Here is a 71,019-nt window from a genome sequence, read left to right on the forward strand (position 1 = left end):
CACGTGCATACTATTACACACATTGTAATATAACTACTGTCTATTCCATGCCATAATCCTTCTGAATATGAACCTTTACCTCTTTTCTCTACTGTAGTCAGTGCACATATGCACTTGTTGCATTGCACATCCTTTCACTTGCAGTTTGTTTGTGTATAGTCTATTTTATGTTTTTATACAGAGCATCTTTTTTTAATACTTTTTACTGGACTTAATTTTATGTTGACACCTGCACCAAGAGAAATTCCTTGTACACCTGGTACTTGGCAAATAAAGATTCTGATTGGCGAACATTGTAGATTTGGGTACTTGGACTGGAGAAAAAAACCGCCTCTCACTGGGGTGCAAGTTCAGTCAGCCAGTGCAGCACACCTGGAGCAGGTAGAGGCTAAGTATTTTGCATAGGGATATTTTAACCTGTGTGACCACATAGGATATTGAACTTATGCCCACTGATATAGGGACATCCCCATAAACCACCAAGACCTCCTAATTAGTAGTAGTAGTAGTAGTACACAAGCTGAAGAATTCATGGAAAGTTATCACACTCAAGAAACCAGCACTATGGATTTCCATGGTGTGAGTAAAAGTATAGAAGGTGAACTTAGAAAATTAAGTTCTTACAAGATAGGTATTGAGACTGGAAAAGCATGGAAATTTTTTCAATTCTCATGTATGCATGACTGTATCTTTGCTGTTTTTGTCATGGTTATTTCAAATATTGTAATGATGTTAGCAACAACTCTTCTGTAGCTACAGATATTAATGTATTAGTTGCAAGTCCTTTTGCCCTGCGAAAGACTTGATGTTTAATATGAAACAATATTCATATTCAGTGGAAAATTGAGATTGGGAAGGTTCACTGAATGGAAAATGCTGCCTTAATGGGTTTTTACATGCACAAAGTAAACAACTCTTCTGTGTTCCTTTCAGAGCCCAAGTTGGATGAAGTTTCCCCCAAGTGAACAGCAGTACCTTTCACCTTTTGCTATTGTCACCTTTTCCCACTCTTCTGTGAACCCAGTGGAAGTCTAATTAACAATTAACCCAATAACTGTCAAAGTTGCAGGAAAAGCCCGTTCCATTCCTTTTGAATGTGAGAATAGAGCTGTGTCGGATCTAGATGTTTTATGGTGACTATAGCCAATGCGATCGATGTGCTTTGTTGGAGGGTAAGCTGACTTTAGAGCTGTGAAATATGCTTTGACGTAGACTAACTCAGGAATGAGCTGGATGTGGAGAAAAATAAACTCCGGTTTAGATTTGTTGTATTTTTGCCTCTTGCCTTATTTAACTTTGAAAGTCTGTTAGTCAGTTATTATGAAATAATTCTCTTCTAAAATTATTCCCACAATAATTTAGCAGTCAGGACCATTTAACTTATATTGAGAGAGAGAGAGAGTGCACAACCATATGAAGCCTACAAAGTACTCTACTAGCATAGCACACACAACCGGAGGCTTAAAGAAGTCATTCTAGAGAAAGGAATTAGCCTTGTTGATTGAGCAGAGAAAGGAATTAGCCTTGTTGATTGAGCAGAATTAAATGTTATTTATGTGTTCGTGAAACATTGCATACTGGTACTCCTGGCCATTTCAGTAGGGTTTGTGTAGAAAAAAAAGAGAAAAAAAATCATTGGACTGAATGAGCTGGAAAGAATTCATCCCAGTGATGACCACTGATGGGCTCCAGTTGAAAAAAGGGGGGTAAGGGATTGCTGTTATTTGTATAAGCCCACTCCTACACAACACCTGCCTTGCAAGCCATGTTTATCAGTCCTCCATCAGGTAAAAGTCAGGCCAGTCAACAGGGTAAGGGAACAGCAGTTTCAATTTCCCTCACTTTCAAGTGTGTCCCCAATATTTTGTCATGAGACAGAGTTATGGCCTGAACAGAAAGCCACCACGTATGACCGATTACAGTGAGAAGAGGTGAACTGGACGGGTTGTCTGGTAAGCTCATGAGTATGAGAATGGCCTGGGAATAAGCGTCGGAAGTCGATTCGTCATTTTCATCAGATTTTGCTGCCGACATACCAGCTGCAGGGGCGACACAAAAAACATTCAGTAACAAATATGAAGTTATCAATGTCATAATTATCCAAATCTGAAATATACCAGAAATGTACAATATGATTTGATTTTTTTTTATTGCCTTTTTATGTGGCGTAAATAAGGGATTGGGTATCTTGCTGAGGTAGATGGATACACAAGGATTCGTATCTGTTCTGTGGGAGAACCAGCTCATAAACCCATTGGGCCATCCTGGACTTCCATGTGAGAGTGTGGAAGTCAAACATAGCCTTAATTTTGTGACTGTCTGACAGCTGGTGATAAGTTTTCTAAATTAGCTACATGGTCCCTGTTAGAAAGATGGTGACAGTGAGATGAAATGACTGGTGAAGAAGTGGGAGGAAAAAATTTGGAGGAATGAGAAGGGAAGGATAAATGAAAGATATAATCAGGGTTAAACATGGTCGAAAGTATGTGGATAACAATGGATTTGGCCATTTCATCCACACCCGTTGCTGACAAGTATATAAAGTCAAGCACACAGTCATGCAGTTTGCATAGACGAAAAAGAAAAAAAGGCAATAGAATGGGTCATACTAAAGAGCTCAGTGGCTTTCAATGTGGCACCATGATAGTATGCCACCTTTCCAACAAGTTGGTTCATCACATTTCTGCCCTGGTCATCTATAAACGCTATTAATGTGAAGTGGAAATGTCTTGGAGCAACTACAGCCCTGCTGCTATAAACTAGACCACACAGCCTCACAGAACAGCACCGATGCATTACATTTATATAGTGCCTTATCTAGACACTTCACAGTGAAGATCTCAATCACCACCAATGTGTAGCACCCACCTGGGTGATGCACAGCAGCCATTTTGCAGCAGAAAGCTAACCACACATCAGTTTTGAGGTGGAGTGGGAGGAATCATTGAGTGTATTACATGGGGGGGATGATTAGGTGGCCAGATGGAGACAGCCAGGTTGGGCATTTTGCCAGGACACCCGGCGATCCCCTACTCTACGATAAGTGTCATTGGATCTGTTAATGACCACAGGGAGTCAGGACCTCGGTTTAATGTCTCATCCGAAGGACGTAATCTCTTACAGCACAGTGTCCCCGTCACTGCACTAGGGCATTTGGACTTTTGTTGTTTATTAGAACTAGAGGGAAGACTTCCCCCTACTGGCCCACCAACACCACTTCCAGTGTCAACGCAAGTTTTCCCGGGTGGTCTGGCATCCAAGTACAAGTCAAGCCGACATCTGCTTAGCTTCTGCCACTCGGCAGAACCAGGGTACATGTTGGTATGGCTGCCGGCATAAGAACGTACACCAATCAGTCAAACCACCTGCCTAATATTGTGTAGGTCCCCCTCGTGCCACCAAAACAGCTTTGACCTCTTGAGGCATGGACTCCACAAGACCTCCAAAGGTATCCTGTGGTATCTGGCACCAAGATGTTAGCAGCAGATCCTTTAAGTCCTGTAAACTGCGAGGTGGGGCCTCCATGGATCGGACTTGTTTTTCCAGCACATCTCACAGATGCTTAATCAGATTGATATCTGGGGAATTTGGAGGCCAGGGCAACACCATGAACTCTTTGTCATGTTCCTCAAACCATTACTGAACAATGTGTGCAGTGTGGCAGGGTGCATTATCCAGCTGAAAGAGGCCACTGCCATCAGGGAATACCATTGCCATGAAGGGATGTACCTAGTCTGCAGCAATATTTAGGTAGGTGGTATATGTCAAAGTATCAAAGCAGTGTCACACCAAAGTTATCCTGAGTGACCACCTTTATGAAACATCTCTATCCTGATGGGAGTGGTCTCTTCCAGGATGACAATATCCCCAATGCAGAGGGCATGGTGGGTCATTGAATTGTTTGATGAGTATGAAAATTATGTAGCATGCTATGGCCTTCACAGTCACCAGCTCTCAACCGACTTGAACAGCTATGGGAGATTGTGGACTGACGAGTTGGGCAGTGCTCTCCACCACCACCATCAAAACACCAAATGAGAGAATATCTTTTGGAAGAATGGTGTTCCATCCTTCCAGTAGAGTTCAGACACTTTATGTTGGTTTTTCCTGTAATTTGTCACCCGTCTGTCTGTAGGACGTCTGTACTTCACGCCTTTCCTTGGTTGACTACCTGCAGTATTCCAGACACATATAACGAGCGCCATCTAGCGAATAGAGACTATTACTTTGAGGAGAGTCACCAAACTTGTGCCGACCATTGACTGTCTTTCACGCTTTGGGAGAGTGGCCACTGGCCTGTAGATGGGTGTAGACTGCGCCAGAAATTGGTCCACATCAAGGATCGGGTCCCCGGCACAAACAGAGCAATAGGCTATAGGGGTGAGAGTACATCTGACACCATTTTACAATGCTGTGATAATTGCAACCATTCCCAAATCCTCTGTGCATAGTACACACTGCCATTCTAACTCTAGTTGATGCTCACGGCAATTTGTATGAGACCGATCGTTTTCAGTCATTATGCCACTATGTTGTTTATAAGGGTGGGGATACCTGCAGTCAGTTGAGACTGAAGAGGTCACTTAGATGAGTGATGAAACGTTTCTCTCTCAATTAACGTTGTGTCCAGATGAACTAATTCATTCGACTTTCTTTGATTTTCTTACCTGGCTTATTGAGCATGCATAAAGCCATGTCATGTGAAAAGAGAGCAGCGGGGGCGGGGGGAATAATCGCACTCGCGTTAAGGCCACCAAAACGGACGAAAAGATGTGGCATGAAGATATGTTAATCCCTTAAAAGGAAATACAAAGGAGGGAATTGGCTAGCTAAATATTTAGGCTATATTCAGCCAAAATTTCTCGAGTAATGTAATAATGTATTAATATGGTAATTAATTATTGGCGGTAGGGCTTTGAGGGGGTACCACTTACGGGCTATATATTCTTGTTTCGACACGGGAACAATAATAAGAACACAAGATGGCAGCCTTCCTGCTTCGATTAGGACGAATGGGCTCTGTAAAGGTAATTATGCTTGCATTTCTCCCTCCAAAACGATTTTTTGCATGATATATGACTGGCTCACGTAAACAAAGGTTTTGTTGTATTTTGATCAGTTACGTGACATGTCAATATATCAGACGAATAACACGTCCTTCCTGACCCTGAGACAAGGTGTAGTGCTCGTGCGGCTAAAGTCGCAATGCTAACTAAGCGTTAGCTCAAGTGTCCTCCCTTTCACTCTAAACACAACGATGTAATGTGAAAATGTTAATCACATAGCCCATTAGATAAGCAAGAAGATATTCTGGGACTTCACGGCTTAAGTTTCTATTGGGAGCAGTTTGATGATTGAGCACTTTTATCCACTGTAATTTCACTCAGCGAATAAGAAGTTCTATATAGTGCACCATTCGAAGACATTTCAGCAGTTAATTGACACTTTTACTACCTAGAGGATGAAGCTTTTTTAATTAGCAGGTTAAATACTCTAACCAGCAAGCTGACTGAAGGTGGCATCAACAAGAGTAATCTGACTTTTGTTTAAGTTCTTTTAAAGTTTTGTTCATTTTGGACAGGCAGTCCCCATAAATCAATAATTATTCCCACTTAATTTTTGTTATCTTGCAGTTCCCGCTCTTCACATCAATGTCCTTCCGTGTTATGCTAAAAACAATACCTGTGTTTTACCAGTTGTACAAACGTGTTTGTGCCACTCTACAGTGTCTCCAGCTGGAGAGCTGGGGCATCTTGAGGAGGCCCTCTGCTGCAGCACTTTGCAACCAGGCAAGAGAGCCCAAGAAGCCGGCTAAAAAAGCTAAGGCTGCAAGCAAGAGTAAGGGCTTTTCTTTCTCATTTCATTCAATTAACTTTTTTTTAATTATATTTGAATTGTTGACATTTTTCCTTTGTTTCTTTTAGTCGTTACATTAAATTATGTTTGTGTATGTTAATGTTTTATTACATGCAGTATATGGTATATGTATGCTTATGTTAAAGCTTAATTTGTAACCCTTTTCTTACAGTGGCTGAGTCAGTCCAGTCAAATAATGTGCCATAAGGTCTAACACTTTCTTCCCTTTTGCAGTCAACCATTGAGACTAAATTAGAATCAGTAGTAAATGGTTCCTTTTTAAAAAAAAAAAATCATATAAAATCTGACCGTTTCTGAGTTGAAATAGAATAATATTATATCAGTAAGGAAGTGAACATCAAACTGAAATGTTGGTAATGAATGAATACACAGTGTTTGGGTAATTTTGTTTTAACCATTTTTATTTTGCAGCTCAGCCCTCTACATGTTTTTCTATAGATCTGATTTTACATGATAAGCCAAATTATTTCCCACATGAACCTGTACATATCAAGATTAGTAAGTATTTAACTTCATATGTAAAATGATGGAATTTAGAGATAGATTAAGGACTTCAACATTTTTACAAGGAAATTACAAAAATTCTATTGCATCACATTCAGTTCCTAAACCTTAAGTATGTGGAAAATGTTTTGAGAAAATATCAAGAAAATGTATGGGTGAAGTATTCAGGAGCATTAAAGCGGCATTTCAGGGAACCTTCTTTCAAACTCAGTGTGGCATTGACTCCACCGTTCTGGAAATAACTGTTGCTATTATTTAACAATTTTTGTTGCCTGTGCCATTTTCCTCAGCCGTAGAGGCTCCAGATGAAAGAGCATCCCTGCTAGCCTACAAGACTGCTGTTGCCTTCCCAGTTAGGCTTTCAACCCCTGGATTTCCCCCTGTTCAAGCTCTAGGTGAAACAGAGACAACAGCTGCTGCCATGGAAAGCCATACAGGGGAATCTTGCCCTGCTGTAGATGGGGCTGCAGTGGCTGGCAAATCAGTGCCACTCTCTTCCGACAGTGCCACTGAAACAGCACCTCCTGTTCCAGAGGAGGCTGTTGTGTCAGAGGCAGCAGCACTAGTCACTGAATCTGCTGCTGGTGAACCAGTGGATGTGGAGGCAGCAGCCACAAAGGACCCAGATGCCATCTCAAACCCAGACCCTGCTGCAGATTCCACACAGCCTATTCTTGACACAGCTCCACCTGTAGCAGATGGCGTGCCTGAAATAGTTGATACAGCACCTCTAGTTCCTGAATCTGTGGTTGCTGCAAGTGCCAAACCCTCAGCTTCAAGTACAGCCATAGCTACAGAACCAGCCACAGATGGAACCTCTTCCTCATCATCCAGCGACTCAGATTCTGACTCAGGTTCTGACTCTGATTCTGATATTGAAGAAAAGGGGGGAGAAACACAGACAGGTGCTCAAAAGGAGACCCAAGCAGAAGATGTGAAGGAGGAAGTTCCCTCAGAACCAAAGGAAAAGGTTACATCTGTACCTGATGCCACTTTTTCTACTTCTGGCGAAGGTGTGCAGGAGGCAATGTCAGCTGATGTTACCTCTGATTCTAATGTGGAAACAGCCCCCAGGATGAGCTCTGAGGAGCTGGTAGACTCTGCTTCCAAAATCTCTGCTGCCACTGAACAGGTTTTGACCGAAGCCGCTCCAGAAGTCAGTGCAGCTACCCAAGACATAACGACAGGGGCCACGACACCACTCATCCCTGAATCCCCAGCAGAATCTTCAGTCACAGTCACAATGGAGGCCAAACCTGAGACTACCCCTGTCCTTGAAACTGCCCCTGAAGCTCACATTGAGGCTAAAGCCCCAGTGGAGGGTTCCATAGAAAATGTAGTACCTGCCCTTGCTGAAGCTCATGCCGAAGCCACCACTGAAACCCCTGCTGAAGCCCCTACTGAAGCTATTGCTGAAACCCTTGTTAAAGCTTCCCCTGAAGCCACAGCTGAAACTCTTGCTGAAGTCCCAGCTGTAGCAGTTACCCCTGTGGAGAGTGCTGAGGAGCTGGTGGATCCTGATCCAGCTGTGGGTGAAGCTGCAGGAGAAGAGCTACAGGCAGATGCCCATGCTGAGCCTGAAGCAGTTGAGCCGTCAGAGGGTACACACCACACCTCTCCACATAAATCGCTTTTCCTCCACTCCTCTTTCCTGTGGATCTCTTAGTCCACCACAGATGACCATAACCTCTTAAAATTCTACTCTCTATAACATGTGCTGTTAAATGTTAATGTTTCAGTAGGCCCAAACAACCTCATATAGTTGCTTTAGCTCTCTTAGAAATCTTAGACATTTACCTTAGATTTCCTCCAGTTTTAGTCCAGTGGCTTTAGTTCTAGTGCATGATGCCTCAAGACTGCACAGTTGTGGTTTGTGAAATGGTGCTGTTTGGCCTGCGGCACATTACTGTGCATGTACCTTGACCTTTTTTGACAGCCATTATGGTGAACACCTTTCCTTTTTGCATTTTGTTCAGGTGTTTTTTATTTTTTTATTTTATTGTTCTTTGGTGGCACATACTCTGAGGTGACATCTGTCCATTGTTTCCCTTTCTCCTTCACCCATGCATGCCTTTGTAGTATCGCTGTTCTGATTGTTTAGAGCAGAATTTGATATGTGAGACACAATTTAACTGGTTCATGTCACAGCTAATTACAGTATTAATACTAATCCTGCTCACATTTTACTCCCCCTCATTTTGCGATGCATGAATGTACTGTCCGTTTTTTCTTTATCTCCCTTTTTAGCGGCCTTTTCCTGTTTCCAATTCAATCTCTACTCCCAGTGTTTTGCATATATTTTGCTTAGTTTGATATGTTGATATTATTTGTTTTACTCAAACTCCTTTTGTATCAAATGATTGTATGATATTTGAAGGTCACATTTGCCTTGGTTTATGTAAACATCACAGGCTATAATACCATTAACTTTGTACTGTGCAAAGTTAATGGTATGGCTACAGTGCACATGGTAATGTTATGGTTACAACTGTGGTTGGTAAGTCTTGGAAAAACCTACTGTTCCTGACAACACCTTGTGGAGCAGAAGCTGGGAGTGAGTGGATATGTGGGGGTGGGGGTTATTCCAGCAAAACAGGATTACAGTTAGCCCAATAAAATAAAACAAGAATTTTTGTTCATAATAAGTAAGCATTAGTAGGAACAACAAATTAAATCTGCAAATATTTTGACGGATATTCAATTTGTTTCAAATGACAAACTTCAAGATTTATTTTTCCCCCATAAAACACACTTTCACATCAAACTAACTGGATAATCCTGCCTCCTGATGCAATCCCCCCAAAATGGCCTACATTGTAAATCTCGCGCCTTGTTTATTATTTTCCTTTCATCTGTCTTTCTTTTACGTAGAAACGTTTGGGTAAAACATGTTTTCAATTAATGATGATGTCTTAAAGGTAGAACGAGTTGGATTTTCCTAAAAGTTACTGTATAGACTCATAAAAAGCTAATACCTCTCAACCATCACCTATGACCCACTAGACGTGTGGCAGTGTCTGTAGCTGCAGACACCTGTATTTTCTTATTTTGCTATGTTTCTGGGTGTTAACCTTTTGCCAGCCGGACTATAAAAACGTAACGATCAGGTGCCAGGTTGAGATCGTAAGCACGCATCCAAGAGGAAGCTACGACAATGGCAGACGCAGATATAGTGAGGAGAAACGCCAAGCAGACAAAGCTTGTTCCTAAATGAGAGTGAATCTGGGGTTGGTTTCCACCCGCTGGTGAGCACTGAAGGAGAGGATGGTAATGAAGAGCGACGCAGAGTTGTTCTGAATACTGGCATGGGTTCTGGCCACTGCATTCAGGGGGCGTATCCTTCTGGTGACGTTGAGCCAGGAAGGAGGGGCCAACTTTGAATGTTGTGTTTAAAAATTGCAACCAACAAATCCTACTCATTCTACCTTTAAACACTAAAACAACTCGAGATTTTAAATGTATCTGTAAGTGTCCTTGGAAGAATTTGATTTCCCTCTTTGGATGTGGAAAATTGTATCCTCTTTCTAACCAAGTTAACGTGTATAACATATATTTTAGCATGTTCGGAATTTTCCTGGCTTGTTGTCAATGTGATGAGAAGAGTGTGTTACTGTAGCTAATAGCCGAGAACAGTTGTTAAAACTCAGAAAAAGGAACTTTGTGTACTGGTCTTCTGTAAAATAATAATGCAGCTCTATGTAGTCAGAAGCGCATACAATCTCTTTCCCACCCAGGAAGTCAGGGAATATTCTTATTTCGATTTAGCTGCACTGATTACAATTATTTCATGTGTGCCTCAGCTAGTATCTCTCATCTATGATTTGCCGTCTCTTGACTGGCTGCAAGCAAGTTTATGTTCTCATGCGCTCCTTCACAAAACCAGTCCTGAGGCTTTTCACACAAGCTTGTTGTGTGTGAGGGGGGAGGGGGGGATCGTTGTTGCCTGCTGCTAAAGGAAATGCCCCACTGTAAAGTGCCTTTGTCAACATGTGTGAATATTTAAATGCTGTTCTCCCTGTTAATATATATTCAGATTTAGCCAACACTTTTAGAGAGAAGGGAATATGGTATATTTTTGTTGTTAGATCAAGTCTTTATCATTGCCTTTTTTAGTCCAAAACTGAAAGACATCCCCTGGGGGACAGAATAAGAACTTGCAGTTAGGGGGGCATATAAGAGGATACAGTTCTCGGTATGACTAACATTTTTACTTTTCTGTTTTTTTTTTTTTTGCTTGAGCATCAGGTAAATGTTTATAGACACATCTTTGTGCTGAATTCCTGTCTCTTGGATTCATTCTTCTTTCTTGTACACATTCTCTTGCTTCTATAGAGGCTGCAGCAGCAGCGGCACCCACAGAGCCTGAGGAGCCTTTTGACATCAGCACTTATAAGAACAACCAGCACCATGACTACAACCCATTCACATTTGCAGACCTGGATGTAGAGATGGCCAAATTCCGTCTCCCTCAGCCCTCCTCTGGCAAACTCTCACCTCAACACTAGAGAAGATAGTCTGGACATCAGAATTGAACCCCCCCTTCCCACCACCCATACAGTCTGTCTCTCTGTCTCTGTCTGTCTCTCTCTCTCTCTCTCTCACACACACACACACTCACTACCTTGTCTTTTAGAATGATGGTGAGTCGTTAAACCCTCCACCCTCATTTGCATGTAATTCTGCTGTTATTAAAATGTTATATTATTAAAAAACACAAATAATGACTGAAGTCTGTTTATTCCTTGTGTGCTTCCTTTATTGTCTTATATAAAAGAACAGGCATAAAAATGGGACAGACAAAGATCAAACGCTTCTTTTATGCTGCTTCTGTGCCTCAGGGGGGTCATTTGAATAGAGCTGAGTGCGCAAGTGGTTTATCTACTTTCTATTTTAATGATTCCAATTTTGACTCTTACCCTGCCTGCACAGCACATTATGCCCTAATTATCACCGCTGTATGCAGTATATCCCAAGTAAACAATCCGGATCCGATCCGTTGTTTATCTCGCAGGTGTAGGGAGGACGAAAACAAACATCAGGGACTGTTTAGTTGGCGATATAGATGGCAAATATCTATCGTCTTTTTTCTTTTTCTTTCTTTTTTCTCTTGCATTCGGTGCAGTTAGCGGGGCCAATGGTTAACCTTCCCAGGCAAACCCAGCAGGGTGCAGATGGACTCAGGGGGGCGAGAACAAGGCAATGCTGGCGTCATATCCCCCTCCCACTTTATGAATATTTATGAGGCAAATGCCCTGCGTGTCCTTACGCGATGACGTAACGCGACAACTGCGGGTCCCGATTGCTGCAGCCGCTTGTCAGTGTGACGAAGATTGGCACTCAGGTAAGCTGTCACTCAAAATCTTCTTTTTCCGTTCCCTATCAATCAAACAATCTGGGCTGCACACAAAAATGCCTAAGGCAAGAACTGCGGACGTAATCAGAGCAGTGGAGGGTCTTATGTAGGGAAGCGGCGGCAAGGCTCTGGGAAGAATAAATTCTGTCTGCGGGGAAGAAAAAAATATGTCGGCGTTTTGGGGGCAGAGAGGGATTGTGGAAAAGCAAGGGCGAGAGCTAGAAGCAAGGCCCTAGCTTTGCCCCCTTCGGTTGTAGTGCGAGGGGAGGGATAGCCAGCTGTCCTCGCTTGATTGATTGACTGATGGGGGCTGGATCTCGGAACGAACTGGCTAGCCTGTTAGCAGTGGCTTGTTATTCAAGCCTAATAACGGCACACAAAATCCCAAGGAGAAATATATTGACGCCAATGGAGAAAAACAAAACGCCTAAATCTGTCGTGTTGCAGGCGCCGTTTGTAAACGGAGTACCCCAACATGTTTTAATGAAATCGATGTGCTAATCCGCAGCGGGTTTTAGCTTGCTAGGTTAGCTTGTTTTTTTTTTTTTGGCAAGATTTCCTTGCTAAATATGGCGCTTTGCATTTTGGCCGGGTGCTTACCTTGCCAGCATGCAAATACTTTAGCAGGCTAGCTTGCTAATGTTTGCCTTGTTGGCAGTATTTATTTTTCCCAATAAACGTGAGCTAGGTGAGCTAGATTGTGGGTGAGCTTGTGTATTGTCGCACGCTGTCCAGCGCCCATGTAGCGTAAGCCTTCAGTAAGGAGCTGCTTTGCGAATAAGTTAGGTTAGCTGAAATGCTGCTCCAACTATATTTTTCTTGCCGCCAGAAACGGCGTATGGAGAGCAAATGCAGGCTAAAGGCTACCATTAAGTCCATCGTGGTGGGTGTGTTACACGAGTTGCAGGGTTGGTCAACATCAGAGGTCCTTTTGGTGCACTGTGCAACTTAGAAGTGGACCGTTGACAGAAACGTTTTGAATAAAGCAGAAATCACCTGTTACATACATTTCAAACGTGCCCCTATCAGGTTCTCCCTGTTTCCAAACGGTACTTTTCCACACTGCATGTAAAACAATAAATGCACAACTCAGCATAACTGTTAGGTTTGCCTTTTAATTGTTCCCTCATTGAATATATAGTTTAGTTCTGTCCACTTCAAACTTTCTATATCCCCTTTTTTTTGTTTTCGTTCAAAACTAAAGAACGTTATGTAGTTAACACTTCAGTTATCACCACTGATCTTAAGCAACACACTTCATACTATGTGCTAATCCAATTTAGTAATTTCCCATTTAAACAGCTGCCGATTTGCCGTTATTGTTTTAGTTAGTTATAGGCTTTGTCTATATTCATTAACAGGCGTTATTGCCTAGCCTTACATGCTTACAGCTCTGAATCATTAATAGTCTATCTGAAATGGTGTGTCTTGTGTAGGTTGGCCAACTGTCCCACCTCTCTATAATGCCCCAGTGTTTGCAGCATCTGCAGTGAACACGATGGCAGCCCAGTCGGTTTCCATAGACAAGTACCAAGAAGGAGAGCAGCAGGTGGGTCCGAGGGGGAAATTTAGTCTGGGGCTTAGATCTGAGGCCTGTGCAGCATGTTTAGTTTTATGAGGTTGGATGCATTTAAGGAGCACTGTAGTTAGGCCCACTGAAGCAAATGGGGGGGGGGGGGATAACAGCTGTTGGAGCACTATAAAGAGTTGGACCGGATAAGGAGTATTGGTTTTTAACCACTGATTATGTTTTAGGCTTGCTTTGCAGTCGCTTTAATTTTTTTGGGGGGGGGGGGCGTCCTGACGGACGACCTAGGTGAAGTGAATGTTTGATATATAAGTATTTATTTACATTTGAATATTTATATACATTTATCATCAAACAATGGGATATATGCCCATGTAACATGAATGTTCCCGATGTCCTTACATCGGTCTGCAATATCTACGTGGGTCCTGCCTGTCTTATATTGCAGTGGACCGCCACAAATTAATCACTATGATAGATGTTGACGTAATATCAAGTCTAATTTCTTCCTTGTATTCCCACATATGGAGGCATATGTGAATTGCTTACAAAACCTCTTTGTCCCAGTCTGGGGATGTTTAAAAGAGAGCTGAGAAAAGATCTGTGACTAACAAGAAATTTTCCACCCCAAGCAAACAAGTATTTTTAGCCTGTTTGTGCTCAGTCAAAGTCATTGTTGCATTGGTCACATGGCTCGAGATAGGATTTATGCTCTTGGAAGGAAGCCTAGGTGGCTGGTAGGAAGGCAGGGTGTGAAAACGTGTGAAAGGAGAGGAGGAGCAGCTTGGCTCATAATCGCTGAACGTGCCTTGAGCAGAGCAAAGCTATCAACTCTTGTGTGTTGGTGATGGGCAAAGAGCGGATAAGACACAGACAAGACTGGTGATGCACAAGACTAACAATCTCCCTCTACCTGTCCTCTTCCCTTTTCTTTTCATAGTGATTGCTATTACTGCTATTTCTATTAAGTTTCCTTACTGAACCCTGTAGAGAAAATCTAATTTTGCCTGTATTCTCAATAAGGAGGTTAGGGTGCAGGGTCAGCAAAGGCGCAGTTCCCTTTGAGCAGATAGGAATTCAGTATTTTACTCAAAGACACTTCAGCTGGGTGAATGTGTGCCAACACATGGTTGTGCTCAGATCCCCTGGTTAAAGGGTCATCCCCTCACTTAATGTCTCCCTGCATTTATTTGTCCTAATTGCTATGTAGTGTTTTATGGGGGGAAGTGGGTGTCACTTGTGACGTTTCTATAGGCCAGTCACTTGTGCTGTTTCTATAGGCTCAGTTTAAGAGAAATTTTCTGTATTGAGATATGCTCTCCAGCCACTCTGGCAGTCCTCAATGCATGTTAGTTTGAATCTGAATCTCTCTTTCTCTCTTTATCTATGTCACTTTGCCAGTTTTCTCACTCTCACTCTTGTCCCCTCACCTCTTGCTGTGCAAGATGCAAGGCGTGGTGCAGACAGACAGTGACTCTGACCAAAAGTTCATCGAAGGGACACTGGTGGAAGCCTCCAGCCCGGCCCCTGCAGAGCCTCAGACACCCATGGATGCAGACAAAGCTTCCATTTACCGGTAGAGCCCTCTTTTTCACTCTGTGTTTGTGTGTGTGTGTGTGTGTGTGTGTGTGTGTGTGTGTGTGTGTGTGTGTGTGTGTGTGTGTGTGTGTAACAGAGATTGAGAGGGGAAAAAGGGTGAAAAACGAGAAAACTCCTTTTTTCTTAGCCTTAAGGGCAGTGTTTTCTGACAGTTCAGCAGAGAAATAAACCCTTTCATTGGAGAAGCTCACATGTTTTTTTTTTAACTGCTGACATTTAAGGATAAATTATCTTTATCATTGTCACGTGAAATATAGATGGCCATTTGCCCCCAGAGTAGCCATTTAGTCCCTCTACATTCATGACTCAGGAGTATAACTTTTGATCAAACCTGTTTGCGAGGCAAAGTCACACCAAGCCTCAAGCGGTGCGGGCTAAGCTAACTGCTAACCCACGCAGACCGGCGGTTGCGACAGTCATCCCGGCTGGCATTCGTTTCCTTGGACAGTGATTTTTTGTTTAGTTTGGATATACATATGTGTTAGTTTAGGTTTGTGTGTTCTTGTAGTTTGTGTATGTGTTTTTGTCTTTGTGTTGTACTGCTGTGGGCTGGGGGGAAATGGCATTTTGTTTCATTTCATGTACACAAGTGCATGAAGTGAAATGAAATAAAGTGTTCTTGATTCCAAACTTGGTAATGTCCTGTAGGCTGTCGCCATATTAGGCCATTAAAAGCGGACTCGTTTACATTCTGTGTTCCACATGGCACAATGCATGATGCTTAAGGTGACACGAGTTAAACGCCAAGGTTTAATGCTAAACAGCAGGATTCAACCTGTCTTTCAACCCTGCTGAACCATTTCACCGACCAGTTTATTCACTGCACATTTCCCTGGTCAGTTCTTTGGTGTGAAAGCTCAAGAACCAAATGGAGCGTGTGATTTATTTTTGAGAACATGTTTTTGGAGACAAGTCTGTGTGAAGAATTGATTTGTGTGTCTGTCACTCCCAGACACCCCCTTTTTCCTCTATTGGCTCTGCTCTTTGAGAAGTGTGAGCAGTCCACACAGAGCTCTGACTGCATCACGTCAGCCAGCTTCGATGTGGATATTGAGAACTTTGTCCGCAGCCAGGAGAAAGAGGGCAAACCCTTCTTCAGTGAGGACCCTGACCTCGACAACTTGGTAAGATTCTTTTACAAATCAGGGATAGGAATTTCAGTCCATGTTATGTCCCTGCAGAGAAAGCTGCAGCTGGCAGGTGACTCCACGTGTATCAGAGGATGCACCCGGCTAGTCCAAAATCAGTCAGACAACAAAAGTTTTTTCTTCCCTTGATGAACACTGGTAACTCTATGGCCAAAATAAATAAATAAATAAATAAAATTAGTCAGGGATTAGACTCATCACTCCTAACTAGCAAACATCTTCATGGCCTTTTTTTGCAGATCGTGTCTATTCTTTGTTGAGGAACATTAAGCTTTAACAAAGTAAAATTGTGTTTTGTGAACATTTTACATTTTGGTTATCTTTCCTGACTCTGCAATATGAGGAATTACATTTTTAAGTGATGGTTGGTTCTGGGTACACTGGATCTTAGAATTTCTCTTTTCAGACACCTCTGGAATAGGTAAACTATCTCGATTGAAGATACTTTTGACCTCAAATGCAGGGGGAAATTTTCACTAACCACTAAGCTACTCTTCCAGATTACCTTCTAATAACCACCCTGACAACACCCATTCATATCTAATGGTGGTTACTTATTCACTTATGACATTTTGTCCCCCTTTATGCACAATGTGTGCAAGTTAGCTGAGAATATGAAATATTCTGAGGTCAACAAAAGAAAAACAAGGCTATGAGGTATTTTGCAAAGCAATAAAAATCGTGACCTCCAAATTACACAATTGCTAATCACTGACCTTTAATCCTACTCATAAAGCTTGGTCTGTACGCAACCAATCCTGTCCTTTGCCTTACTTGGGCATTAATTGAAATACTCTTCCATAGACTAAAGGCACTTCTTTGAAAAGGCCACTGTGGATGATATATTGCTTTTGCAGTGTGACAAATCACTAATTAATCTAGCATATTTGCTGTAATTAGCCCAAAACATCTGCCTCCTCTGAACGGAAGAAAGTAAAAAGAGAATATCTCTAAGGAGATCAGTAAAGTCTCATAGTAACACAACAGGAGGGTAAGTTATTTTGTTTCAGTGAAACAAATGGCAAATACAATGGTGCTTGAAAGTTTGTGAACCCTTTTAGAATTTTCTATATTTCTGCATAAATATAGCAGTTAATTTGAAGGTGAAATTAGAGCCAGCTGTTTTCAATCAATGAGATGACAATCAGGTGTGAGAGTGGGTGCCACTCACAGATATGTAATATTGGATCATTTTCCTCAATAAATAAATGACCTAGTATAATATTTTTGTCTCATTTGTTTAATTGGGTTCTCTTTATCTACCTTTAGGACTTGTGTGAAAATCTGATGATATTTTAGGTTATATTTATTCAGAAATATAGAAAATTCTAAAGGGTTCACAAACTTTCAAGCACCACTGTAGATCTGACATATACGTATTTAATAGTATGTTGTGCAGGGCTCGACATTTCGTGTTTTCCACTTGTCTGGGATAAGCAAACTTAATCATAGGACAAGGGAAATGTCCTTAGTAGTTATCTGATTGGATGAGTAAAAAATAAAATGTGGGCATCACAGCCCTCCATTATGGCATGTTATAGTCAGTATCACTGGGGTAATTGTCAACACTGTCAGGCGAAAACCACAGATCTGCAAAGTGGCTAATTTTATTTCACTATTTTATTACCAAACCTTACATTTTCACAGGCTTTGTAAAACAACTTTCATTTGTGCTGGTGGTCACAAGCAATAGGTGGTCACAAGCAATAAAGCAGTACATACACATTTGGTTTATGAAATGAAAAGAGAATCGCCAAAGTGGCAGTTGTGTGGTTTTCACTCGACAGTGATGTTAAGTTCTTTACAAAAAAACACACTGTATAAAAATACCAGTAGTCTCATCCTACAATACGTCACCGTTCAACTAGTTAAAACTTTCAATTGTGTTGAGTTTAAATCTTTGGAGAAAAAGAATAGTGAATTTGAAACATGACATGTTGTAGTTACTGTGTTGTAAGACATCCAAAATACCAGACAGTGTGTCACATCTGCACTGTAACACTGTGGCAACTCTCCTGCATGGATTTGTTATGAGACAAAGTTACATTTCATGGACAAAATAATAAATAATCAGACAGCCACAGATTCTTTTGAAAACCTGTAATTCTATGGTATGGTAAAATTAACTTTTGTTTTATTCATGTTTTCCTTTTTACTGTAAATGAAAACATTCATTTTTACAATTGCCTGATAGGGGATTAGTGGGTGGGCTGCCCACCAATGGGTATATAGCGGAAACACTGAAAAATAATTTTAACACAAAGAGGCAGAGAAAGTTAATAACGAGCTGGTTTGATGTCTTCCCCACGTGGCTCTGTTGTTGAGAAACAAGAGGGATTCATGTTTTGTTCCCCCTGTCATGAGTTTCCCAGCAAGGCAGACCATATTGTCTATTTTAATTTTTGTGTTGTTATATTTATTTAATAGTAATAATTATTATCATTATAATAACAACAATAATTTTTGATTATTTTTTTTCTTTCTTTTTTTTTAATCACCATTGTCACTTTGTTGTTAATGTCCAGATGGTCAAAGCCATCCAGGTCCTGCGGATCCACCTCTTGGAGCTGGAAAAGGTGAGCGACCTGTGTAAGGACTTCTGTAGCCGCTATATTGCCTGCCTCAAGACCAAGATGAACAGTGAGACCCTGCTGAGTGGAGAACCAGGCAGCCCTTACTCCCCAGTACAGGGCCAGCAGGCCCATAGCCTCTCCCCCACAAAAACCCAGGTACACAACACAAACACAAACACACATGGATGCAATGGAAAGCATACAGTATTAGCACACAGGATAGCTGGTGTTAAAACAGTCAAAATGGAAAGTCCGTCTGCATACACACATTCACATATAATCAGGGTGACTTGCAAGTCTCAAGAAAGATTTCAAAATGTTTATAGATTAAAATTAAAATGATCTAAATTCAAAACCTTAAACCGTCTTAATAAAGGTTGAGTGTTGTTTCTCTCTTAAATATAATTTAAGAGTTCTTTGAAAGTGGCTTTTTCTCAGTGCAATTTTCTTGTGAGGGCATGCCCTGGTTGTACAGACATGCACTGATACTACCATTGTTAATTTTGTTTTTTTTCTTTTCAACTACATTTTTGGGCTAAAATAGTGCTAAATTGCATCAATCGGTGAAACCCTATACATATCATTATGGGCCCTATTTAAATGGTCTATAGTGCGTGGTCTAAACGCAGGGTGCAAATGCATTTAGGGCATGTCCAAATATACTTTTGCTAGTTAAATGGGGCATAATTCTGGGCACAAAGTAAGGCGCAAGGCGCAAAGGGGTTGTACTTTAATCATAGGTGTGTTTTGGGCGTAACATGAATTAAACCAATCAGTGTCATCTCACATTCCCTTTAAAAGCCAGATGTGCTTGCACCTTGGCGCATTGCTATTTAGTAAATAGCGGATTTGACAAGTTGGAGAAACGAATGGTTTTCTGCTGAGGAAACGGATCTGCTCATGTGCGAATTGAAAGTATGCAAGCAGACCATCTATGAGAGCAGCAGGAATCCACCAAAGCTCGGATTCTATTTTGACATTTATTTTTTAAAGATTGTGATGTACACAATAATAATCTTTCACACTGTAATGGTTTTAGTTGGAATATTTTGCATGTTTGTGCACTACTGCGCCTCCCGGTGTGTAGAACAAGCAGAGTGTAGGTTCGTTGTGCACCCGCCTATGTAGGCACATCTTACTAACTCAATAATGCACCCTTTAAATAGCAGGAAAATACTTCGCCATCGACTTTAGACCAGGTTTTTGTTGGTCAATTGTGCAATTGCTTTCCATTGCCTCAAGCTATCAATGCGCCAACAATGCACCTGACCACACCTAATTTTAAGACCAACACGCCGGTGCAAGTACATTTATTATTTAAAAAACGTGGGCGCTAGACGTGAAAATGACAACTGCATTGGTCGGAAACTATTAATGACACTTGCGCTGTGCTTTGCGCTGGGTGTAAGGTAGGGTCCCATGTCTTCTTTTCTCCTGCCTTTCCTGTAAGCTTAATGGAATTGATAAAGCAGAACCCCCCCCCCCTCCAAAAAAAACCAAACAAACAATACTAGTTAATATATGCGTGACACATGCTAAAGACTTGGACTCACGTTCCTCTCTTACTGATAAGTGTGCATTCATGTGTGTGTTTGTTTGGTTGTGTTCGGGCTTATCTGTGGTTGTGTGTCGGCACAGACTCCCAACTCTTTCACAGGGACTATCAGTCCCCAGGGTCAAATCGTGGTGCCGGCGTCAGCCCTTCAGCAAGGCAACGTTACAGTGACGACAGTCAACCCCACCCAGATGGTAGCAGGTCTGTTACAGTATTATCCAGCACCTCCATACATTGTTTCACCACCAGGGAATTTTTTTTTTTACACTTGTTTTTTTTTTTCTTTAGTTTTATTTTTTGGGTGTATTATTATTAGTTTTTGAACTAATAACTGAAAGTTTCAAGTGACTGTTTTTTGGGGCAGGCAGTACAATACAAATATTAATATTTTTTTCCTTCCTGCCCCTCACCCTAGTTGTTCCTGTTTATTTTTGTGTTGTCATAGTTATGTCAGACATTTCAGATACATTCATCAGGATATTGTTATGTGAGCCCTGCCATCTTTTGGCTGCCTCATTAAATACTTTGCCTGCAGCCTGCTACCAGCAGTCAATGATTTGGCAATTTGTATTTGTGTGTGTGACTGTGTCCTAGGTGGCACGGTGTATCAGCCTGTTACAGTCGTCACTCCACAGGGCCAAGTGGTGACACAGGGTCTGTCCCCCGGGACAATACGTGTCCAGAACAATCAGGTAAAACACCTCTCATCTCATCCTCTCTCCTGCACACATCCAACAAGCAAGTAAAAGTAAGGTTGCAAATTTCAGTGTTACTTGCAGCAAGAATTATTCCTAAAATGATATGGTCGCAAATGAGGTGGGGGGGGGTGTTGATAAAGCCGCAATCCCTAACATTTCCACATTGATAGATTGATTTTTTTTATTAGAAAATATGGCACATGAGAACATCAGAAGACAAAACAATGTCAGTTTAACAATGAGAGTCACAGTTAAAACATAGCTAGATAAAAGATAATAATATAATGAAAGTACTGTGTATCTCAATGGATTAAAAAAAAGCCATAGGTTCTGCCCTTTTAAAGGTATTTTCCCAATATACAGAACAAAGCAAAACAAAAAGTAAACTAGACACAAGTAAATAAGTGAATTAATTAATTGAAACAGAAATGAACCAGGGGGGTCTGTCAATTAGAGGACAGAGATTGAAGAGAGTTGAAGAATGTCAAAAAAGATTGTCACTTATTATCTCTCATGGAATATTTAATCTTCTCTAGCTTTAGAAAGGACATGATATCACAGAGCCACTGACTGCTGGAGGAAGATGGCATTTTGCCAGTAAGGAAGTGAAAACTAGAATATCCAATTGCTTGGAGGTATATTGGTTGTAGTCTTCTGGAAGCCCAAATATGACAATACGGGGAGAGACATAGTGATCGAAAGTATTTTTGACATAGTATCAAAGTAGCTCTGCGAAAAACAAGATAATAATGGACAAGAATAGAACATATGGGTCAGTTGCAGGATGAAGCGTGACATTTGTCACAACTTTCAGTAATATTTGGATAAATTTGTGACTATTTAGCTTTGGAAAAATGAATCCTAAACAATACCTTGAACTGTACGAGTGTGAGACGAGCACAAGTTGAGCTCGTGTGAATTTTGTTAAGAGCACCATCCCACCAGTTGTCCTCAAGGTTCAATCCCAGTTCACGCTCTCAGGCAGTCTTGACTTTGGTAGCTGGTGAACTGTCATAGGACAGGAGTTTGTTATAAATCTTTGACATGAGTGAATTTTGAAGGGGGTCGGAGCTGAGAAACTCATCCTACAGTTGAGTCAGAAGTGGGGAGGGAAAAGTTGGAAACAAAGATTTAACGCAGTGTCTAATTTGAAAATATCAAAAAAGATAAGAATGTGGAGAAGAGATTTGCTTGATATATTTGCAAAACTACAAAAAATACCATCCTTACACAGGTCTTTAAAATTTTTCAGACCTTTATCATGCCATACAGAAAAGTTTGGGTCTGTAAACATGGGTTGAAACAAATGATTCCTCAGTAAGAGAGCTGAGGTAGATGCTGAAATGAATTTGAAATGCCTCTTGAATTGGTACCAGATTTCGAGAGTAGATCTTACCATTGAATTTGCATCTTTGAAGTACAGATTTACAGATTCTGGGTGCCTTTCCACACCATAGAATGATAGAAATCGCTTGATCAATTGTTCTAAAAAAAAAAAAAAAAAAACATTTCAGCAGTAATAGGGGAGAAACATTGGAACAGAAAGGAATTTGGATAAGATGTTCATTTTAACTGTGTTAATTCTTCCAATCAATGAACTTCTTCCAATCAATAAACTTCCCCATCTTTGAAAGTCAGAATTCATTTTAGACACTAAGGGGGAGAAATTGGCAGAAAAGAGGGAGGTTAATGTTCTAGTTACATTTATCCCCAGGTATTGAAAGCCAGAGGGGCTCAATTTAAAAGGGATATCAGATTGCTTAAGTTGTAATGCCGGAACATTGATAGGAAAACGTTCAGCCTTGGTGATATTTACTTTATAGCCTGAGAATGAGCCAAATCTCTGAAGGATGGATAAAATAGCTGGTATAAAATGATTTGAATCTAAGACGTACAACAGTAAATCATCAGCGTAAAGTGATAGCCTGAATTCCATGCCCAATCGTGATATCCCAGTAAAAATGGGAGAGGACCTTAGAAAGACTGACAAGGGCTCTATTGCTAGCGCAAACAATAGGGGGGGATAAGGGAAAACCTTTAAGCGTGCCATGAAATTAAGCGGAAAAATTGGATTGAATGCCATGGTGGAGATACTAGCTTGTGGAGATGTATAAAGTAGGCGCATCCAGGGAATAAATACATTTCCAGCTCGAATTTACTTAGTAAAGTAAACAAGTAATCCCATTCAACCCCGTCGAACGCTTTTTCAGCGTCAACTGAGATCACTACTTCGGGGATCGTTGTAGAATGAATAAAATGTAAGAGGGTACGGACATTATAGAACAGCTGGTGCCCCTTTATAAATCCAGTTTGTTCATCTGAAACAATAGTTGGGAGGATATTTTCCAAGCGATGGGACAGAGCCTTAACTAGGATCTTAGCATTCACATTTATTAAGGAGAGATGTCTGTAAGAGCTGCAGAGATTTGGGTCTTTGTCTTTTTTTAGAAGCAGACTTATGAAGGCTTGTCTTAAAGTAGGAGGGAGAGAGCCTTGTTGCAGCGATTCCTTATATACATAATGCAAAAGTGGGGCCAGATTAACCTTAAATCTTTGAAAAAAAAACAGTTAATGGTGAATCGAGTTCTTTAGCAACCTCAGGGTTTATGACAGGGAAATTGAGACTATCTAAGAAAGAGTTAATTTTGGTGGTGTCAGATGGAGATTCAGAAAATGAGCAAAAGACAGAATTGATGGTGATAGGATCAGAATGCAATATGCCTGATGAATCTTTTATCTGAGGGACCATACGAGAGGCTGCCTGATGACGTAGCTGGTGAGCCAGGGGCCGGCTTGCCTTATCATCATGCTTGTAATATGTGGAGCGTGAATGCAAAAGAAGGCGCTCTGCATCAGTGGTTGTGATGAGATCAAATTCAGTCTGTAAATCAACACGATATTTGAGTAAACTGGGAAAGGGACAAGTAGCAAGTTGTTGATCTGATTTACTAATGTTAATAGAGAGCTCTTGCAGGTTGGCTTTACGGGTTTTATTCAAATGTGCAGAGTAGGAGATAATTTGACCCCATAGGTACACTTTTAGTGATTCCCACAGCAGTGAGCAAGAGACATGTTTCGTCTTGTTCTGATTTATAGCAATAAAATCATCAATTGAGGCTGCGATAAATTTATTGAATTTATCGTCTGAAAAAAGCAAAGTAATGCTGAGTACCAAGGTTGTGGGGAAAACTGAATATCCAAAGAAAGGGGCATGGTCAGAGATAACAATAGGATAGCATTTAATGGTCAACAAATTGGAAATTAGTTTGCCCTCAATGAAATAATTATCAATCCAAGAGAAAGACTGATGCATGTGTGAAAAGAAGGAATATTCCTTGATATATGGGTTATAGGATCTCCAAGGATCAAGCAACCATTCTTAGACATGAAATCAGAAACTGATCTTGAAATTAATGATGGAGTCAGGGTTGGGGGATTAGAGTGGTGTAGATTGGGGTCAGTTAAGCAAATCATGTCCCCTTCAAATATAAGGAGGTTTTTATTTAACGAAGGGAGACATTCAAACAGTTTATCCAAAGGAGTTGAATCAAGTGCAACTGGACTTGGTATATATCCGTGAAGACGTTTCGCCTCTCATCCAAGAGGCTTCCTCAGTTCGTGCCTTTCTGACTAGACCAAGCCAGTCTGACTGGCTGGTGATGAGACTCAGAATTTATCCTCTTTGGAGTCATTGTCAGAGCTATTGATATGCGTGGGTCTTTTGTGTACCGATGTTTGGCCGCGCCGTCGTTATCAGAGCTATTGATATGCGTGGCTCTCCTGTGCTCCGATGTCCAGCCGCGCCCGTCGTTATCGGAGCTATTGATATGCATGGCTCTCCTGTGCTCCGATGTCCAGCCGGGCCCGTCGCCATCGGAGCTATTGATTTGCATTTGAGGTAGCCTCTTGGATGAGAGGCGAAACGTCTTCACGGATATATACCAAGTCCAGTTGCACTTGATTCAACTCCTTTGGCTAACCATGACCTGGATGAATGAGAACATTCACAGACATGTTGCGGAACAATTTGGGTCTGACACCCTTAAAATGGTGAGGGAATATGAAAGGATGACTCGGAAGATTGCAGACTACAGAAACCACTTGCGATCAATCTGAGATGCAGACAACACAGGCTCATACCCACTAGCCTGCACATGTGTACCAAAATGAAAGGACATAGAGCAGACAGAATCATAGAGAAGGCACAGAATCAACTCCTGAATGAAAGAGTGAGACAGGTCCATTTCACTATTGAAGAGCTGAAGGAGAAATCTGACCAACTACTCCAGCAAATAACATCCCACTTGCCTGGTGCAGTCTTGGAGAGGATTGCTGATTTCACCAAGAAAGCCAACTATCTCAAAACCACAAAACCAAAGAAAGGCAGACAAGGAAGTTTCAAAACTTACAGCGATGGACCAACAACACTAGCCAAGCAGATATACTTACCTGGAGACAAAATACAGAACATCCCACACAAAATGGAACGCAGAACAGATGGATCAAGAATCTGTCGGACAAGGTACTTTCACAATCAGAGAAGGAGGTCTTAGCCAAAGGACTGAACTTCGCCATGATACCCAAACAACTACCTATAGTTGACCTTATCACATCCACAGAATCAGCCATAAGGAAAAACAAGCTAACGGAAACCGAGGCAGAACAGCTTAGGTTAAAGGTATCAGCAGCTCTGTCCAATGTGAAACTCCCTCCTTCCAATCTAACCAAGGAGGAAAGGGAAGCCGTGACAGCCCTGAGCAAGGACGAAAACATCACTATCCTTCCAGCAGATAAGGGGAGATGCACGGTTATCCTCAACACAACAGATTACCACGCCAAGATCACGTCATTACTCAGCGACACCGACACCTATGAACCTCTGAGATGCGATCCTACTAGTGGTTACAAGAGGAGAATAATAGAGTACCTACAGAAACTACAGAAAGGAGGAACCATTGATCGGATACAATACCACCGTCTCTACCCACAAGATAACATTCCATGCATATATGGACTCCCTAAGATCCATAAAGATGGAACTCCCCTCAGGCCCATCGTCAGCAGCATAAACTCGGTCACGTGCAACATTGCCAAACATATAGCCAACATCTTGACCCCTTTAGTGGGCGAAACACCTTACCATATCCAAAACTCCATTGACTTCGTGGACAAGGTCCAAGGCGTAAAACTGGAACCGGAGGAAACCATGGTATCCTACGACGTGACCTCGTTATTCACCTGCATCCCAACCATGGAGGCTTTGGAAACTGTGAGGCAACATTTGCTACGGGATGACACTCTCCACAATAGGACCAACTTCAGCCCAGACCAGATTTGCCAACTACTGGACCTTTGCCTGAACACTACATATTTCCAATTCAGGGGCCAGTTTTACAGACAGAAACACGGCTGTGCAATGGGCTCACCAGTATCGCCCATTGTGCCCAGCTTATATATGGAAGAGGTAGAACACAGGGCCCTGAACTCTTTCAGAGGAACACCTCCGAGCCACTGGTTCAGATATGTGGACGACACATGGGTTAAAATCCAAACACAAGAGGTGCAAGCGTTTACCAAACACATCATCTCAGTGGACAAGAACATTAAGTTCACAAGGGAAGACGTAAAGAACAACAGTTTGCCCTTCTTGGACTGTGACGTCCACATTGGGGAAGACAGGAGCCTCCACATTGGGGTTTACAGGAAACCTACACACACAGACCAATATCTACTTTTCGACTCACACCATCCACTGGAACACAAACTGAGCGTCATCAGAACTTTGCAACACAGAGCTGACAATGTGCCCAGCAGCACTCAGGCCCAACGAGAAGAACACAAACTCCTGAGGGGAGCTTTAAAAACCTGCGGCTGCCCCAGTTGGACCTTTGTGAAAACTGCAACACATTCCAAAAAGACCAACCAGGTGAGTGATGAGGAGAAAAGGAACAGAAGGAATAGCACAGTCATCCCGTATGTTTCTGGGGTCTCCGAGAAACTCAGGAGAATGTTCAACAAACACCACATCCCGGTATACTTCAAACCCAGCAACACACTCCGACAAAGACTGGTTCATCCCAAAGACCGTGTACCACACACCCGGAAAAGCAATCTGGTGTATGCCGTATAATGCAATGAGGATTGCACTGACCTATACATAGGAGAAACCAAACAACCACTACACAAATGGATGGCCCAACACAGAAGGCCAAACTCCTCAGGACAAGACTCAGCAGTCTATCTACACCTAAAGGAGAAGACACACTCCTTCGAGGACAGCAACGTACACATTTTGGACAGAGAAGATAGATGGTTTGAAAGAGGGGTGAAGGAAGCCATCTATGCGAAACTGGAAAAACCATCCCTCAACAGAGGAGGGGTCTGTGACACCACCTATCTCCCACTTACAATACCGTCCTTTCATCTCTACCTAGGAACTCAAGAAGCCTAGCCTCCAAGAACAACAGTCGGTCATTAACGGCTCCAATGACTCTTGTGACCACTGAACAATGAAGTCGAAACTAACACCCCCAACGACCGTCGCTGCTAAACAAATGCAAATCAATAGCTCCGATGGCGACGGGCCCGGCTGGAAATCGGAGCACAGGAGAGCCACGCATATCAATAGCTCCGATAACGACGGGCACGGCTGGACATTGGAGCACAGGAGAGCCACGCATATCAATAGCTCTGATAACGACGGGCGCGGCCAAACATCGGTACACAAAAGAGCCACTCATATCTATGGCTCTGTTAGCGACGGGCGTTGGTAAACATCGGATCACAAAGAGCCACGCATATCAATAGCTCTGACAACGACTCCAAAGAGGATAAATTCTGAGTCTCATCACCAGCCAGTCAGACTAGCTTGGTCTTGTCAGAAAGGCACGAACTGAGGAAGCCTCTTGGATGAGAGGCGAAACGTCTTCACGGATATATACCAAGTCCAGTTGCACTTGATTCAGCTCCTTTGGATAACCATGACCTGGATGAATGAGAACATTCACAGACATTCAAACAGTTTATTTCTAAAGTGTGGTTCATCAAAATTGGGCGAAATAAATATTAGCTAATAAAATCCGAACATGAGACAGTGTACCCGAGACAATTAAATGTCTGCCATTTTGATCAGACATAACTTTGGAGGCTGAAAACTGAATTGACTTCCTAATTAAAATGGCAACCCATCTGGGTTTAGAGTTGAAATTTGAGTGAAACAGATATCCATGGGGATTTTAGTCTGACCTGGTCCTTGGTACGCATATGGGTCTCCTGCAGAAACACTAGATCAGCTTTAAGTCATTTCAAATGAGCAAATACCCTCGATCTCTTAATAGGGCTCCCCATACCTTTAATATTCCAGCTCACAAACCTGATAGCCAACATGTGGGATTCCCGAATTTCTAGTATTAGTGGCCATTTATCAAGTACTAAGAAAGAAAGTGAGCATGAAGCCTACCCCCATCCCTCGGAAAAGGGGAAAATAAAGATAATAATAAAAAAAGCAACACACTATCGGACAGAACAGCCCAAATACCAAACAGCCCCCCCCCCATAGCACTTACGACCCCATCCATCAAGATGGCGCTGCAGATGGTAACCTCGGTTCTGTGCTCTCTTGTACTCTTTCTGTTTTTGTTTGTTTAGTTTGCAGCGCCCACTCACTGATCACATACAGCAGGGAAGAACTTTAAAGCCTCCAACTGTCCACTGGACAAACTGAACAGACTTCTCTACCAACTTTAATTGAGCATTTTAACGCAAGTCTTGCTGAGGTCTTGATTGGTACAACCCTGTGCGGACTACAGTGAAGATACCAAAGGAGTAAGTGAGCCAGAGCGCTCGTTAAACTGCGACAGCAGGAATTTAGAACCGCGCTTCTGTCAATCCACCTGGTGAATGTCCACACTCTAGCCAACAAGATGGATGAACTCCTACTCATAAATGGAAAAAACTCAAGACTTTTCCAGGTCTGCCGCCCTGTGCTCTGAAACTTGGCTTAGTGAGCACATAATGGACAGTACACTGTATCTGCCACAGTTCCAAGTTCCAACTCCTCCGGGCAGACCACGAAATGGAGATACCGGGGAAATAAACGGGGTGGCGGCATATGCTTCTACATAAACGAAGGTTGGTGGTTGGTGTACGGGTGTCACAGTGTTGACGGAATCATGCAGCCATCACTTAGAGACCTTTTTCACTGACTGTAAACCATTCTATTCACCACAGGAAGTTTCATAATTTATTCTCGCTGATAAAATTACAAACATGGAGTGCAAATATCCAGATTCCCTTCCCTTTACTCTTCGGGACTTTTACAGTGCAAACCTCAGCTGCAAACTGCCAAAATACAGACAGCATGTTAAATTTCCCACCAGGGACAAAAACACTCTGGATCATTGTTACACAATATTAAAGGATGCCTATCACTCTCCTCCATGTAGCCCTGGGCCTCTATGATCACTGTCTGATTAATCTTATCCTGACCTACAGCCAGAAACTAAAATCTGCAAAGCCTGTGGTTAAAACTGTGAGGAAATAAACCAGCAAGTCAAAACTGGTGCTCCAGGCCTGCCTCGACTAGACTGACTTGAGTGTTTTTGAGGCTGCATCTACAGACCTGGACGAACTTACTGACACTGTAACATCTTACATCAGCTTTTGTGAGGACATGCGTGTGCCCACCAAAACTTTTTGTACCTTCAACAACAATAAGCCCTAGTTCACAGCAAAACTCAGGCAGTTTTGTCAGGCCAAAGAGGAAGCCTACAGGAATGGAGCTAGGAGCCTGTACAACAAAGCCAGAAGTACACCCACAAAGGAGATCAGAGTGGCAAAAAGGTGCTACTCTGAGAAGTTGAAAAACAGATTTTCTGCCAACGACCCATCATCAGTTTGGAGAGGTTTGAAATACATTACCAACTACAGGAGACCATCCCCCCACACTGCAGGGAACCATCAACTGGCTGATGATCTAAATGGGTTTTACTGCAGGTTTGAAAAGCAAACTTTCACACCCCTCACCCTCTCTGGTCACAACACACAACCAACTGCACTCCCTGCCAGCCACTCTCCCCTCCCTCCAAACCCCCACCCGCACTCAGAATCTGTGTTGAGGACATGCACCAGCTCTCCCAGAGACAGAAGACCAGGAAGGCACCAGGCCCGGATGGTGTGTCACCTTCCTGTCCTAAAGTCTGTGCTGACCAACTGGCCCCCATTTTCACACTGATCCATAACAGATCACTGGAGCTGTGTGAAGTCCCCTCCTGCTTCAAGAGCTCCACTATCATCCTGGTCCCCAAGAAACCTCTTATCACAGGATTAAATGACTACAAGCGCATTGGCCTAACATCTGTGATCATGAAATCCTTCAAGAGACTGGTGTTGGCCCAACTGAAGGAAATCACAGGCCCCCTGCTCGACCCCTTGCAGTTTGCTTACCGAGAAAACAGGCTGTGGAGAATGCAGTGAACATAGGATTGCACTACATCTTCCAACACCTCGACTCCCTAGGGACATACGCAAGGGTCCGGTTTGTGGACTTCCTCGACTCCAAACTCACCTGGCTCACTGTACCAGCCCCCATCTGCTAGTGGATTACAAACTTCCTGACATACAGGAGGCAGCTGGTGAGGCTCGGTACAATCACATCCAGCACCCAGACAATCAGCACTGGCGCCCCCCCCCCCAAGGATGTGTAGTCTCCCCTCTACACGATTGACTGTACCTCAGGTGATCCGTCTGTTAAACTCCAGAAGTTTGCGGACGATGCAACCATCATCGGCCTTATTTGGGATGGTGACGAGTCTGCATATAGACGAGAGGTTTATCAGCAGGCCCTCTGGAGCGGCCATAACAACCTGGACCTGAACATGCTCAAAAAAGTGGAGATGACAGTAGACTTCAGGAGGAGCCCCCCAACACTGCCCCCCCTCACCATACTCAACAGCACGCTGTCTGCGATGAAAACGTACATATTTCTGGGTTCCACATAATCTCCCAGGACCTAAGGTGGGCATCCAACATAGACACAATCATCACAAAGGCCCAGCCGAGGATGTATTTTCTCTGCCAGCTCAAGAAGTTCAACCTGCCCCGGGAACTGCTGATTCAGTTCTACACTGCAATAATTCAGTCTGTCCTCTGCACATCCATCACTGTCTGGTTTGGATCGGCCACCAAACAGGAAAGGGACAGACTACAAAGCACGGTTAAGTATGCAGAGAAAATCATTGGTGCCAACTTGCCCTCCATTCAGGACTTATACACCTCCAGATTCAGGAAACGGGCAGGCAATATCACTGCAGACCCATTACACCCTGGTCACAACATGTTCCAACTCCTCCACTCTGGTAGGCGCTACAGAGCACTGTACCCCAAAACAAACCAGATATACGTTTCTTTTCGTGGGCGGTCATTCAAATGAACACTTAACACTGTCAAATAAATCCAACCATTTTGTATAAACTGTACTGTACATTGTATACTGGTACACCCTGTCATGTCCATTTACCTCAGGCATGTATGTAAGTAACCTGCTAACATTTATTTCGGCACCTCTGATATATTTTCTGCACCGTTGCACTTAATCACCTCTTATTTCACCTGTCTATAGTCAATCCTTGTGTATATATCTGAAGATTGTGTTGTAGTATTGTTATTCTATGTTAAGTACACAGAGGGCCATAAAACCGAAATCAAATTCCATAGCTCTTCACATTGAAGGGGGTAACTCGCTTCAACCACCACCATTGTGTACCACCCAACTGGGTGATGCGCGGCAGCCATTTTGCGCCAGAATGCTCACCACACATCAGCTTGAGATAGAGAGGGAGGAATCATTGAGCCAATTACATGGGGGGATGATTAGGTGGCCAGATGGAGAGAGCCGGGTTGGGAATTTTGCCAGAACACCAGGAAAACCCCTATTCTTTGCGATTAGTGCCATGGGATCTTTAATTACCACAGTGAATCAGGACCTCGATTCAATGTCTCATCCGAAGGACAGCATCTCCTACAATACAGAGTCCCTGTCACTGCACTGGGGAATTGGGATTTGATATTTGTTGTTTTTATTAGGACCAGATGAAAGACTGCCCCCTACTGGCCCACCAATGCCACTTCCAGCAGCAACTCAGCTTTCACGGAAGGTCTCCCATCCGAGCCCACACTCGCTTAGCTTCCATCATTTGGCAGAGCCAGAGAACATGGTGGTATGGCTGCCAGTAAACAGGGTTCTGATTCTGATCCCCAAACCATGGAGAACCCAGTGCTAACTCCACAAGGAGTCAAATCCTTAACAGACATGCTTATAGTTTTTGACATAGTAGTAGCAGTTAGACTTTGGTTTGGGCTCCTGCAAACTTAATGATAAACAATAAGGCACAAATAAACAAATTCACTTCAACATCATGTAACTTGGTGTGTGGAGTAATCAAGTCAAGTCAATTTTATTTGTGTAGCCCAATATCACAAATTACAAATTTGCCTCATGGGGCTTTACAGCAACACAACATCCTGTCCTTAGACCCTCGCATCGGATAAGGAACAACTCCCTAAAAAAATCCCTTTAGCAGGGAGAAAAAATAGGAAGAAAACCTAGGGAGAACAATAGAGGAGGGGTCTCTCTGCCAGGACGGACAACATGTTACAATGTTATAATTCCATTTAGCAGACGCTTTCATCCAAAGCGACATACATCTGAGAGTTAACACAAGCAAGGATCTAGTCAGGAGGCGACAACGCAAGTAATTGCCAAAAAACTAGGTTCAAGTCTGATAGGACATAGGTGTCAACAGGCAGTGCACAAAGGCAATGCATAGGGTGCATATAAGCTTCTTTTTTTTTTAAATTACTAACACATCAGGTGTGGAGGTGTCCGAGAAAGAGCTGGGTCTTTAGCTTCTTCTTAAAGATGGAGGAGGGACTCAGCGGGTCGAATGGAGTTTGGTAACTCATTTCACCACCGGGGAACTACAGAAGAGAAGAGTCTGGCTAGTGACTTAGGGCCCCGTTGTGGCGGAAGTGCCAAGCGTAGTGAGCGGGACTGAGTTTAGACCTAAATGAGGGAATTCAGGTAGGCGGGGGCCTTTTTAGTTGCTCTTTTGTAAGCTAGCTTTAAGAACGGTTTCCACATGACCCCACCGGACTGGTAACGTTGTCGCCCGTGGAGCGGGAGATCCGGGTTCGCGTCCCGGCTGCGGCGGATCCCGGGCTGCCCCCGAATTCGCTACATTGGTGTCAGAAGCGGGATGGTGAGACAGTGAGGCCATCGGAAGCGCGTGCGCCCAGAGGCGTGAGGGAGCTGATATGCTGAAGGACAGGGACGCACTTCCCGAAGGGAGGGGCGTGGTAGTGTAACGTGCACGGATAAATAGACTCGCTAGCCCTTAGCCAATGGGTCGGATGCTGTAGTCGACTGGTTAATGTTGTTGCCCGTGGTGCGAGAGATCGGGGTTTGCGTCCCGGCTGGGGCGGTTACCTGGCTGTCCCGCAAATGCAGTTAGTCCAATCCAAGGTACACATGGGCATCGTTTTTTTTCCAAAGATTATTGCAGGAGCCCCGAAGGTCGCGTCCTACTCCACTGATCGCTACGCCGGAAGTCCTTATTGTTATTTTACTCATCTGGAACCATAGTCAGGTTGCATACTGATAATTGCAATCTTTTCCGAGACACTCCAGTCTCCGTATACCGCTGTTGAAATGTATTTGACTGGGTAGGAAGAACACTGGTGCAAGGGCGAACACGTAACTGTCGGAAACAACTCCCGCAGGAAAACAGATTGAAACGTGACGTCAATGTGGCGATGCCTCTCAGACAGACGATTGGTAAAACTGCAGAAAAATGTGGAGATGTAGTTTGATGAAGTTTAGACTGCTTGTGTTTGCTCTGGTCTAAGGATCGCATTTTAACAAAGCCGCAGACTATTTACTGGTGAGCTGACAGCACACAAGCCACAGTGGCTGCTACACCTTGTTTTTAGACTGAGAAAATAACTTCTAACAGGTCTGGATCTCTCTGGCTCCTACATCGAATTATATTGGAACACTGTTAAAACTGTAATATTGATTGATTGTCCAGCTGAATCAGCATATTGTCATTGCATTTGAAATGTATAAAATAATGCAAAATATTCGTGATTGCAGCTTTAAGAATCATATTTTTATTAAATGATGGGTAAAGTTAAGGTATAATTTTTCTAAAAAATAATGATAATAAATTCTCGTATAGCATTTAGCAATGATCCCCTTTATTTGCTTGTTGTAAAGTGCTTTGAGTGGCTGTTGCAGCTAGAAAAGCGCTATATAAAATGCAACTTGATTGATTGATTGTTTTGAAATCTACTACTACCACTTTCTGCTGCTCCCGTTAAGGGCAGCCACAGCTGATCATCCGTTTCCATCTCTTCCTGTCTTCTGCATCTTCCTCTGTCACACCAGCCACATGCATGTCCTCTCTCACCACATCCATAAACCTCTTCCTTGGCCTTCCTCTTTTCCTCTTCCCTGGCAGCTCCATATTCAGCATCCTTCTCCCAATATACCTAGCATCTCTCCTCCACACATGTCCAAACTATCTCAATCTTGCCTCGCTTGCTTTGTCACAAAACCATCCAACCTGAGCTGTCCCTGTAATATACTCGTTCCTAATCCTGTCGTTCTTCATTACTCCCAATGGAAATCTTAGAAACTTCAACTCTGCCACCTCAAGCTCCGCCTCCTGTCTTTTGATCAGTGTCACTGTCTCCAAACCATATAACATAGCTGGTGTCACTACCATCTTGTAAATCTTCCCTTTAACTCTTGCTGGTACCCTTCTGTCGCGCATCACTCATGACATTCTTCTCCACCCACTCCACCCTGCCTGCACTCTCTTCTTCGCCTCTCTTCTGCACTCCCCGTTACTTTGGACAAGTATTTAAACTCATACGCCTCGTCACCTCAACTCCTTGCATCCTCACCATTCCACTGTCCTCCCTCTCATTCACGTCATTCATTCTCATTCAGGAAATTCATTCATTGCCTTGTTTTGAAATGTTTTCAATAAATATTCTTTGTTGCAAAAAGAATTTTAATTACCGAAGTGCTTACATTCTTGGAACCTAAATTTTCAGATGATACAACCTTTCAGCCTGTATTCCCTACATGAATATATGTACTATGTACTTGTGCACACACCCACACACAGATAAAGAAATAAACATCCTTTGTTGATGTCTGTTTTTGCCCCACCCCCACCAGCTACAGTTACAATTTCACCAGGACTTGAATCTGTTTAGTCAAGATGACAACTCCTCCAAGAACAAGCGCGGAGTCCTCCCCAAGCAGGCCACCAATGTTATGCGCTCCTGGCTCTTCCAACACATTGGGGTGAGATTTTGTGTGTGCGTGTGTGTCTGTCTGTTGAGTCAAGTCAGGATTATTTATGTAGCTTTCAATCACAGTTACACTCAGTGCTTTGCATTCCTACAAACAGAAATGGGTAGACAGTAACCCACAGTAAACAGCCCCCCCTCCCATCCTTGTTTGCCTGCCTGCCAGCCTCTATCAGCATCTCAACTCTTCAGCATCAGAAGATATTCCAACTGAAATTGAATGTTTCAGTGTGGCTGATGTGACCACATGTTTTAAGTAATTGAAACTAAAATAACTATGCCCTTTTATAACCTGCACAAATAATGTTTATGTCTGATTCACCATGTCATTATGATCAGCTGTTTAAAATGGGAAAACCCAATCTTATTTCCATTTTTGCAATCAGTCTTAATGTACCTTAGTTATTTTTGCTATTTATGAATATACAAAGGTATATGCAAAATTTTCTGAAAGCAAAATTGCACGACTGGTGAGGGACAAGATTGATCATGTGACCTCATTGTTCAACCTGTGACCAGAGTGAAAAAACAACTGCAATTGCTGCGCACTCTTCATTATATCTTGATGAAAATATCCAAATCTGAGCTGAATTTGGACTCAGACTCCCATCTGAACTGATCCTGAAATGGGCCCAGCAATGAATGTGGATCTTAGAGCCAAAATTATCCTGTCCTTAACACCTGAAACTACAGTCCTGAAAAAGTACTTCTGCTCCTTTATATGATGGATTTTTGTAGTGATTATCAAGAGGCAAAGATAATACAATCTTACTTTATATGCAACTTTTTTTGTATAATTATTGTAAAATAGCCAAGACAATACAGTCACAATCAGTTAACGTTGAATCAGACTTTTTTTGTTCCCCCTCCATGTTTTTGTGTTGCAACAGCACCCTTATCCAACGGAGGATGAGAAGAAACAGATTGCCACTCAAACTAACCTGACGCTACTTCAGGTCAATAACTGGTGAGTCAGACAAGGCCTGTTCCTTTCCACAGACGCCTTAATAGATTGGCACTTAACCTTTGGGTTTGCGTCACTGTGTGAACCAGGATACTAAGGGGGGGGGGGGTTGTTACTAATCTGTTGTGACACTGGATCCCAACGTGAAACATGGCCTGAAATCATTTAAGACTCTACTATCTCCTCAACAGCACTTTTAAATCAAGGTTCCCATTTACCCGTTCTCTCCTGGACCAATTCCAGTGGGGGTGGGGATCCTTTTTGCAACAGGGACTAATTACTGAATACTTTTCCCATTAGTGACAGCATTGTCAAAACCCAAGTTGGTCTTTCTCTGCAAATTATTAGGACTTTTACACTTTAATTACTATTTATAGGCGACCATTTCAGTTTAACTTTTTTTGCACCATTGCAATAGGATAAATAACAGCCCTAACAGTCTGTGTTCAATGTTCGTGTCCCAATTATAGTTGAAAGAGCAAGCTGGAGACGGTTGAATCACAGTTACTGAGGATTAGAGGGAAATGTGCTGTGTGTGTCACCTGTGACATACTGCAAAAAGTATCCTGTTTTTCATGAACCATGTGCATTTTATTGGCCTCAGACTTGAATAGACCTATATCTTCTACACCAGGCCTGGGCAAAGGCTGGCTTGGGGGCCGTATGCAGCCCACAAAATCATGCTCAGATCACATAAAAAATGTGCAGTAGTAAAGTTTTGAAAAACGTATTTGTTATTCAAATTAAAAGTCCAATGAATACTTGCCTTTGTGTAATGATTTAACTCCCACTGCTTGTGGGACATTTCTTTTGAAGGCACGTATAAGTAACAACTGCATAAGGACAGACAGTGACTAACCGGCTGATACACGTCACAGTTATAAGTATTAGTAGCTAGCTAGAAATTGTGCAAAAATTAGTTTTTCAAAGATTTCAAAGAAAAGGAAAGTAGACAATGAATGAAGGGTGTTCCAAAAAGAGTGGACATCAAATATTTCTTTATTGAGGTATCAAGGAAAGCTGTGTGCTAAGTGTTAAAAGAGAACTTCACTGCACCTTGTCGTGACACATCCAAGCAAAGCATGCAGAGAAATATAGGAATGTGTCTTCTGAGCAGAGGGCAAGTGTCTTCTGAGCAGAGGGCAAGTGTCTTCTGAGCAGAGGGAAAGAGTTGTTTTATCAGCTGCAAAAGAAACAAGGGCTTTTCACAAAACTGCATTCAGCAAATGACAGAATTGCGAGAGCTAGCGATGTACTGTCCCACAAAATTACTAAACATTGCAAGCCATTCGCTGAGGGCAAATTCATTAGAATGTTTGACCCTGCAGCAATACTTTGCCCCAACAAGAAAGAGCTGTTTGAAAATTTTTCCCTGTCAAGATGAACAGTGACATGGCATGTTGAGGACATTGCAGAGAATATGGAACAACAGTCGAAAGACAAGGTAAAGGTCCACAGGGTTAGTGGTTGTGTCAGGAAGGGTATCCGACGTAAAATTTTGCCAAATAATTATGCGGATTGACAAGACCATACCAGATCAGTCGAGGCTCCATACGGGATTGGCTGAGGCCCAGGTTAACAACGGCCACCATGGGGTACCCATGAAAACTACAATCCTCTGTGGTGACCCCTGAGAAACAGGGAACAAGCTAGAAGAAGAAGTTGAAAGACAAGTTAAAGGATTTCAACTATTTCTCCTTGGCCCTGGATGAGAGCAGTGATGCACGTGACATGACGCAGTTGTTCATATTCTTATGAGGTATAACCTCAGACTTTACAATTACAGAGGAGCTTGCTTCAGATCAGTCAATGAACACAACCACAGGGAAAGATATATTGGAGGAGGTTAATTAGGGTGTGGCAAAACTGGGGCTGAGTTTTGAAAAGTTATCCAGTTCGAGCACAGATGGGTGCCCAAACTTAACAGGAAAAAAAACAAACGTTGGCCTTTTGAAAAGGATACAAGATCAAATAGCTGAGCTGAATCCAGATCAGAAAATTATTTTGCTGCATTGCATTATTCATCAGGAGGTGCTGTGTAAATATGTTCGGAAAATTAGCCATGTTGTGGATACAGTCACTAAAGTGGTAAACTTCACAAGTGCAAAATCTTTAAACTACAGGCGGTTTGTCTCACTGTTGGAAGAGACAGAGTTGGGTCATGCAGATCTCCCCTACCACAAAAAAAGTGAGATGGCTGAGTTTGGGGAAGGTGCTTAAAAGGGTGTGGGATTTGAAGTCAAAGATTGCCGAGTTTTTGAAAATGAAAGGAAGATATGTGGCTTTCCCTCAACTGCAAGATAAAGAATAGTTGGCTGAGTTTGCCTTCACTGTGGACCTCATCAGGAATCAGGAACACTTTATTTGGCCCTTTATTTTATCATGGCCTTCATGAATGAACTGAATTCCAAACTTCAAGGGAAGGGCCTTTTTGCACATTAGATGTACAGCCTTGTCAAAGCTTACAAGGGAAAATCACTCCTCCTGACCTGATAAGTAGAAGCCAACAATCTCACTCACCTTCCGACACTACTAGTCTGTTCTTTATCAGATGACCAGTGGGAGAAGTATACATTGCTGCTGCGTGTTTTAAACGGGGATTTTTCTTGTGATTTTGAGGATTTCAAAATGTTGCAAAATGATATGCTGTTGGTTTCCTCTCCTTTCACCTTCAGTATGGATAACGCTCCCACTGACTTGCAATTTGAGCTTATCGATCTTCAGTCTGATGCAGTGATTGGAGAGCTATTTAAAACAAGGTCACTGACAAGGCTCTATGCATCTCTTGACGAACAGAACTTTCCAAAGATAGGAGTCATGCTCAGAAGATGTTTGTACTGTTTGGGTCAACCTATGTATGTGAACAAAAATTTTCAGCGATGAAATATAACAAGTCAAGGTACAGATCATCTCTTACTGACTCACCTCTCAGCAATTCTGCATAAAGTGCCATCAGAAGCTGTATCTGACTTCACTGATCTAGTCAGTGTGCACCAGATACCTCACTCCTCCTCACACTGCTTGAGTAGTTTAATTTTAATGGTGAGCGCTCTTGTTTTTGTGCATACCTGTTAACAAGAGTTCTCTGTCTGTGGTGCTGAATGCACAGTGTACTTTTCCCTCCGTGTAGTTTATTGCATGTTTAATAATGAAAATACCAGGGCGTCTGCGTAGCATAGCAGTCTATTCCGTTGCCTACCAACACGGGGATCGCCGGTTTGAATCCCCATGTTACCTCCAGCTTGGTCAGGTGTCCGCTACAGACACTATTGACCTTTCGCAAAGTCCCGCCCCCCTTAGTTACTGTTGCTATGCCCGTCAAGCATTTCAGAACTATCCAGGAAGTAGCCGGAAAACATCAAAACATGAAGGAAGAAATCAGCGCATTGTGTGGGTAAAAGTAACAGTAATAATACGTTAGCTGTATTAGCTATCAATAATAGCTAGTAGCAAGCTTAGCTTGGAGCAGACGGGTATTTTTGTTGATTTTGGATGGATTAAGCTGGCCATGGGGTCTGCTATACTGCGAAATCTATTGCCGACATTGCGCTTCTTGCGTTCTGGGTTTCGGGAAGGGAAAGAAAATTACACCCCCTCCAAACTTTTCAGATATCTAGTATCCGATTTGCAGATCCCATAGGCACACTGTTTCAGCATTTTGTTGTGTGTTTGAAAGCTTGACGGACCGTTGCTAAGGTAGGATTGGAAAAGCACCGTTCTGGGGTGGTACTTTGTGAAAGGTCAATTGGCCGTGTCTGTGGGTGGGAAGTCAGATGTGGGTATGTGTCCTGGTCGCTGCGCTAGTGCCTCCTCTGGTTGGTTGGGGTGCCTGTTCAGGGGGGAGGGGGAACTGGGGGGAACAGCGTGGTCCTCCTACATCCCCCTGGCAAAACTCCTCAGTGTCAGGTGAAAAGCGGCTGGTGACTTCACATGAATCGGAGGAGGCATGTGGTAGTCTGCAGCCCTCCCTGGATTGGCAGAGGGGATGGAGTAGCAACCGGGAGGCTCGGAAGAGTGGGGTAATTGGCTGGGTATGATTGGGGAGAAAAGGGGGGAAATCCCAAGAAAATGAAAAAGAAAAGAAAAGAAAAGAAACTACCCACCAAAAGGAGAACATGGATGTGGTTTATTTCTGTGCATGTTAAAAAATGTAAAATAAGTAGCGTATCTGGATGTGATTTATAGTAGCTATCTGTCAACATTCGTACACATGATGTATAATCCTGTACTGTGATTATGGCCCGCGATGGCAAAAATATATTCTAATCTGGAAAATAAGTGAAAAACAATGAAAAATAATTACTTCTAAATTCTTAATTGCTAATTAAAAGTAAACAATACACCTAGGTCTCGCGTCTAAAGCTCCATCCCTCCTCTCCTGTTTCCAGGTTCATAAACGCGAGGAGGCGGATCCTGCAGCCCATGCTGGATGCCAGCTCCTCCGAGACGCCCAAAACCAAGAAGAAGACGCCTCAGAACCGGCCGCTGCAGCGCTTCTGGCCTGACTCCATTGCCACAGGAGGAGTCACCCAGCAGCAAGTCACCATGCCAGATGGTACGTAGCACTTCTAGCACAAAAACAGTTACCTGTGTTTGTGTGTTGCTTTTTTGCATAGCGCCTCTCTAAAGCGAAACCTTGCCACGTGCTTTACAAACCCAGACAAACTCTTTAAAAGTAGTAACTGGTGTGTCTGGATTCCTCTGTCCCATTTTTTCATCTTCTCTCTCTCTCTCTCTCTCTCTCTCTCTCTCTCTCTCTCTCTCTCTCTCTCTCTCTCTCTCTCTCTCTCTCTCTCCTCCTCTCCTCTGTCCTTTGTTTCTCAATTTCTCGCAATTTCTGCCTTTTCTCTCATTTCCTCCTCCTCCTCCTCCTCCTCCAGGCACCATGGTTACGATGAGCGTAGAGGGTCTACAGAGCCTGACATCGGACGGTGCCACGCTGGCAGTGCAGCAGGTGATGATGGGTGGTCACAGCGAGGACGAGTCAGGGGACAGCGGAGAGGATGATGATGATGATATGACCGGGCTGGGCCTGGACAACAGCGACTCTTTGCAGTAGAGGACGGACAAACACAAACACACACACACGCACGCACACATACACACACTATTGGTTTATGTGTAAATGCACACACTGTATACACATACATGCCGAATATTGGTCTACACATGAAAACACACCCCCTTTTTTTGATCTGAACGTAAACGCACAACAAACACATGAAAAGCTAGCATTAATGGCTTCATTCACAAAACTACATATTCAAAAACAAGGAAATGCCTAAACAGTCACATTCAAACACACGCAAACACAAAATGGGTTTACATAGAGCACAAAACCAAGACATGCCAGAGCGCTCCTGTCTCCCACTGAATGGTGGCATACGTTGTGTGTGTGTGTCGTTGTCAGGAGTGTCATTTCAGAAGCCGTTTTTGGAAAGAAAAAAAAATGTAGTCAATGTAGGCGAGTGCACTTTTTGTATTATATTGTAAGCAACCAACGGAAGCAAAAAGAGCGAGAAAAAAAGTGTTTTAAAAAACACACCTGAAGCAAGTTTGTAAGCTCTGTTAAATGTCAATTGTTTATTTTTTATTTTATTTTAAACCCCCCCCACCCCCTTTTCTCTTCTAACTCATTTTGGATGCCAACACTTTCAGGTTGTAACTGTTAGTTTTTGTCTTCAAAGTTTTTGCATGCTTGTGTTTGAGTAGATGTGCTCATTCTTATGACTGACTCCATAATTTGGCTCCGACACAAACGAGGGCCTTGGCCTGCCCAGCAGAGCCTGTTAGGAGAGATTTAAAAAGAAAAAAAAAAAAAAAGGAGAGATGCTTATTTTTATATACAAACATGAGAAGTAATGAGTGTTTTTTTTTTGTGTTCTCTCTTGTTTTGTAAGAAATATTTATGTACAGATTCATTATTAAAGCTAGCGGCCCTGTTTTCCAGGGTTTTATTAAGTTTTCTAAAAAAGAAAAAAAAAGGAATTGAATCGACGTTGGGGAAAAATTGCCATGTAAATTGGTTTTAAACTTGCGATACTAATAAGGCCTTACTTATGTTGTTTTTGTAAAAACTAGCCAAGAAGCACAGAAAGAAAGCCTGACGCTTCATGAAACAATTCAAAGGACACTAATGAACTCTTGTCTTGGTTGAGAATGCACGGTAATGAATAAGAATGAGTAGCTTGACTGCAGTACTTCGGTTTTTCTGAACACAATTCAAGCTTTACCCACCTTGTGAATACGACGAGTCATGTGTTGTAATCATTTTAACCACAGTAGTGTAGATGTCACTCTTACAAAAAAAAAAATGCACAATCCAGAACACTATGTTTACCACACAATCACAAGGGGGAGGATCGATGCACAGACACAAAAAAACAAAAACAAAACACGGATGATATTCCACAGGAAGTATCCACATTATCAAATACAAACCTGATCTAAATCAATAGCAAGAAACAAAAAGACACTTTGCACGCATTAATCTTTATTTATGTACACATACGTGCTATTGCAAACAGAGTGCAGTTGGAAAGCTAAGCCTCCCCTGTCATTGCCTATCTGAAGTACTCGGGATGTGAGCACTTTGCTTCTTGAAGGTCCCATTGCCATGAAAAACAGTTTGTAGTGAGAGATCTGTTGGATTTTATCGTTTCGTTATTATCACTGCACAGGTTTTGGGTGCCTCCTTGTCATGTCAATACCAGAAATGTCATATTGTACAGTTGTTGTCAATAGTTACAATAGGCTCATTTTATTTCCCTTGCCCATGTCTTGTAACGTTCAAACTTGGTTAAGTACATTGAGTTTGGAGAAACCCCGGTGGACCGGACATGTCGCGACTGTGGGTTGGGCCTCAGCTGAGCTCTGTTTTGACACTTGCGTCTTTGTCTTGCTTTTTACAGACCGTTCACTCTTTCTCTCGTCTGTTTTGCCTTAGAGCTTTCTATTTTGGAATAAACAATGCCTAACCTCTCTCACCCTGTTGTCTACTGTGTCTTTATTCTGCCATCTCAGCTTCACCTCTAAAACACAATATGTCTTGCGATCAAATTTGCGGCCTTGTCTGTGTGACCATGTGTTGCTTAAGAGGTCTTCATTAGTCACAATCCTCAAATTCTGTCTTTTGTCAAGTAAGTATGCAGCCTGGTGTTGCTTTGTCCATGTGGTTTGCTAACCCACCTACATAAACTCCTGTTTTTTCTTATTCAACCTTTGTTTTTGCTCCACATGTAACTTATTGGACATCCTGCCCTTTGCTGCCTGGTAACTACCATAGCAATTATACCACACCATAGCCTTATCAAACATATGTAAAGTGAATCAAAGTCCAGTATGAAGTAACTGGTGGATTCAGTTGTCTGTGCTGACCATTGCAGGATTATGGGCCTCTTCTCTCTGAAATGGGGAGGGGAAAAAGCACAACCAGTTTTGACCAAAGACAATTGGGTAAAACCATCAAAGACTAGATTCAATTCCAAGAGTAACCCTCCATCCTCACGTCAACATCTGCTGTTTAGACACCCTTGAGCAAGGTATCGACCCTTGACTGCCAAAGTGGAGCCTCTGTTTCCATTGGTTGGCTTCAATGTGTGGAACGGTTGTAAATGGTGAAACTTGGTGGTGCTGCAAAAATCCAGCATTGCCAGCTATTCTTGTACAAATCTTTATACCTTATAGTCTTTTTATACCCCGTCTTCCTGAGCGGTAGGATTGGGTACCGTTCATAATTGAACTGATACCAGTACCTGGAATTCAGTACTGGTACCCTTTATTGGTGCTGTACTCTGTACTGTACTCTCTGTAATAACAAAATTGTAATTTCAGGGGCATCCGGGTGGCGTGGCAGTCTATTCCGTTGCCTACCAACACAGGGATCGGTGGCTTGAGTCCCCGTGTTGCCTCCGGCTTGGTTGGGCGTCCCTAATTGGCCGTGCCTGTGGGTGGGAAGCCGGATGTAGGTGTGTGTCCTGGTCTCTGCACTAGCGCCTCCTCTGGTCAGTCGGGGCGCCTGTTTGGGAGGGAGGGAGAGGGAACTAGGGGGAATAGCATGATCCTCCCACACATTTCGTCCGCCTGGCAAAACTCCTGTCAGGTGAAAAACGGCTGGCGACTCCACATGTGTCGGAGGAGGCATGTGGTAGTCTGCAGCCCTCCTCGAATTGGCAGAGGGGATGGAGCAGTGACCGGGATGGCTCGGAAGAGTGGGGTAATTGGCTGGATGCAATTGTGGAGAAAAGGGGGAGGGGGGGTATCGTAATTTCAGTTGTAAACAAGCATGAAATTGTCCTGACCCACAGTGCACTTGTGCATAGCAATGGCTTTCGCAATCCCTTTACTGCTCTCAGTTAAGCCTTCAGTTCAATAAGAAGAATGAAACATGTAAGTTACCTTTGCTGGCTTGGTAAGTCCATCCAGATTAGGTGTAAGTCTGCCTCTAGTAATTATTTCTTTCTTGTCTCATAATGGTCGCCTTGAAAAAGGCACACTAAGTACATTGGCAACAAGATCCTCAGTAGCTGTGAATGTGGCAGCCATTGCGTTTTCCATTATTTCTCTCACAACCCGCCAAAGGCTAAAGCTCAAAGTTGACGATGACACCGGGGGCTAACACTTGATACATCACAGGACCCCTGGGGTGTTCTGTCACTACACATCAAAATTATATTGACTGATGATACCGTCACTCAAAGTTTGTGATCAGTTTGCAGCTTTGGGATTCAACGAAAGGCTAGCAATACCCCTAATGCTGGTCCAAGGAGCTGTGATGCATTTAGATGACATTCCGATATAGGAAATCCCTGCTCAGCCCCATGAGAAAACAAGTACTTGACTTCTGACACATTTCAGGCACACTTCAATTTAACTATGAAAAACAAATTGTGATTTTGATTTTCACAGGGCCAGCAGAGAAGGCCTTGATAGCCGAGACAGCCTATCACTGCCTAAAAGTGTCATGAGTAAAACTAGGCTAGTTGCGAGCAAATCCTATTAAACATCCCTCTCAGGTCATCCATGAGTGAGTAAGTGACTGACCACAATTTGTGACACATATCTCACGGCGGCAGTTGTGCGCATGCTGTGGGAACAAATAAGTCCAAACTTCTAATTCAGATCTGCATTTCACATCACAAATATTGCAGCAAGCGTTGTCTGCGTTGAGTTTGGAAAATTGTAACCACACTTGCAACTGTTTTCAGTTCGCCATTGCCCTGACTGTGTTGGACTTGAACATGCTGTAGGTTTAGGGGAGGGGTAACATAGTCTCGCTCTCTGTCTTTCATAACATATAACTCTCCCCAGATGCACACTTGCAACAAGCGGTAAACTAGGGGGGATTTTTCTAAAGGCTAATAATCTAATCAATGTTTTTTTTTCTTTTTTAATTCACAACACAACCCGCTCTCAAGGTACTGAAGTTTTCCACCAATTGATCTAATGTGAATAGGTACTCATTAGTACCGACATTATTCGGTCGGTACCCTTAAAAGTATCGAGTTTGGTAACCGACCCTAGTGAGTGGTCACGAGTTAGGCCTCAGGACCATTTGATCAGAATCTGTTTCACTCTGTCTCAGATGTACCACATTATGCTAATTTTTCTTGTGTAGAGAAAGAAAAATGTTTTGAAAAGTGGACTACGAATGTGCCTTTTCTCCTGTTTCTCACACGAATAAATACGAACAGTAAGAGAAGTATTTAAATATAAAATTGTTTTGTAATTTAGTTCAACACATTATAGTTTGGAGTGAAGCATCTAGAATACACAGATGAGACGTTTAGATTTCCCATTAGCTCTCAAACGTCCATGTGAGGGATGGTGTGCATGGCAGTGACACTCGTATTAACATATAGCACCATAACTAGGCAATCTGTCAAAATAACTAGGATAAATTCAGTGACCGTTAGCGCAGTCTGCCTACAGAGGATTGGGTGGGTAACAGCTGGGACCATGCAATGCTTGATTTGTGCGAATTCATCAAATGGAAAGGGGGGCGGGTGCACTTTTTTTTTTCTTCAGATTTCTGTAGGTAATGGTGATCGAGGGAGCAATGTTAACTGAATTGTGTTCTCAACTCTCATTTTGTTCAGTGTAAAAGGATGCTGGACTGCTTTATCATGGATACCCTAAAATGCACTCGTCACTAAAAATACCTTCTGTTCACTGCTTACCTTACGCCGACTAATAGTCACTATTGCATCTTCTAGCATCTAATAAAATAACTTGCTTATATAGGGAATAAATGATAAATGAGGCAAAAATGTAGCGAGGGATATTATCTCACAAAAAAACTGATACAAAAGCCATGTATTTTACTACTCTACTATCACCCACAATAACAGCACTAAAATAGTTGTCAGTCACTTCTTTCCACAGTGTTAAAATGTCTTTTATATGCCTCAAAATGTATTTTACATGTCTTAAATCTCCCCTGCCTCTGCTCCTGACCTCCATTTGTTGGTGGATCCAGTTGAGCGACTGTGTGACGCGAGTGTACACCCCTGGCTTGTTCCTCTCAGCACAGCCCATGCCCCAGCTGGTGGCCCCAACCAGCTTCCATACGGATGAGTCCTCGCAGGCCAGAGGACCACCACTGTCCCCCTGTGGAGTAAAACAAATACACAGACGCACAGTAAGATGCACGCATGTACTCGAGCATGAGACGTGATTATGCAGCAGGGAGTGCTTGATCTTTTTGAAAAGGAACTGATGATCTCTCATTTATTGACACTGACATAAACAATGGAAACAGAGATGGTTCTCCTCTGTAGATGTACAATAACAATCGTTGACATTACCTCTGAATACCATGGTGCACTCACAGATATGGCCATCTTTCAAAACCTGCTTTTTACATAATCGCCTAACATGGTTGATGACCATGTGAAATATACCCCTTGACATAAACTCACTATGAATGGTAGCGAAGTCCTTCTTGCCTGCAAACTCAGCTTGTCAGTATTTGCCCACTGATTTACTGATGCATTGGTCAAATGCAGTCTCTCTCAGGGATTTTGTGAAATAAAGATTTTTTTTTATTGTACATTCACTGAGATCGCCTGTCTAATGATCATAGCTTGTGGCCTCCTCGAAATAATTTTGGACTTATCGGTTGTTTAAGTTGGCGTTCCCTTTCTTCCCTGTCCCATTTTTACCTTCTTTTTTTTTTTTTTTTTTAATCGGTGAACTTGAAAACACAGGACTTTGTTTAACTTTTGTGGTTACTGGGTGCTCATGAGTGTGGAGTCTGTCGTTAAGATAAGAAATACTTAAGGGATCCTTATGAAATTTTATTCAAGTCAGTCAGAGGGCTGAATGTGCCAGATGTGAGTGCCTGTCAGTCACCATCAGGTTACACAAACAACTCTGTCCCTTTCACAATATGAATAGTTGGTTTACATCCATTGGCATTAAGCCACAACTCATCAAGAGCAACTTGCAATGAATGCAAGAGGCGAGTCATGTTAAAAATACTAAAACTCCAGTATCACTTGTGACCAAAGGTTAGAAAAGCTTTGCCCTCTTCAGAGAAAGTCCTATTGGGAGGGAAAGTCAGAATATACGCCCTCTAGTGGTAATATTTCTACCAGCACAGGATCGCCATTCATCTCTCCATTGACCAATTTTCAAAAAAAAAAAAAATTTCGGAAATAAATACGACCATAGTTATTGCAATCACAGGCTTTTGGGGACATATACAACAATGAACTACAAAATATTCGAAAATAACCCCATTCTCATCAGATCCTTGTAAAAAGTTTATTTTGTCTGTAACTGCACAACGATAAATCAGTAAAGGTTGACTCAAATCATATCTAAGTGGCATCACTGCCTGAATGGTGCAATGTAGCCCAAGATTTATTTTTTCTTTTCTTTTTTTTTTTTTTACAAAATTCCCTTTTGAGAACTGAAGCCATTTCATGCTAAGGAAGGACCACTACAACAAGAGGATGACTGTCACTTTCCCTCCCTATAACAAGACTGCCTCATGTAATTAAACGTACTACTTTACCCCCACCTCCTCGTCATTCTACACCAGATATAAACACGTAGTCTAAAGCAGAAACCCTGCTTGTCTGACTGTACCTGGCAAGAGTCAGTTCCTCCCTCCAGGTAGCCAGCGCAGATCATCCAGGGAGAGATGAAGCCCTGGTACACCCCCGGCTGGTTGCAGGCCTTGGTGGAGATGAGAGGCACCCTGGCTGAATGCAAAGACACGCTGGCCTCACCTGGGACGAGTGGATTAATGTAATTCATTGCAGCTTTATGGACGAATAGTCAGTTCTTTACCTCGGAGGGGTCTCAGCTGAAGCAAGAACGACTGGCACCCCCACATGTACACAATTAAGATTTCACACTATTTCTGGAACTTATGGTGTACACGCCCTGGGCATATGCCATACATTCCAGACATTTGCTATTCAAAACACACACCATACCATCTCTTCCCTCCTCATTCTCAGTCCCTTGCCTTTTTTTTCTCCCAAATTAACTTTATTTCAATCTCACCTCCATCCTCTGTTGCCCCCCACCCTGAGATCCAGCACATGGTCCCTGACTCAAACTCCTCCCCAAAATTAGGCAGGCAGATTGGCTCCACAAAGCCTACAGAGGAAGAATTAAACTACATTTAGAAAAAATAAACTACATTTCCCCAGTAGCATCTGACCGATTGATTGATTGGCATACACAACTGCCTCAGCATTGAAAAAGATTATGAATACAATGACTGTTTTTGGCTAACTTCATCTAAATGTAGTAGTTACTGGAAGACATTTCTCACAAGTAATAAAAAAAATCCATTTAGCTTAACGAATTCTGAACTCGAAATAACATAATATTTACAACAATAGTTTTTCAGTGTTCTGTGGGTGTCAGGGTTTGTATTTTTTCTCTACATGCTGTATTTTAAACAGCACACGGTGATAATTAGCACTGTGAGAACAAACGGCTCCTTTCATTAAGCTGAGGAGAGCCGATCGAGAGAGGCCGAGGGTTCAAACTCAAGACAGCCGATACTCATAATGAAACCTCACTGTCACAGGTCAGGAAACCCGAGCGAGAGAGGGAGACAAGTCACTTCACAGGAGTGACAGACAGAGAGAGAGAGAGAGAGAGAGAGAGAGAGAGAGAGAGAGAGAGAGAGAGAGAGAGAGAGAGAGAGAGAGAAGCGGGGGGATAACTGACTTCAATAGAGAGACAACACACCTCATGGGGGAGAGAGAATGAAAGAAAGAGAGAGAGACAGTTCACCTGAAGGAAGACAGCAAGAACATCACAGAGAGAGAGAGACAGAGAGAGAGAGAGACAGAGAGAGAGAGAGACAGAGACAGAGACAGAGACAGAGAGTTCACCTGACGAAAGACAGCGAGAACATCACAGGAAAGAGAGAGAGAGAGAGAGAGAGACAGAGTTCACCTGAAGGAAGACAGCAGGAGGAGAGAGAGACAGAGAGAGAGAGAGATAGTCTATAGTAGAGAGGCAGGGGAACGGGGAGAGGTTGAGGGAGGCATAACAGGGCTGGTGTTTGAGTATGTAAGTGGGGAGATACGGGGGGGGCTGGCAAAAACCATTAAAGGAGGCTGATGGATGAGCACACATTCAAACACGTCACTCGGTCCCCTCCATGCATTAACTACTGCAGAAGACTGCGACTGTTTTTAACGTCTGTCGATACACAAATGTGAAGCAGAGCTTTGCCGAGAATGAGGATGCATGCTGAGATGATGTTGCCCCGGAGAACTGAAGACTGAACAGACACCCTACTATCGGCCCGCTATACCAGAGACCCCATACCATTGAAAGTGAGTGGCTCAGCCAGCTTCATCAGTGCAATGTCGTAGTCCAGCCCTTTGAGCCGGTAGCGGCTATGGTAGATGATCTTCTCTATCGCCAGAGACTGGGCTCCATTGACCGGCTGCTCCGTCAGTCCAACGTGTACAGCCCAGAGTGTGGGGAAGGCAAACCTGCAGGACAATGGGAACAAGGGGTGAAAAGTGACAATGATGTGGGTGTATGCATGAGAGTTTGTGTAAATGTTTCTGCATTTACCCCCCCCCCCCACACACACACACACACCTCTCTCCCTTCCTCCATACTGAATCTCTAGCAATAAAACCCAGATTAAAATGCTGAGTACGACTCACCCGTACACACAGTGTGCAGCCGTGAGGATCCACTGGGAGGTGACAATGGAGCCTCCACATAGATGCTCGCTCTTGAAATGGAGGCTGACCTGCCAGGGGAACTGACCTGGCGAGGAGACATTGCCCCCGACGATGCGAGTACGATGCTGGGGCCTGGAGCCGCACTCTGAAAAGCACACGTGCACATTATCCAAGGTCAAACACACTCGTACAAATGACTGGACATGAAAAACTGAAGTCGTGCAGGCACAGATACAATCCAGTGCATGCAGTCAGACTCAAAGACTGTACATTTACAAACAAAAAATGCAAATGAAGATTTTGCATACACATTGTAGTTGAATCCATCTTGAGTCTTAAAAAAAGAGAAAAAAAATTGAGACCGATAATTGGAAAAAGGAAAAGTTTGAAGTTGAAGTGCATGTGCTCACCCAGACATTTGAGTGTGGTCACCGTCCCTGAAGGGCACTGTGTCTTACTGAGGAGAGACACAGGATATAAAAATGAGACTCCAAGCAACCAGGAAGGAAGACAGACATGAACACGTCGATGCCCCTAACTTTGACTTTGAGTAACGGAGTATTTGAGAAGCCTGCGAGCATTCCCTGGTGTTCGTGCATGAAGAGCTGCTTCAATTTCAAGACATCACTCTCTTTTGGGTGAAAAAAATAGTATCTTGAAGAAAGATTTGAAAATATGTGACCCCCCCCTTTTTTCTCCCCAATCGTATCTGGCCAATTACCGCGCTCGTCCGAGCCATCCTGGTCACTGCTCCACCACCTCTGCCGATCCAGGGAGGGCTGCAGACTACCACATGCCTCCTCCGGTACATGTGGAGTCACCCGCTACTTCTTTTCACCTGACAGTGAGGAGTTTCACCAGGGGGACGTAGCGTGTGAGTGGATCATGCTATTCCTCCCCACTTCCCCCTCCCCCCTGAACAGGTGCCCCGACCATCCAGAGGAGGCGCTAGTGCAGTGACCAGGACACATATCCAATACTGGATTCGAACTGGGATCCTTGTGTTGGTAAACAACGGAATAGATCGCCACGCCACCGACACGCCCTTTGATTTCGTCATTAATTATTGATAATGCATTTTTAAAATTAGGCCGTACGACTGATTTTGTAATGAATTTAGAGACTTTTTTTTTACAACAGCTGTTTTACTTATTGACAGGAAGATGTATCTTCACCTGAGATTTGTGGCATTGTGGATCTTGATGATCTGTAAACCTGCCTGGCTCAGATTGATAGACACCAGGTTGCTCTGGAAGTCGTGCTCGATGGAGGACAGAGGAAGCGAGCGAGACTCTACATACCTGACAGACACACGCAAAGGCCAGAAATATACCAAGCACAATGATTATAATGCTCATATTAAGTATCAACGCAATTAATGTTGCAGTGATCGTGGTCCTCACACGACTGCTAGTACAGCTACTGATGATGATAATGATAATAGTAATAGAAATAATAATTATTATTAGTTTGACTTTACACTAAGTAAGCGCTATGAGATTCCACATTAAGAAATGATAACAGCCAAAATTGCTGAATTAGCATGAAAGGACTGAACAAAAGTCAAGGTCGGCCAAGTAGGCAAAATGATATTAAAGGAAAAACAAACCTGAAGAATAAGGACATCGCCTTTAGTGTTAAAAAAAAAATCAAAGAGCTGTTTTTCCGAGGAAACAGTCAAAAAGATGAAAATGCACCCTTATCTCCTCAGCTATGTGCAAGTATTGTGTGGCCATATGCACTGTACTCTTCCACACACCTCCGCACACATTTTTTTTTAAAGTTTCATAGCATTATTCGGAAATTAGTGGCAGTTAATTCCCCCCCCCCCCAATTGTGTTTCCCACGTTAACATGGATCCATGATTCAACAGTTCCCGCATGAAGGGAGAGATGCACAGATCCAGGCTGCGGGGTGCTGATGGTACCTGGAGTATCCCATCTGCTTGCAGGCAGAGAAGCCCAGGATGTTGTTCCAGTCTTCAGAACACACAGTTCTCCACACACCTCCACTGAGAACCTGCAGCACCGCACTCTTTCCACTCAGACGCACTGCACGCGCACACACACACATACACACACACACACACACACACACACACACACACACACATACACACACATACACACCGTTACATACATACCCACATAGTAGATGACAGAGAAGTGGAAAGGGGGTGGTCAGGGAGATATCAACAGGTAGACAAGCAAAAAGAGATGAAGACAGGAAAACAGATGGATTTACAGGAACCAAAGCTCACCTCACTGGTAAAGTGTACTTCACTGGTTTGACCTGTGTGTGTGTGTGTGTGTGTGTGTGTGTGTGTGTGTGTGTGTGTGTGTGTGTGTGTGTGTGTGTGTGTGTGTGTGTGTGTGTGTGTGTTCAGCTACTATGTTTGTGAGGATCAGATTGATTTTTTAACCACAACAGTGAGGACATTTTGGCTGCTCCTTAGAATTAGGATTAGGTTACAGGTGCTATGAGGAGATTCCTGACTATTTATCAGTGTCTATTTAAATCTTGTACCCCCCCCCCCACACACACACACACACACATGCACACACACACGCTTTTTCTCCGCAGTTGTGTCCGGCCCCAATTACCCTACTCTTCTGAGCTGTCTACTCTTCTTCTCTGCTGATCCGGGGAGGGCTGCAGACTACCACACGTCTCCTCCGACACATGTGGAGTCGCCAGTCGCTTCTTTTCACCCGACAGTGAGGAGTTTCGCCAGGGGGACGTGGTGTGAAGGATCACGCTATTCTCCCCAGTCCCCAGTCTCCCTCCCGAACGGGTGCCCCGACCGACCAGAGGAGGCGCTAGCGCAGCAATCAGGACACACACCCACATCCGGCTTCCCACCCGTAGACACGGCCTGTTGTGTCTGTAGAGACGCCCGACCAAGCCGGAGGTAACACAGGGATTCGATCCGGCGAGCAATTCTTGTACTTCTATGTGACCGACATGATCAAATGAGAACATCAGTGTGAAGGTTAGATGTTGCCCTATTATGATCCCAAATGTTTATCTCCACTTCTCTACAGAGAAGTGTAGTTCCTCTCGTTTTATGTGACGCAAACATTTTTGTTTCTGTGAAAATGGAGCCGCATCTCTCGCTTTGCTCCTCGAAGCAAATCCACGAGTTATTCCACAGGGGGAGTGTAGATCCTTTGTGGCAGTGCAGCCTTTCCTCTGCGAAGCAGCACGGCTTTTGTCCGCAGGGTTGCGCAAAACCGATGAAAATCCTCAACTCTTGGTGGTTGGTGTAAGGGTCAGGGTAGGTGGCTGAGATTATGGAGCTGTGATGGGGAAGGTTAGGATTAGGGACTAGGGAGTGAATGTGTTCAGTGAGGGTCCTCACAAGCATAGGAAAGCAAGCACGCGTGTGCACGTTCATGTACATGTCTGTGTGTAGGCACGTGTGTGTGTGTACATATCTGTGTGAGTTTGTGTGTGCGTGTAAATTTCTGTGTGTAGACACATCTGTTTGTGCATTTGTGTGTGTGTGTGTGTGCGCACGCATGCGTTCATTTACATATCTGTGTGTTGGCACATCTGTGTGTGTGTGCGCGCATGCATGGACATGCACATGTCTGTGTGTAGGCAAATTTGTGTGTGTGTACATGTCTGTGTATAGGCACATCTGTGTGTCTGTGTGTGTGCGTGCGTGTAGATTTCTGTGTGTAGACACATCTGTGTGTGTATTTGTGTGTGTGTGTGTGTGCATGCATGTGTGTAGGCACAACTGTTTGTGTGTGTGTGTGTGTGTGTGTGTGTGTGTGTGTGTGTGTGTGTGTGTGTGTGTGTGTGTGTGTGTGTGTGTGTGTGTGTGTGTCTGTGTTTTCTCACCACAGCTGAGTTCGTCCTCGCCATGCTCACAGTCCACCTGTCCGTCACATTGTGCCAAACTGCTGATGCAGCGAGAGGACGTCCCGCAGCGGAACTTCCCCACACAACTTAGACCCACTACAGAGAAAGACGACACACATATGTAACATCACCTGCATGGTTTTTTTTAAATCTCATTGTGTAATCATTTTCCTTCTCCGTGAAAGGGGCCGTTTCTAGCTGCCAGGGAGGATATCGGCATTGTTTAACAATAAAGTGGAGAACAGCAATAACGGGCCAGACATACAGAGGCAGAGAGAGAGAGAGAGAGAGAGAGAAAGAGAGAGAGAGAGCGAGGGAGGGAGGGGGGGAGAGAGAGAGAGAGAGAGAGAGAGAGAGAGAGAGAGAGAGAGAGAGAGAGAGAGAGAGAGAGAGAGAGAGAGAGAGAGAGAGAGAGAGAGAGAGAGAGAGAGAGAGAGAGGAGATGGTCATCGATGATGAGTGAAAACGGATATGTGTCTCAGTTGAGAATTCAAAGAATAGAAAGGTATGATGTAAGCAGAGAGCAGCATATAGTTGTATTCCATCGGCTCTACATAGTCAACAGGAGAAGGTAGAGCAGGTCGTCTGGTAAATGGAGGGTTGCCGGTTCGATCCTTGACTTCTCTTTGCAGAAAACATCCTTGGGCAAGACACTTAACTAATCCCGATGAGCTGGTTGTTACCTTGCATGGGTAACACCGCCATTGGTGTGTGTGTGTGTGTGTGTGTGTGTGTGTGTGTGAGGCATTCATTAATTGTAAAGTGCTTTGAGTGGCTGTTACAGCTGGCAGAGTGCTTTTTAAAAAGCTGTATTTACCATTCTCTTCTCTTGCTTTTTTTCTCCTCTTCTCTTTCCTTTGACTCTATTCCATCACTTTACCTCCAAAGAGGTCATTAACAGTAACCTTAGCAGTTGGGTTTTGCTGTTACCACAGGCTGCTCATATGATTTCAGAGAGGGAGCTCAGCGTTGGGGTCACATAATCATCTCATCAACCACGCATTCAAAGCTGTGATGGATAATCAACAGGATGCCGACACCATTTGACACCAACTGCACATTCAAGCCTGCTGAACGTCATTTGGGTAAAAGGCCGAACCGGTGCGCACACCGGTACCTGGAATCCAAACGCATACGCGCAGGTCCAAACTGTATAACAGGATAGGTTGGGTGCCATCAAATATTGATGCGGCCGAGGCGGTCCAAGCTATGGTGGCTTCATTATTACAAATGGACAGGCAGGGTACAGGCAATGCAGGACGGCTTTACCTCCGAGACCAACGCTGAGTGCGACGGTGACCACCGCCAGGATGAACGCACCGATCAGCAGCTCCATCCGCCTTGCCAGCACTCTCCCTTTCCATGTTTTCCCCTCAATGTTGTCTTCTGTTAAGACCAAACACAAATGGAGTTGAGTAGGGTAGAGCTGGACTTTATTGTCCAACCAAGGCTGGAAATTTGTTTCTGGTCTCATCCACAACAAACACCAATGACAAAACCAGTAAACACAAGTAGAAAAACCTTATCACAAACACATGCACAAGACACATACTGGATATTGATAATACTGACTTGTAACTTTATTACCCCAGAAAGCCTAATAATCTCACCAGCCTTTACCCCTCTCAGTGATTTCCCTTCAAGACATTAAATATTAAACGGTCTATCTTTTTTTGAATGACTTTTTAATTCCACCAATATTATCGCCCCGGAAGCTTGATGATTTTTTCTTTTTTCTTTTTGTTAAACCCCATGTCAAGAATCTTATCATTGTTAATTGACAATAGCCTGAAATTTGATGAACACATATTATCATCTCATCTCATCTCATCTCATTTCATCATCAGCTGCTTCTCCAGGGTCGGGTTGTGGTGGCAGCAAGCTAAGTAGGGCACTTCAGATGCCACTCTCCCCAGCAATGCCCTCCCTTCAACTCCTCCTGGGGGATCCCAAGGCATTCCCAGGCTGGATTGGACATGTAGTGCCTCCAGCGAGTTCTGGGTCTACTCCGGCGTCTCCTCCCAGTTGGATGTGCCCATAAAACCTCCAAAGGAAGGCACCCAGGGGGCATCCTAATCAGATGCCCAAACCACCTCAACCAGCTCCTTTCGACACGAAGGAACAGCAGCTCTACTCCGAGCTCCCTCCGGATGTCTGAGCTCCTCACCCTATCTCTAAATCCGAGCCCAGACACCCTATGGAGGAAATAATTTCAGCTGCTTGTATCTGTGATTTCACCCTTTCAGTCACTACCCAAAGCTCATGATCATAGGTGAGGGTTGGAACAAAGATTGACTGGAAAATTGAGAGCTTTGCCTTGTAGAATGGAGCTTCTTTCAGTGGAGTAATGTGTTCAGGTCTTTGCTGAGGGACACATCTGGAGAGGGTCACTCCTGACTGTGTCCTCGTCTCAATAACTGCAGTCATTCCTCCATTTCATGTCTACTACTGGGGTACAATGAAGATTTTCCTTGTTAGAAAACTAGTCTGGAAATTAAAAGTAGCTTTGTTTGATAAAATATTCTACTTTACACATGAAAAAATTCACAAGTTGACTCATCTGATACAGTTATATATTAATTTGGGGAGATTTAATATTCACAAGATGAACGCATCTCAAACCAAAGTGAACTTCATGTATTTCTTACCCCACATTAGTCAAAAACAAAAAAGCCAAAGACTTCCAATTTATTTAATGATGATGATCACTTGGAATAGATCCTCCGGCAATGCATTTTCACATGTATGATTTTTATTGTTATCCTGGACATGAATATGTGTTAAATGCTTTTTGTTACAATTACTTTTTGTATGTACATAATTATTCAATAATGATTATTGAGTTGAAAAAAAAACCTTGAGCAGGATGGTGCGACCAAAATGAAGGAGCAAAACACTGCGGTTCTGGTTCTGGTACCCTCACGTTGGCTCTTGGTCCCATATATGATAGGCTATAATGTTCTTTAAGTTGTCTATAAAGCTTTAAATGGCCTTGCATTATTTCTGATAGCCTGTCCCCTAGACTGTCCCTATAGGACCCTAAGATCCTGTGACCAGGGGCTGTTGGTTATGCTTTCTGCTAAATCACATTTCAGTGGTATGAGGTAATAATATGCTCGATCATTAGCTCAGCTACATGATCAATCAAAGCCGTCTCTCACCGCTCAGAAAAGGCTGCACCTTGGTGATGGGCATGGCGGGGCTGGGAGCGGCCGGAGAGCGGGGCTCCTCAACTTTGACAGGATTGTTCTCTGGTTGGGGGCTGTTGCCAGTGCTGCCCAGCGGGCTGACATTCAAGGTGGTTGGGGTGTGGATGGCAGGGAGGTCCTCCTCTGTCACGGAGACCACTTCTATCCTGGAGGGGTCTGGCTGCTCTGGTGCCACTGTTTCAGAGTCCTAGATCAGAGTAACATGGAGGGAAATGGTCTCTACTACTCCTCAACAGTAGTTTGCTTTGTGTTAAATCAACAACAAAACAGATGACGGGCAGGTTGGTAGTCATTTCCCCTGTAAGATCTGTTTTTGACGGGGAAGTTAGAGGAAGGTGAAGATTAACAGCAATGACAAGTATGAGGAATTTATGACTAATGGATCTGTATGAGACCCTATTAGTTGTCTCACTTAGAGAAGAACTGAAGTGAAGGACTTTCAGTTCTCCTCACAGGAAGTGTCAGAGCATCAAAACTCACTTCCGTATGACCTCATCTAATTAAATTGACTACTGAAGCATGCAACAAGAGAAATATCCTATATTAGAGTGAAGTGCCCCATCATGCAGTAGTCAATGAGGTGATGTGGCCCCTGGCCAAAGGAAGAGCATGGGTTTTTTTTTTTGGCTGTGAGGGGTTTCAACTCAGCCCCTCGGTTTAACCTCTGTTTTGAAGAGACGGTGGAAAACATGTATTTGAGCTTATCATCCAGGTGAAAGGACGGACATTTGAGCTGACATACCAGCCAAAGATGTTTAGATCTATTCTCTTTAACTTCACATTTAGGCATTTGGCCAACACATAAAGCATATAGCTACCTACCAAGCAATGACATAGGTTCAAATCCTCGATAATACCCCTTTCATACATCAACCCCCCCCTCTCAATTTTCAATTCAATTCAATATTTGGTTATTGGCATGACATACGTTTGTGTACATATTGCCAAAGCATGTAAAACAACAACACAATACAACAATGATTATAATAACAGCAACAACAACGATTATGATATCCAACAACAATTTCTCTCTCTTGTTCTCTGTCTGTCTGTCTCGCTCCCTCTCTCTCTCTCTGTGTGTCTCTCGCTGTCTCTGTCTGTCCCCTTCTCTCTCTCGCTGTCTCTGTCTGTCTGTCTCACTCCCTCTCTCTCTCTGTCTGTCTCCCTCTCTCTCTCTCCCTTTCTCTCTCTCTCTCTTGCTGTCTGTCTCTGTCTCTTTCTCTCGCTGTCTGTCTGTCTGTCTGTCTGTCTCTCTTAGTTCAGTTCAACTAAATTCGCTTCATGAAAAATGACAACAATTTGGTAAAATAACAATGATGATAAAAATGATAATAGTAACAAAACTAATATTAAGATAAATGAGTAGCACTACATTATTACGCATCTCATCACTCTGTGTATCCATCTGTCTACTTACAGTGGGAAGGGTTGGTGTACTGGCGGCGGTGGTGACGGCAGTGGTATCAGCAGACGCTGGCTCAGGCGTCTCCAGGGTTTTTTCTGGCTCTGCCATTACACCCTCTTTTGCTTTCACTGCCGTTGGTCCATCTCAGAACCCCCCCCCCCCGTCCCCCCCAAGAGATGGAGAGAAGAGGGAGAGAGTCAGCTGGAGGAGAGGTGTATAGATAAGAGATTGGCGGGACAGGGAGACCGGGTGGGTGAGAGATGGAAGGAGAAACGGTGGGAAGATGGGAAGATGGAGGGATGATGTCCCAATAACTTGCCCAGATAGGTGATCTCCTAGAGAGAGAGCTGGACCAGTTATATTCCTGAGTTTGACGGCTGAATGTCCAGTGAGACGGTCCTAATCTTTGTAAAGGCTTTCATCATTATGTCATTACTCCACAGGTGATGGCGCTCTGAAGTAGCATCATGTCTCCTGACTCTCTCTGGTACAAAGGGACACCCGAGGAGGTGAGTGCGGCTACTTGGATGGGGGGGATCAGGTGACCCTGTGCCTCCCCCCTTCAGGGGTAAAGTTACACTCATCATGTGTGTCCCTGAACTGGCCAGGCAGACAGGTATGATGGGGGGCGGGGGGGGGGCTGGTCACTGCCTGGACACAGTCCAGTACCTGTATTAACCAGCTGGTCACTGTGATAGTGCCTGGACACAACCCAAAACCACTCAGGTATTCTGCTATAAACAACTGCTCTTCACACACACACACACACACACACACACACACACACACACACACACACACACAAACACACACACACACACACACACACACACACACACACACACTTTTATTTATTTTTACTGCTTTAATGACACCCAAAATGTGATGACATTGGATTGTAGATACTTGAAGTTATGGTTAATGTCAAGACAAATTTTGAAAATATTCCAAATTTCTTCAGCAAGAAATTTTAACTTCACTATGACGCACGTTTTTCAATTGATTCTCATTTTTCAGTTGTTTCAGTGACTATGAAGTGAAATGCACAGCATATGGATGGGAAAAAAGTTAGGCAGAGCTGCAATAAGAATACCTAAGACTGCCTTGTTTGCCAAGGTCTATATAAATAAATATCAGTATAAATACAAATACAAAAATAGCAATGCAAAACAAACGGACAATAAAACTAAATAGTTTTTGACTTTATTAAGGTTTTCCAAAATTTTGAGATTCACATTTTTTTTTCAAAATGTCATGCTCAAAATGAGAAAAAATGATTACACATATCTTATCACTTATCATATACACTGTTCAGCCAAAACATTAAAAGCACCTGCCTAATATTATGTAAGTCCCTCTCATGCCACCAAAACAGCTCTGACCCATCAAGGCATGGACTCCACAAGACCGCTGAAGGTTTCTCTGGTATCTGGCACCAAGACATTAGCAGCAGATCCTTTAAGTCCTGTATGATGCAAGGTGGGGTCTCCATGGATCAGACTTGTTTTTCCAGCACATCCCACAGATGCTCGATCAGATTGAGATCTGGGGAATTTGGAGGCCAAGGGAACACCTTGAATTCTTTGCCATGTTCCTCAAACCATTCCTGAACAATGTGTGCAGTGTTGCAGGGTGCATAATCCTGTTGAAAGAAGCCACTGCCATCAGGGAATACCATTGCCATGAAGGGGTATACCTATTCTGCAAAAATGTTTAGGTAGGTGGTATGTATCAAAGTAGCATCCACATGAATGCCAGGACCCAAGATTTTCCAGCAGAACATTGCCCAGAGCATCACACTGCTTCTGCTGGCTTCACGAACCCGGCTGTTCACATGATGTAAAATAAATTGTGGTTCATCAGACCAGGCCATCTTCTTCAATTGCTCCATGGTCCAGTTCTGATGTTCACGTGCCCATTGTAAGCACTTCGACAGTGGACAGGGGTCATCATGGGCATGCTGACTGGTCTGCGGCTATGCAACCCCATACATAGCAAGCTGTGATGCACTGTGTATTCAGACACCTGTCTATCATAGACATCATTAACCTTTTCAGCAATTTGAGCTACAGTAGCTCTTCTGTAGGATCAGACAAGATGGGCTAGCCTTCACTCCTCATATGCATCAATGAGCCTTGGATACCCATGACCCTGTCGCTGGTTTACTGGTTGTCCTTCTTTGGACCACTTTTGGTAGGTACTGACCACTGCATACTGGGCACACCTCATAAGACCTGGCATTTTGGAGATAATCTGACCCAGTCAGTGAGCCATCACAATTTGGCCCTTGTCAAAGTCGCTCAGATCCTTACGCTTGCCCGTTTTTCCTGCTTCCAACACATCAACTTCAAGAACTGACTGTTCACTTGCTGCCTAATATATCCCACCCCTTGACAGGTGCCATTGTTGCCTACCAAAATGAGGATCGCCGGTTCGAATCCCCGTGCTACCTCCGGCTTGGTTGGGCGTCCCTACAGACACAATTGACCATGTCTGCGGGTGGGAAACCAGATGTGGGTATGTGTCATGGTCGCTGCACTAGCGCCTCCTCTGGTCAGTTGGGGTGCCTGTTCAGGAGGGAGAGGCAACTGGGGGGAATAGCGTGATCCTCTCACATGCTACATCCCCTTGGTGAAACTCCTCACTGTCAGGTGAAAAGAAGCAGCTGGCGACTCCGCATGTATCGGAGGAGACATGTGGTAGCCTGCAGCCTTCTCCGGATCGGCAGAGGGGGTGGAGCAGCAACTGAGACAGCTCGGAAGAGTGGGGAAATTGGCTGGATACAATTGGGGAGAAAAAGGGGGGAAAAAATCCCCCCCCCCAAAAAAAAGAGAGAAGTCAGGTGCCATTGTAACGAGTTAATCAATGTTATACACTTCACCTGTCAGTGGTTTTAAGGTTTTGGCTGATCAGTGTATTACCATGTATTATCATAAAATCCTAGAGTCCCAGTCTGTAGACATTCACATTTAATAAAGTGTTTAGTCAAAGAGTTAAATGACCAATTATGTTTATAAACTTTACCAAATTTTATAACTTCAATTTTGGGCCATCAGTCAATTTCTGTGATGGGTATTTTTTTCTCCAAACAGTCGAATTTAGGAAAGGTCTTATTGGCAGCCACATGTAGTGAGACTGTATAAATTAGATAGGCGAGCCCTTGGTGGTTCACCTGTTATCTCTGTTGTCAGTGCATAAAATTGTAACATGGCTTTTATGGGCTCTAAAATCAGGAAATTTACCCTACCGACAGATGTTAATTTCCACGTAAATCCAAGACTTGACACTCCTCCAAAAAAGCCAATTGAAAAAGGTCTTGGCGGTGGTTTTAACATGATAAAAACAAGACAGCCCATAAGTAGGATTAGAACAAACATTGTGAATTATTTGCTCATAATGTCTGAATGAGGCCTGACATGACACTTTACAGTCCAGAAGTTAGTATGTAGTGAGGTAGCGTCGTTTTATTTTAAAACTCCAATATTCACCTGAATGAAGACACACACAGGAAGAGAGAGTAGAAAGAGAGTGTGCACAGAGTTGTGTGTGTGCGTGGGCATGTATCTGTGTGTGCATGTGTGTGTCCTGACTTAACCTACTTCCAGGGCCACATTTCAGACTAAAGACCAGTTAATTTGGGACGGCTTGTGCGATTGGGGATAAAAGCCGTGTCCCCAATTGTTAAAAGGCCGATTTTTGGGTCAATGGTGCAGGTAAGGGTTAGGTTTGCATTAGGCATGTAGCTGTGATGGTTATGGTTAAGGTTAAGAGCTAGTGAATGAATATGATAATAATATTAATAACAATATTAATAAAAATAATAACATTGAGTTTGTGATCTTCACAGATCTCAAAGTGTTTCACAGATAAAAGTCTATAGTAAAAGAAAAGAAATACAAATAAGGTAAAAATAGAATAAAATGATGTAAAAAGAGGATTAAAACAAGGGTGGGCCACTATAAAAGGCTTAAAAGAAAGCCTGCTGATAAAAAAGGGTTTTAAAGCCCATTTTAAAAACCTCCACAGGAGGGGCAGTTCTGAGATAGTCCAGAAGAAGTTCCAGAGGCATGGGGAAACAGAGCAGCAGGCTCAGTCTCCCATCATCCAGACACGTCTAGGGGGGTTGTGGAGCAGTGGGAATGGCTGGAGCGGAGGGAGCGTGAGGGTTTGTGGGTAGTGATGAGGTCACCGAGGTAACTGGGGCTTTCGCCATTTAAGGCTTTGTAAGTCAGGAGGAGGACATTGATATGGATACTGTAGCAAACTGGGAGCCAGTTTAAGTCTTTGTAATGTCCCCAAACGTGACCTAAGTAAACGTGTGTGTATGTGTTGGGGGCATATCTGTCTGTACACTAGATGTCAGTAGTGTGACTTGTAATGAAGGTTATACATTGAAACCTGTATCTACTGTAATGTAAACACAAGGGATAGAATACATTAGTTGTTATTGCAGTAGTAAAAATACATCAACCGTATTAATAACTTTAGGAAGAAGTAGAAATTCACCATTTTCAGGGGGTCTATGTACAATCCTGAGATTATTAAAACAAAAATACTGCATGCTGAATTTCTCCAATCCATATGTCATACCATGGTGTCTTAAGCAATGCTTATGACTTGAATAACTTACAGCTTAGGTCAAACAAGAAGTTTCATTATAAATGTCCCTGTCGTATCCATGTTAACATCATTTAAATCCAGTAGCGCAGACACCAGTACAACCACATCTAATCACTGCATGTCCATTTTTTCCTGAATTTCAGTCCAGTGGTTTGAGAGAATTGCTGAGCAAAAACAACCCATTCGGGTGCCTGGGTGGCGTGGTGGTCTATTCCGTTGCCTACCAACATGGGGATTGCTGGTTCGAATACCCCTGTTACCTCCGGCTTGGTAGGGCGTCCCTATAGACACAACTGGCCATGTCTGTGGGTTGGAAGCCGCATGTGGTTATGTTTCCTGGTCGCTGTACTAGCGTCTCCTCTGGTTGGACGGGGCACCTGTTCGGGGGGGGGGGGTTGGGGGGAGTAACATGATCCTCTCACATGCTAGGTCCCCCTGGTGAAACTCCTCATTGTCAGGTGAAAAGAAGCCGCTGGCGACTCCGCATGTATTGGAGGAGGCATGTGGTAGTCTGCAGCCCTCCTCGGACCGGCAGAGGGGGTGGAGCAGCGACCAGGGTGGCTCGGAAGATGGGCCAGATACTATTGGGGAGAAAAAGGGGGAACCCCCTCCCCCCCAAAAAAAACAACAACCCGCTCTCCCCCAGCGACAGACAACTTGCACCACAAAATACTAGCCATCAGGTCAGACATCGCTCTGAGGTCAGAGGTCAGTGAAATGACCCTGCACATGAGAAGAAATGATAACAGAATGTTTTGGGCATATCTTCTCAGAAAGGCAGGCTGTTTAGGTTGATCACTTGGCGATGCTGAAAGGATTTTCATCAAGTGTCAGAACACCTCACAGTCAGGTTTCTTTGGTTAATGTTTGGTACTTGAGGCAGGTGAGGGTGCTGAGGGTTGGTCTAGTGGTGGATCCCAACAGGTACGACATTTTTATGATCCTGAGCCAACACAGGAACAAAACTGCAGATTCCTAGATTCGGAAGAAGCCTTGCCTGAAAGACTATGTTGAGCTGCCATGATTGTCGACTGTGATCATCATGTCCTGCGAGGCAGAAAGTGAGTGCAGGGTTGGTGACGTGAGACCTTGTTGCCCTTCTTAATCTGTCCTTTGTGGGACAGAGCCAGGTACATGCCTGAATGAGACAGCGAGGAGTAGGTGGTGTAGTGGTTCTCCTCCAGGTTTTCCTTAAACAGGCAATCATCGGAAAACTTCTCCTGATGGGGGTAACATATGAGAAATAATTAAAATTGAAGTTGAGCATTATGCAAACACAGATGGATACACATGCACCCTTCACATTAACTCTGCTTCTCTCCCCTATACATATATGCATGCAAACATATCTAAATTTAACATAAACATAACAGTGATGAAACAGTAAAAAGTCAATTCAAATAAATGTTTGTTTCAACCTAATCAGAATGCCAGATGGGTGGGATTCATCACATAGGGCATTACAATGGGCATCAGAAGGATTGGCCAATTTCAAGAGAGCGTTCCAAAGTCAATTTAACATTTCTTCTTCCTGTAACTGAAAACTGCCCAGATTGGATACCACCAGCACCACCAAACATCCTTTTCCCCGAAAGGGGTTATGATAAAGGCACCAAAGTTATTTGTACGGCGTGTTTAATCCAGGTTCGTCTGTCACCACATTGCATTTTACTGAATCCATTTTTTCCCCAGTTTAAAGTTCTGTAAATGAGCATGTAGAGTTGTAGTAGTTTGTCAGTAGAAATCTGTCCTATATCTCAAATATATTATGCTTGTCTGCACTCTGCACACGCACATACGCATACACACACACACACACACACACACACATACTCGCAAAACTATACTTGTGTGGACCCTGTATCATTGAGCACGCACACACTTGGTCACCATTTCTATAACTGAACTTTATTTGCAGGTCTCTGCACATACAGTGGCTTGCAAAAGTATTCATACCCCTTGAACTTTTCCACATTTTGTCACGTTACGACCACAAACATAAATATATTTTATTGGAATTTTATGCGAAAGACCAACACAAAGTGGCACACAATTGTGAAGTACGAAGAAAATTGTACATGATTTAAAAAATTTTTTACAAATAAAAAACTGAAAAGTGCGGTGTGCAAAAGTATTCAGCCCCCTTTTCTCTGAGTGCAACCAATTGCCTTCAGAAGTTGCCTGATGATTGCTGAATGATCGAATGTTGACCTAATGACTAAATAGAGTCAACCTGGGTGTAATCTAATCTCAGTACAAATACAGCTGTTCTGTGACGGCCTCAGAGGTTTGTTAAGAGAATATTGGGGAGCAAACAGCATCATGAAGTCCAAGGAACACACCAGACAGGTCAGGGATAAAGTTGTGGAGAGGTTTAAAGCAGGGTTAGGCTATAAAAAGATTTCCCAAGCTTTGAACATCTCACGGAGCACTGTTCAATCCATCATCCGAAAATGGAAAGAGTATGGCACAACTGCAAACCTACCAAGACACGGCCGTCCACCTAAACTTACAGGCCGAACAAGGAGAGCACTGATCAGAGATGCAGCCAAGAGGCCCATGGTGACTCTGCATGAACTGCAGAGATCCACAGCTCAGGTGGGGGAATCTGTCCACAGGACAACTATTGGTCGTGCACTGCACGAGGGAAGAGTGGCAAGAAGAAAGCCATTGTTAAAAGAAAACCATAAGAAGTCCCGTTTGCAGTTTGCCAGAAGCCATGTGGGGGACACAGCAAACATGTGGAAGAAGGTGCTCTGGTCAGATGAGACCAAAATTGAACTTTTTGGCCTAAATGCAAAACGCTATGTGTAGCGGAAAACTAACACTGCACATCACTCTGAACACACCATCCCCACTGTCAAACATGGTGGTGGCAGCATCATGCTCTGGGGGTGCTTCTCTTCAGCAGGGACAGGGAAGATGGTCAGAGTTGATGGGAAGATGGATGGAGCCAAATACAGGGCAATCTTGGAAGAAAACCTGTTGGAGTCTGCAAAAGACTTGAGACTGGGGCGGAGGTTCACCTTCCAGCAGGACAACGACCCTAAACATAAAGTCAGGGCTACAATGGAATGGTTTAAAACAAAACATATTCATGTGTTAGAATGGCCCAGTCAAAGCCCAGACCTAAATCCAATTGAGAATCTGTGGCAAGATCTGAAAACTGCCGTTCACAAACGCTCTCCATCTAATCTGACTGAGCTGGAGCGGTTTTGCAAAGAAGAATGGGCAAAAATGTCAGTCTCTGGATGTGCAAAGCTGATAGAGACATACCCCAAAAGACTTGCAGCTGTAATTGCAGCAAAAGGCGGTTCCACAAAGTATTGACTCAGGGGGGCTGAATACTTTTGCACACCGCACTTTTCAGTTTTTTATTTGTAAATTTTTTTTAAATCATGTATAATTTTCTTTGTACTTCACAATTGTGTGCCACTTTGTGTTGGTCTTTCGCATAAAATTCCAATAAAATATATTTGTTTGTGGTCGTAACGTGACAAAATGTGGAAAAGTTCAAGGGGTATGAATACTTTTGCAAGCCACTGTACATACAGGGAGTAGCTGTATAGCGCCCCTACAGGCCACTATCGGTACATCTCCCTTTTTCTCCCTCTCATGTACCGCATCCACCGCCGCTGCTGCTGCTTCGGGCTCGAATGATTTGAGCTGCATCTTGGTGCTCTCTGACGCCTGGCAGATCTGTCCTGCCTTCTCCAGGCTCAGATCGGACTCTTTGAGTAGTTGCATTCTCACTTTCTTGTCGAAAACGCCGATAATTATCTGATCCCTTATTAGCGAGTCACACAATGTGCCAAAGTTGCACGACTGGCTTTTCAAACGCAAGTCCGTGACAAACTGTTCAATGGGTTCTGACTCAGCTTGTACTCTGTTGCGAAAAACATACCGTTCATATATCTCGTTCTTTTTTGGCGTGCAATATTCTTCAAACTTTGCTAGCACTGCATCGTACTTTTGGTCGTCGCCCTCCTCAGGAAACTGAAACGTGTTGAAAACGTCCCTCGCGGCTCTGCCTGCCACTGTGAGAAGCAATGCTAGCTTCCGACGTTCGTGTCTCGCATCTTCCAGACCGGTTGCACACACGTACAACTCAAAACTTTGCTTAAAAGCTTTCCAATTCTCGTGGACATTTCCACTTAACTTCAACTCCTATGGCGATCGAATGTTGTTCATCTTTGTAGGCTAGTTTGACCTCACTCTGGTACCATGTATCATTGAGCACGAACACACTTGGTCGCCATTTTTATAACTGAACTTTATTTGCAGGTCTCTGCAAATGCATACAGGCAGTAGCTGTATAGCGCCCCTACAGGCCACTATCGGTACAGACCCCTCATTGACTACATTCATTTCCTAGCCCTTAACCCTAACCTTAACCATGCAAACTACATGCTTAACCCTAACCCTTACCCTAACCTTAAACTAACCCTAATTCTAACCTTAACTCTAAAACCAAGTCCTAACCCTAAAATAGACCCTTTTACTTGTGGGGCCCGATAAAATGGCCCCACAAGTTAGGTGGTTTCTGGTTTTTCTAATGGGGACATTTGGTCCCCATTAGGATAGTTAAACATGGTATATACACACACACCCACACACCCACACCCACACACACACACACATGCACTTTAAGTAGCACACATTTACATCTGATGACAGACATGCTGTGGGATACTTACTGCTCCATATGCGATACCACCCCCAGTCATGCAGAGGTACAAGCCGCTCTTGACTCCTTGAATGCCCACCACGCCGCGTTTCATGGCAAACACTCTCAACATGCCTTGCAGGGGATAGAAAAGCAGGGCACCACAAATTAAGTAAAAAGAAAAGAAAACAACACTGTTTAAGTACACATATATGATATACATGCCTAATACAGACTCAGTTTACACACTAAGCGGACTAGCGGTAACCCCACTTACAGTGCTCAGTGGGCTTATGGACCCCTCCCACGGAGCCGTTGGATAAGATGTGTAGATGGTAACCGATCCCAACGCGACAGTAAAGCAGCTGCTGTTTGAGCGTTCCTTTGACCAGATGAGGTTGGGAGCCTGCTGGTGACAGAGACGTGTTATTAGAGACCTGACATAGCTGTACGCTGAACACTTCCTTCAGAAAGTAAAGCAACTAGCCCTCCTATATTCACTCACTTTATCTGCAATCTTGTAAAGAATAGCAACAACTGAGTATATTCTAATAGAGGGCTCTGTCCCCGGCGGCAGGCCTCTAACAGTCGCAGCCCATAAAGAACAATTGCTTGTAAATGAAAACGGGATACCTGTCTTTTTTTTGCCACTTTTTTGTGTGGAAGCGAAGCCCTGTGGTGAATTTCGTTTGTGGTCAGGTGTCTTTTCATTTGGCATTAAACACACCACAGTGTGATAAGACGACCCCTCCTCATTCCAGGCTATATTGCAGTGTATCGGTCTATTATCGTTCGCAGCACAGACCACTGCAACTCAACAGGGAAGTGTTGCCTACGCTTCCAGATGTTCAAGTGTTTTATCAGAGAGGGCACAGTGCTGTTGTTCTCTCTCTGCGACATTTAGACAGGTTTCTATCTTTCAAGGAGACCTAAAAAAAATGTATTAACAAAAACACTGGGAGGTTGTTTTCAGCACAGCCCAGCCTTCATAGGGGGAGGTTTCAAACCATCAAGACAGGTGTTTCCTAAACAGGTGTCTCTTTGTCAATATAACAGTCAGTGCATGAGTTATAATGCCAACTGACACTCCCCCGCCCCCCTTTTCTCCCCAGTTGTATCCAGCCAATCACTCCACTCTTCCAAGCCATCCCAGTCGCTGCTCCACCCCTTCTACTGATCCAGGGAGGGCTGCAGACTACCACATGCCTCCTCCGATAAATGTAGAGTCACCAGCCACTTCTTTTCACCTGACAGTGAGGAGTTTCACCAGGGGGATGTAGCGCGTGGGAGGATCCCGCTATTCCCCCCAGTTCCCCCTACCCCTGAACAGGCGCCCTGACTGACCAGAGGACGCGCTAGTGCAGCGACCAGGACACATACCTACATCCGGCTTCCCACCCGCAGACATGTCCAATTGTGTCTGTGGGGACGTCCGACCAAGCCGGAGGTAACACGGGGATTCGAACTGACAATCCCTGTGTTGGTAGGCAACGGAATAGACCGCCACGCCACCTGGACGCCCTCAGTCTTTTATCTTTTGCAGCACAGACCACTGCAGCTCAACAGGGACGTGTTGGTTACGCTTCCAGATGTTCAAGTGTTTTATGAGAGAGGGCACAGTGTTGTTGTTCTCTCTCTGGGAGATTTAGACAGGCTTCTATCTTTCAAGGAGACCTAAAAACAATGTGTTAACAAAAACACTGGGAGGTTGTTTTCAGCACAGCCCGGCCTTTATAAGGGAAGGTTTCAAACCATCAAGACAGGTGTTTCCTAAACAGGTGTTTCTTCATCAATATAACAGCCAGGGATTATGGCATTAGTTGTAATGGCATTTTTTAAGCGACTTAAATCAACCTCAGATCATGTGAGTATAGAGGACTGTAATCTTGGAGAATGATGCAATCAAACCATGTTATGCACGGACATGCTGTAATGTATACAATAATTTTGTTTCAACCGCTATCGTTTCTTTTGACACTGTTCCCCGAGTCTAGATTTGGAAGAACTTAATGAACTCTTGTGCTTGTCAAATGTGATTAAAATAAAAGAGAAAACAACAACAACGACACATCTCTGGTTATCTTCTCCCCAGTAATGTTTTCTATCTTCAGAGCAAAGCAAAATTTAGTATCGTGTCCCGGCACCTCTCCTGTCTCACCTTGGCCTTTCAACTTGGAGTCTCTCATGTGCATCTTCCAGAGGCTCTGAAGATGGCTGCCTTGGTCTATGGGCATGGACCCCACGGGTTTTTGCGCCTCTGCACTTGCCAGGTGTTCAGACACCAGCACACCCAGCAGAACTAGCAGGCCAGGCCACAGCATGGAGATGTTCATGCTGGAAACTTTCAGATTCCTGAATCCTGTTGTCCATGCAACCTCCGGTCCCAACCTGTCATGGCCAATGTTGAGAGCCTGTGCAGTGCCCCACAGAATCGGGCCCGGTGTCGTCTCCTTTGGGCCGTCTGCAACCGTCAAGATCTACGGCGTACACCCTGTCATCTACCAGCTGAAATCCAACCGCTGAATGCTATGTCCTCCACTGACAGGAAACAATGTTGATCCACAGGGTCAGACTGCCTTTTTTACTCTATCCCACCATGTCCTCTTCTTCCTGCTTTTATCTCCTCGTTGCCTCGCTCTACCCTGATGTACTGGCACAGACGCAATAGTGACACATTAAGATACACACAACACAGACACACACACAAGCTTTGTGCAACGTGGACGCGTGCACACATCTTCATCCGTCCTTATCTTTCCCTTTATAGATGTTACATATCAGTGATGTAAAAACACCTGCCGCAATTCATCAAAGGCTGATATGTCACAGATCTCTCTGTTTAGTGGCTTTACACGTACGGCTATCGCACAATGCAAACTGACACCCGCCCACCCAAT

General features: G+C 43.5%; 5 protein-coding genes across 7 annotated transcripts in view; 3 read left to right on the forward strand and 2 right to left on the reverse strand.

Moving 5' to 3' along the window:
* Positions 1-1,269, forward strand: part of si:ch211-140m22.7 (uncharacterized protein LOC570370 homolog) — an 8,162-nt gene extending 6,893 nt beyond the window's left edge. Inside the window, exon 4 of the mRNA XM_056289213.1 lies at positions 934-1,269. Coding sequence (XP_056145188.1) covers positions 934-965 — 32 coding nt within the window. The 3' untranslated portion in view covers positions 966-1,269. The remainder of the gene's footprint in view (positions 1-933) is intronic.
* A 3,651-nt stretch (positions 1,270-4,920) lies between these two features.
* On the forward strand, positions 4,921-11,099 carry ndufv3 (NADH:ubiquinone oxidoreductase subunit V3). 2 transcript variants are annotated; one of them, XM_056289905.1, is made up of 4 exons: positions 4,921-5,027; positions 5,727-5,838; positions 6,672-7,982; positions 10,714-11,099. In XM_056289905.1, the coding sequence occupies exons 1-4, from the start codon at positions 4,983-4,985 to the stop codon at positions 10,884-10,886; spliced, it is 1,641 nt and encodes a 546-aa protein (XP_056145880.1). In that variant the 5' UTR covers positions 4,921-4,982; the 3' UTR covers positions 10,887-11,099. The 2 variants fall into 2 exon arrangements, with proteins under 2 accessions (XP_056145880.1, XP_056145882.1); XM_056289907.1 differs by having other exon boundaries at positions 4,991-5,027; positions 5,697-5,838.
* Positions 11,100-11,713: 614 nt separating this feature from the next.
* pknox1.1 (pbx/knotted 1 homeobox 1.1) lies at positions 11,714-43,151 on the forward strand. 2 transcript variants are annotated; one of them, XM_056289306.1, is made up of 10 exons: positions 11,714-11,722; positions 14,708-14,838; positions 15,814-15,985; positions 18,535-18,738; positions 20,221-20,338; positions 20,732-20,829; positions 35,081-35,209; positions 36,105-36,181; positions 40,567-40,733; positions 41,059-43,151. In XM_056289306.1, the coding sequence occupies exons 2-10, from the start codon at positions 14,708-14,710 to the stop codon at positions 41,235-41,237; spliced, it is 1,275 nt and encodes a 424-aa protein (XP_056145281.1). In that variant the 5' UTR covers positions 11,714-11,722; the 3' UTR covers positions 41,238-43,151. The 2 variants fall into 2 exon arrangements, with proteins under 2 accessions (XP_056145281.1, XP_056145280.1); XM_056289305.1 differs by lacking the exon at positions 11,714-11,722 and adding an exon at positions 13,175-13,283.
* On the reverse strand, positions 41,860-58,944 carry tmprss3a (transmembrane serine protease 3a). Its single transcript, XM_056288876.1, has 13 exons — positions 58,849-58,944; positions 57,384-57,618; positions 55,492-55,608; positions 54,202-54,318; positions 52,280-52,403; positions 51,528-51,653; positions 50,763-50,809; positions 50,332-50,497; positions 49,982-50,151; positions 48,695-48,790; positions 48,272-48,414; positions 46,634-46,786; positions 41,860-41,964 (listed from the first exon to the last, which is right to left on the reverse strand). The coding sequence occupies exons 1-13, from the start codon at positions 58,942-58,944 to the stop codon at positions 41,860-41,862; spliced, it is 1,695 nt and encodes a 564-aa protein (XP_056144851.1).
* A 5,552-nt stretch (positions 58,945-64,496) lies between these two features.
* fgf9 (fibroblast growth factor 9) lies at positions 64,497-70,356 on the reverse strand. The gene is made up of 4 exons (XM_056288877.1): positions 70,281-70,356; positions 68,400-68,531; positions 68,154-68,257; positions 64,497-64,676 (listed from the first exon to the last, which is right to left on the reverse strand). Exons 1-4 carry the CDS (start codon positions 70,354-70,356, stop codon positions 64,497-64,499), a joined length of 492 nt encoding a protein of 163 aa, XP_056144852.1.
* Positions 70,357-71,019: the final 663 nt, after the last annotated feature.

This window comes from Lampris incognitus, chromosome 11 (assembly GCF_029633865.1).
Source record: "Lampris incognitus isolate fLamInc1 chromosome 11, fLamInc1.hap2, whole genome shotgun sequence".
NCBI classification, from domain to species: domain Eukaryota; kingdom Metazoa; phylum Chordata; class Actinopteri; order Lampriformes; family Lampridae; genus Lampris; species Lampris incognitus.

What these genes read in the sequence shown, in the direction of transcription:
- ndufv3 (XM_056289905.1), top strand. Translation starts at nt 4,983, where the DNA reads ATGGCAGCCTTCCTGCTTCGATTAGGACGAATGGGCTCTGTAAAG. An exon ending in GACGAATGGGCTCTGTAAAG is followed by an intron (nt 5,028 to 5,726) that starts GTAATTATGCTT and finishes GCCACTCTACAG; the next exon opens with TGTCTCCAGCTGGAGAGCTG. An exon ending in AGCTAAGGCTGCAAGCAAGA is followed by an intron (nt 5,839 to 6,671) that starts GTAAGGGCTTTT and finishes CATTTTCCTCAG; the next exon opens with CCGTAGAGGCTCCAGATGAA.
- pknox1.1 (XM_056289305.1), top strand. Translation starts at nt 13,233, where the DNA reads ATGGCAGCCCAGTCGGTTTCCATAGACAAGTACCAAGAAGGAGAGCAG. An exon ending in ACCAAGAAGGAGAGCAGCAG is followed by an intron (nt 13,284 to 14,707) that starts GTGGGTCCGAGG and finishes TTGCTGTGCAAG; the next exon opens with ATGCAAGGCGTGGTGCAGAC. An exon ending in ACCCTGACCTCGACAACTTG is followed by an intron (nt 15,986 to 18,534) that starts GTAAGATTCTTT and finishes GTTAATGTCCAG; the next exon opens with ATGGTCAAAGCCATCCAGGT.
- tmprss3a (XM_056288876.1), bottom strand. Translation starts at nt 58,944, where the DNA reads ATGGCAGAGCCAGAAAAAACCCTGGAGACGCCTGAGCCAGCGTCTGCT. An exon ending in TGAGCCACTCACTTTCAATG is followed by an intron (nt 48,791 to 49,981) that starts GTATGGGGTCTC and finishes CTTCCTCTGTAG; the next exon opens with GCTTTGTGGAGCCAATCTGC. An exon ending in GAGGAACTGACTCTTGCCAG is followed by an intron (nt 46,787 to 48,271) that starts GTACAGTCAGAC and finishes TTTACTCCACAG; the next exon opens with GGGGACAGTGGTGGTCCTCT.
- fgf9 (XM_056288877.1), bottom strand. Translation starts at nt 70,356, where the DNA reads ATGCCCATAGACCAAGGCAGCCATCTTCAGAGCCTCTGGAAGATGCAC. An exon ending in CCATAAGCCCACTGAGCACT is followed by an intron (nt 68,258 to 68,399) that starts GTAAGTGGGGTT and finishes ATCCCCTGCAAG; the next exon opens with GCATGTTGAGAGTGTTTGCC. An exon ending in GTGGTATCGCATATGGAGCA is followed by an intron (nt 64,677 to 68,153) that starts GTAAGTATCCCA and finishes TACCCCCATCAG; the next exon opens with GAGAAGTTTTCCGATGATTG.